This window comes from Xenopus tropicalis, chromosome 1 (genome assembly GCF_000004195.4).
Source record: "Xenopus tropicalis strain Nigerian chromosome 1, UCB_Xtro_10.0, whole genome shotgun sequence".
Classification (NCBI taxonomy): Eukaryota; Metazoa; Chordata; class Amphibia; order Anura; family Pipidae; genus Xenopus; species Xenopus tropicalis.
Genome location: NC_030677.2, coordinates 48371721 through 48443809, shown reverse-complemented (window position 1 = coordinate 48443809; position 72089 = coordinate 48371721). Strand labels below are relative to the sequence as shown.

The 72089-nt window shown below is 36.7% G+C and overlaps 2 protein-coding genes across 6 annotated transcripts; one reads left to right on the top strand and one right to left on the bottom strand.

The window, feature by feature from the left end:
• Positions 1 to 36340: 36340 nt before the first annotated feature.
• fbxo8 (F-box protein 8) lies at positions 36341 to 57006 on the bottom strand. Of its 3 annotated transcripts, none has more exons than XM_012955983.2 (8): positions 56911 to 57006; positions 56471 to 56600; positions 50410 to 50512; positions 46958 to 47285; positions 43086 to 43212; positions 42103 to 42221; positions 40516 to 40712; positions 36341 to 36955 (listed from the first exon to the last, which is right to left on the bottom strand). In XM_012955983.2, the coding sequence occupies exons 4-8, from the start codon at positions 47275 to 47277 to the stop codon at positions 36768 to 36770; spliced, it is 951 nt and encodes a 316-aa protein (XP_012811437.1). In that variant the 5' UTR covers positions 47278 to 47285; positions 50410 to 50512; positions 56471 to 56600; positions 56911 to 57006; the 3' UTR covers positions 36341 to 36767.
• Positions 56725 to 71854, top strand: cep44 (centrosomal protein 44kDa). 3 transcript variants are annotated; one of them, XM_031901743.1, is made up of 11 exons: positions 56725 to 56833; positions 58457 to 58586; positions 59322 to 59469; positions 61529 to 61675; positions 63994 to 64104; positions 66500 to 66661; positions 66883 to 67095; positions 67945 to 68020; positions 69633 to 69760; positions 69914 to 69951; positions 71699 to 71854. In XM_031901743.1, the coding sequence occupies exons 2-11, from the start codon at positions 58498 to 58500 to the stop codon at positions 71745 to 71747; spliced, it is 1161 nt and encodes a 386-aa protein (XP_031757603.1). In that variant the 5' UTR covers positions 56725 to 56833; positions 58457 to 58497; the 3' UTR covers positions 71748 to 71854.
• The last annotated feature ends 235 nt before the right edge of the window (positions 71855 to 72089 follow it).

The window sequence follows — 72089 nt, the reverse complement described above, 5'->3', positions numbered from 1 at the left end:
TGTGCTTGCCAGTGGCATTACTGCAATACAAAAGTTCCTGCTGGCATTGGAGGTGGGGGGATAGGGAGCCTAGACTGTGGGGTCTGCTGTATTGTAGCCCCCTTCATCATTCGCCTACAGTTTATCACCTGCTGCAATTAAGGGAGCAATGGGTGGCTGGCCAAACAGGACAGGGGCTTGGTGTGGGGCTTCTAAAGGGAAGGTTTTTTTGTGGGGGGCCCAGTCATATGTTAGTTATGCCACTGGTGCTTCACAGTATCCATCAGAGCAGGCTGTTCAGGTGCTGTGGCACTCCGTGCAAATACTCACAAGTCAGCATGAGAGTACAAGTAACTTTTCTGAATGCTATTCATGTGCATTTTAATTAATTTAATTATATTTTGTTTTTCAAGATTTCTAGTCCTTAATTCAACAGTTTTTAAACTTGTATGGGATAATTTGCGGACCTGAATTAAGACATAATAGACGAAAACAACCAGTATTACTATGAAACAAATAGACAGTTTCTTCTGCTAACTAGTTTACTATAATTATGGTTTACTATTAATTATTAAAATAATATAAAATTAAACAGGTACATAAATAAGGAATTCTAGTACTATGTTGTTCAGATACAAGATATGCATTCAGGAAGCTGACCGATTTTAATTAGACATATCAGCCAAACAAAACACTGATTAATACATTGCCTATTGCTTACATTTTTGGTACCCCTGCTCCATTTTAATAGGCTGTGTATAATGCAGAAACTGTGGCCTGTTGTCCCTAAATGACCCATATTCATGCCATACCTAATAGAATATAATCCTTAACCTCGGATGCTGCAAACTTTAATGAACTTTAATTCCCCTGGGGCTAACATAGAGACCAAATCTTATAGTTACAACATGTCCATTTAAACGATGCATATGAACAAGTACGATGTGCAGTCATTATTACATCATTAGCAGTAATTTCGCACAATTGAAGTCTTTGTCATGTTTGAATTAGGTCATGGCAAAATATGTCATTCTATAGGAAACCGCATAATGGTTTGGTGGTCTTTTATATGGCATATTAATCATACATTAAATAATTAATCATTTTAACTCCATTAGCAACATAAAAGCAAACATTGTGACTTGTTTTATACTCGTTCTCTATTAATTAGGGCTCTATTTATTTATGTATGCTGTATTCAGTAAATAGAAATATATACACAGATGAAGGTGCTTTTACATTTGTGACATTTTTGTGTCTCTATCTACATCAGAAATTATTGTGTGTATATATATACAGTACAATAATTTCTGATGAAGATAGAGACACACTATATATATATATATGTGTGTGTGTGTATTTTCTGTAATGTGCACTTAAAGCTCTTCTGTATTCTTTGCTAAGCAGTACTTTTCTAGCAGTTTAGAACAGAATTTATTTCTGCCAACTGATGTTAAATCTCTGGAGAAATGGATTTAAATAAAAATGTTAGAATTTCATAAATTAAATATGCTGTGTGACATGAATAGATAAAAAATAAAGATAGTAAAAAAAATAATCCTGGCTTGTTTGTTGGCTAATGGTTGGGTGCAGTGTTATGACCTTGTAATTGTGTGTTCTGGACAGATGCATTAACCAGGCTTTAGACTGGAGCCACTGGATATTATTTTTTCACTGAGACCGAAGGACTGACCCTTTTTTTTAAGTGCTGTCAGTCTGATATGGCTTTATTTTTACTTTGTACATGGGATCATTGGCAGCAATTTCCTAAGCTTCACTTAAAATTCTGTAAACAAAGCTATATTAAACATCTTTTCATCAGACAGCAGATTACTTTCTATCTGCACAGTGGTAGAACACCCATAGAATTCCAAGGAGCCATTTATCTCAAGTATATATATATGGCTTTATATATTTTTTATATATATATATAAACTCTATATACAACAATATAACAACTACGTGTACTTGTAGTTTTTATATGGTATGTGGTATAAAAACTATCATCGTTAATTGTTAATAATTTATTAGACAGTGTTGGCATTTGTTCCTAAATCTGTTTAAAAGTATTATTAATATTGTTATTATTATTTTTAATTAACATGTATAGATCAAGCCCCAACATATTCCGCAATATAATTAATGGGTTTATACATTAACAGAATATATTATACAGAATTAGATACAAAGCAACCAATAACCAAAACCTGAAGAGTTTTGAAAAACTTTTTGGTCACTCAGGCACAAGAAGCCTACTCCTGGGTAGCCATGTGGCTTGATCCGCTCTTTACAGAATATGTTCTTTTTTAAAGTGAAAAACTGTGCTACCTCTGAAAAGTTACTCTAGTAATTAATATCTGATTGTATGAGATCCGTTACTCTAGTAATTAATATCTGATTGTATGGGATCTGCTCACAACACAGAGATTGGTGTCATAGTGAATTAGAAGTGTGTTCAGTACTCTAAGGGGCAGATTTATTAAAATGTGAGTTTAGAACTCAATACTAAAAAACATATCCATGTTCTATTAATTCCTATGGGATTTATCACATAACTAACTCACATGGGTGAGTTTTTATGTATTAAGCTAAACTTACATTTAGCCTCCCATATAGATTGTAAGCTCTACGGGGCAGGGACCTCCATCCTCTTGTGTCTTAACTTATTGCAACTGTATCTTGTATTTATTTGTGCTTATTGTAATACTTTGTATTTATCTATTTTAATACCCCTGTTTATATTAATGTATTCTACTGTACAGCGCTGCGTACATAAGTAGTGCTTTATAAATAAAGTTATACATACATACATACATTTTGATGAATCTGTCCTGTAGTAATCAGTGTTGTATCAAGTTGTAGTTGGTGAATCAGAATTGTAACGACATTGGCTTATAGAAAATTGTAGAAGCCAAACAGTCCTTTACAGTTCCTGTGTATGATTTGGCCTGCAGACTTATGTTGGCCAATTCTTTATATACGATTTTACTTGCTCCCTACGTGAGTGTTTTAGCCAAAATAATGGAGAGGTATATACAAATGAAGATCTGAGTAAGGAGAAATAAAAGTAAACTGTTTTAGACTGTGCATGTTTACGTCAAACAAGGAGCATGCACTCTCAAAAGTGACCCAAGAAGTTTCTTTGCGGTAATCAACATAGTCACTAACCCAAATCATTTGTAATCATTGTAAATAATACAAAGTACAAAGCTGTCATTGCTACACAATTACTTATGGTTGCAGGCAGTCTAGTTTTACTAAAACTAGAATTTCTATGGCCTTGTAACTCGTATAGTCTCCACTTGGTATTTTTTTTTTAAGTAAAACACAATCATTCTTGCATTTATTAAATGTCATGATAATGTTGGTAGGGTCAAACAAAAATATAGAGTTTATTGTCCGAAAATAACGATTTATTTGAGTCGAAAAATTCCGAAATGCCTGTTCATTTTCATGAATCCTCTCTGTTTTTTCCCAAACAGTAATTGCTCCAGCCGCTATTTTAGGAGCATTAAAACCAATAATGTGAAACTGATAATGTGTATCAGTTGAAAGTGTGTGAAATAGAAAACAATGATGGGATAAACTTGCCCTTGAAACTGTGTGAAATAGAAAACAATGATGGGATTACCTTCCCCTTGAAACTGGCTGAAATACAAACCAATGATGGGATTACTTTACCCTTGAAAATGTGTCAAGGACAGGGTGTCACTGACTATTATATTCTTCTAATATTCTAAGCTTCCATGGAACTCAATGGTTTTCTCCATCTTAAACCTGTCGGTCAAAAAGAAGTCACATAAATCTTGAATGTTCGTGGTTTTTAAAAAAAAATCTGGAATTTTTTGAGAAAATCATATTCTGCAAAAAACATCACATTTAGTTTGTGGGCGGATATGGCATATTACACATCCATACAAATACATGCTTTAGAATGGCTCCCTAGTTAGTAAAGCCATGTTGCACTTAGCTGTGGTTCATATTATGGTAGCCAAAATATGCATCGCAAGTTTCTTAATAAAAATGTCTAAATACCCCAGGTGACATTTAGAACCAGGTAATTGTCCTGTGTATATGAGGCAGGGAAGGGTAAAGCTCTTTCTTTGGTTTCCCCTCTTTGAATAGGGTGGATGTTTGTCTAAGCCTGTGTGAGAAATAACCTAATATTTGGGTTTGCTCCTAAGTGGGTTTTGTACTATAGTGGGAGATCCACCAGTATAAGGAACCAAAGTGCTGAAAATGAGGTTTGATGATGAAATTTGAAGCATTTTTGTCTATTTTACAGGATAATAATTTCCCAATATGCAAAACATTACTACAGAAATCTACATAGCATCTCTAATTTCCTTCATGCCCATTCATTTACCCAAGGTTACGCTTGGAACTTTATCATATGAGAAGGCATACGGGGAACAATGCTGTTTAACATGAAAATCCATTTGAGTTGGGAACTTTACTACCTGCCTGTTTTCTTGTCATCTACAGATCTGCCCCAGTGGATTGTATTATTGCAAATTTTGACATACATGAACCTGTGTAGCTGTGAGCCATGGTCCCATGCTATTACAGATTTCTGTGCAATCAATACTATATAATGCTGCACTAACCCAGCCTATCAACAATATTCTTTATATATATATAGCTTTATATAAACATCCACAACAAAAGTTACACAAATAGCAGTCCCCAACTTTAATATATATTTACTATGATATGAACTATCTGCTGGTATTTCTGGGGGTATAGTTTTCCTTTAACAGCTTTACGAACGAGCTTTACAAACAGCAATATGAACCAAATCAAATGACAAAAAGAGGAGTAATAAATAGATCAAATACCTAATGTACCAAAGTACCATAACTAAAGTCAGGGAGATGGGTTTATCTATAGCACTAGGGTGAATTTTGTAGCCATAAAATCCTTTACACGTGCACATTTTATTTTTTGGGGGGGAATTATTACACAATCCTCCCCAAACACAAACTACACAAAGTATTGAGCAACCATGGTGACAATAGCATTTTGCAGAATAAAACTCTTCCATGCCATATTCTATTTTTTTTTCTTCCTAATTTGTTATATCCCACAAAGTTATTCCGATCCCCTACACTCATATTGGTTCAATCAAAGCATTCATTGAAACCCAGATTTCCTACTGAAATTCCTTGCTTAAGACTTAGAAAAAAATATTGTTAGCTTTTAACCTTGACAATAGATCATGAATATAACTATCTTTGCTTTCATCCCCATAAAATACGTAAATTTATGGTTATCATGGTCAGCACACTGACACTGTAATTAAGTAGGTTTCTTCTTTAGATAAAGCTACCCATAAATCTGTGTAACACTTACCTCTTTTTACATATTACTGTCTACTTTTATCAGGAAACACTATATGAACTTGTCTTATTTCCGAGCCTGCCATATTTTATTAAGAATTCAAATTCATATTGAATCTAACCTGTGCTCTCTTAATAAACTAAAATATGCATTTAGAAAAGAAATGGATTGCATATTTCTTCTTTTCTCTTTTATATAAGTTAATATGTAGTATACTGTGTATTGTTTTATAAAAGATAGAGTAAGAGAACAATAAAGGCATCAGTGCTAGGCTGTCAAAATTCCTTTTATAATTAGTATATCAGTAAAGAACAGATCTAACATGCTTAAAAATGTAAGGCTTTAATTTATATTACTAGGAAAACTGATAATTATGTCAAATGCAAAACTAGTCCTACATTGGCCAACAATGGGTGTCTACTTGGCCACTTCAAGTTGAGTCAACAGTACACTGGCACTTGCATGCAGTCAAAACAAAGGCATGCTAATATCTATCAGGTGGCTTGGAAAATCCGCTTGGGTAAGGACCATAGTGGGCTGTTTGTTGCATCCCTTTGCCAACAGATCTGCTTAGTCGCATGTTATCATCCAATTTTTTTGCCCAAGGGCAACTAGTACATGCTCAAACTCTGAAATTTCCATATGAATCATGCAATTTGTCATGCTATAAGTGCCTGGCAAGACAGAATACTGGAAGGGCAGCAAGTAAGTGGGACATGAATGCTTTATATAGAACACACAAGGTAGACGCTCCAGGGGATACAGGAAACAAAAGAATCCCATCACATATTTAGGATGGGGACTTCTGTACCAGTCAGTACTGTGGTCTGTGACTTGCATGGCACCAAGCACAGGGTATAGGCACAAAGGTTGTATGTATGGGCTCTGCACTAGCACCTGTTGTTATTATTATTATCCTTTACTCATATAGAGAGGACATATTTGGAAGTGTTTTACAAAGATTGTTTAAAGTCTATTCAGTCTCTGCTCTAGTGGAGCTTATGATTGTGCCCCTACTCACAGTAAATAAGCCCTAATGTCTAAGTTGTGTCTCTGATTTCACAAACCGACCAATTAGAGTCCATCAAATGGCTTTGGTGGAAGTTTTATTGCTTTGTGACAAAGTAAAAATTAATGTACGGCACACTTTTTTTTCACCTCTCTTTATATCTATTGGCACCTCTTTTACAGCAATTAACAGCATATTATAATATGTAACTACTTGAAACACCAAAAAAGAACATTAAGAATAATACCAAATATGGAACAAAAAAATGTAAACTCTTAAATATGTTTGCCACCACGATTTGTCTTTCTTTCATTAGTGCATATTAGTACATATTCCCAATAGTAATTAAAGTAAGTAATGTAGCACAATGCAGAGGCTAAGAATTCCAACAAAATCCAATAAATAAGAAATAGAAAAGAGACATTCCAATTAGCTAAGCATTATAAACTATATAAAACTTTAATAAACACATGAGATCATTCTAAAAATGATTTACATAAGTGAATACAGAATTAAGGTTTCATATTCCAGTGCATAATAGTGCTCCAGTGCTTATCAAACAAAATGCAATATTATAGAATTAGAGTAATATTGAGTAATAGCTGTATATGACGACTTGCTTGATTTCTAATCTACCTGTACCTTGAGTTATTAAATATAGATGCCAAGCCACAGAGAAATAACATTCATAACAATCCATTGCCCTAAATATTATATGAACCTTATCTTATGAAATGTAATTTTGCAATACTTTATTCAGATGACACATGAAGTGACACAGCACAGTTAGATGGGATATAAATTCAAGCTTTAAATTTGTTAAAAGTGAAGGGTTGTTCTCTCAGGAAAAAAAGAACATATACTCTATTCTATTTCACTGTCCTGTTTATAAAAAGGAGTTATTTTTACTTCTATAAATGTTTAGTAATATACGGATATGGTTTATTCTGTTTTTAACTTATTATTGTACTTTAGCCATACTGCTAAATATATACAGTATACAGTATGTATATGCTATTAGCCAGCATATACAATGGTGCTTGAATGTTTGTAAACCCTTTCTGAACAAAAAGTGATTTGTTTTTCATGCAACTTTAGATTGGTCTCACCTTCCTCCAATGGGTAAGCAGACTGGGCTCAGACAGGTATTTCTCCAAGGTTCTGTGAATATCTAATATTCTGCAGGTATGGACTGGTGATTTTATCAGAGGGTATTTATGCACACTGACATTAGAGGTACTTTAACTGATAAAACTGACTTAACACCTTAACACTCATCTTCACCTTTAAAGACTTGCAACCTGACCAGAGAGCACAGTAAAGGTGGCCATACATTTTAAAATGCAATCCTTTAGGTCACTAAACAAGCAGATTGTCACCCAATACTTGTTGGATAGGGCCCACACATGGGCAAATAAGCTCCTGACTGTGAAGGGACTGAATGAGCAGCTAAAATCTGCCCTTGTACAGCCAGCTTAACACTCTTTTACTGGGTTTTGCCATTTCAAAAAGAATCTCATTAATGGGTACAGAGCACAGTGATGCACAGTGCTGATTAGTGATGAGTGTATCTGTGCTACTTTTTTGACGCAACCGCACACATGTTGACACATCCATGCCCATTTTTACGTGACTGCGCCCAATTTGACACAACTGCACCTTTTTTGACAACTTTTTTTTTGCCGCGACCACAACTTTTTTTTTTGACACGACCACTAATTTTCCATGGCAAAATTTTGTTCCAGTTTCACAAAAAATGCACCAATGGCAAAATGCGAAATTTCTCTGCAAATCCATGCCTGCTAAAAGCTAATTGTGGCAAAACCTTTACATCCAGGCTGATTCTTGTGGTTTTCCAACCATACCCTCCGTATGGCTATTTGTTTTAATACTTTATTTACATAGTACCAACAAATTTACACAATGCTTTACAGAGAACGTTCATAATTTGCATTAGTCCCTGCCCCTGTGGAGCCCCTCACATAATGCTACTCCTCAGTAGAATCAAACTCACCAGAGGAGCCATTAAAATATACAGTATTATTACAGGTATATTATGATATATTTTATTAACAATATAAAATTCTGTGCTGGTTAATGTTTTAATGAGAGGTGTGTATGAGGCTACAAAATCAGCAGAGGGGGGTAACACTAGATCACTTATGAGTACCATACTGAAAATAAGTATACACACATATATATATATATATATATTTGAAAAAGGCTAGTGATATAGCCGAAACGTTAGTCTTCTCAATAAACACCAGATTAATTCTATAAGTCCTGTGAGTGCAGATCTCTTCGCTGCTGTATCTAATTCTTCACTTGGACCTGCACCCAGGCTATTGTGACCCGATTGATGTGAGTGCTGGCTCTTGTTTTAAACACAAACTGTGTTCTTTCTCAAGTGTTCAAAATGTTGGACTTTGAATACATTTTTATTTCTGTATAAGTTTGCACCATTGAGTGTGATACTTCTATTATTCTTGTATCTATTATAATTTTATGTACTACATTTACCAGCATCTGGGCAGGTTCTTTTGTTCATTTGTTCTATATCAGTGTTTTGGCCCCTCAAGGTAACCTACCGATACAAACTCACACACTTGCATTTTCTTTTCTTTATAATTAAAAAGCTTTATACTTCTTGCTTGGGGGAATGGACTTGCCTTGGCAATAGTTTGCCAATATGTTACCACAGCAGCAAGTCTTATTTAGATTCATTCTTCTGACAAAAATGAATTGATGTTGAGAAGTCCATAGAAGTAATGTGATCCAAGGTACTGTAGCTTATCTAGAGAGAAGTAGTAACAATGCTGAGATGACTGGTTTCACTGACACCCTTGCTTCATGTTATTTTTTAAGAGTATTTGCCACTTTGTTGTGTGTTCTATAGCTGCAGTTTCCTTCAAAGGTATGAGGATTTCACTGTTTCATTATAAAGATTTATAACATCTTCAAGTTTTCTTACCTGTCCCGAGTGACTTCACAGATAGAACTTGTGCCCCCATGGGGTTTAATTGAACATCTTAATTGCAGCTTGCAGTGTTCAGTGTTCAGTAGCATGTCTGCAAATTTCTCATAAACACAGTTTATCCTGTTTGATGCTGAAATCCTGGAATATTTCTGCTGAACTGATCCATTGTTAAGTCCCTCTAGCCCAATAGCTATGTCCATAAAACTTCCAAGTTGAATAATTCAACCTAAATGTATTAGCAGTCTGCAATGGCATTGTGCCTAGAAAACCTAGTTTTGAGGGGTGGTTTTATCCATACACAAGCAGGAAAACAAAAAGCAAAATGGCACTCAGGGCTAATGGGAAATAATTCCTTATTAGAAAGTCTTTATTTGCGAAAAAGATGCAACGTTTCGAGGCCAATCAGCCTCTTTATCAAGCATCCATGCTTGATAAAGAGGCTGATTGGCCTCGAAACGTTGCATCTTTTTCGCAAATAAAGACTTTCTAATAAGGAATTATTTCCCGTTAGCCCTGAGTGCCATTTTGCTTTTTGTTTTCCTGCTGGTTTTTGTGAGGGTGCCGATCCCTCTGGCAATGTGCACCGGGCGGTCAAACTTGGAGAACTAGGGTGTGCGGTAAGGCCTCTGTTGTATTTATCCATACACAACACACTGCCTCAAGGTTTCTCCAGTCAACCAATCCTTGTTTCTCTGGATTGGCATGCACCCCTCTGAGCAGGCTATACTACTGGGAATGGCCATACATCTCTAACAGCCTCCCAGGCGAACACTTTTCAACAAATATTGGATTTCATTTTTATGAGTATCTCATTTAGAAGTGACCCCTACATCATCCCAGTGTATTTACCACTGTGTTTATACTGAGTTTCGGAGACGATGCTATGAATTAGACATATCCAAGAAAACTACAAGGACACTCATACTATATATATATATTTTTTTTTTTTTTTGTCAGAAATGAGAAAAATCATCTTCTTTTAATGTATACTGTATGATCTTCTTTGCTTTTATCATATCAGATGAACAAATAAAAAACATATAAATCATGTGAAACTCCCACACCAGCCTTATTCTGGCACTTAAGAACCCAGCAAAGCGCGTGGGGTGGAATGGCTCACTTTTACACTGCTATATGTTTTTACTTTATGGCATATGCTGTTTTATGAATTCTCTGACAGATTTTATTGATGCTGTATTATTTTGCATGTTTTTTCCTCTCATTTAAAAGGCTGCTGCTAAATGTTAAGCATATCCCTAAAGTGAGGCGAAGTGCAAAAGCCCCATAGAGGGATGTTGGAAACATTTAATTTTGATAGGCATGATATATAGCTAGGGAAGTAAGTCTAACCAAACAATTATGCTGTCTTTGAAAGGTTAGCCTATTTAGAAGTAGATTAGCCAATAAGACAGAACTAGTAGTTCAGGAAGTAATTAAACAAACAGAGGTCCTCTCTTTTTACTGGCTGTTTCTGGACTGTATAGTTGTTATGAGCAGAGACAAGAAAAATGACAGCTTTAACCAAAACAGTATATGAAGTAGGAGAGACGTGTTTGCATGACTACTCTTAGGACAAGACACTAAGGGAACTTGCACTGGGAATTAGCATTATGCTTGTTAATACTTTTATTTTATTTGTTAAATGTTTTAACATTTGGAATTACATGCATGCTAATTGTCCAACCAGTGGCTCTCCAACTGTTGAACTTAACAGGACCCCTGACATACAGATTAAGCACTAATTTTATGGTAACAGAGTTACTCTCCCAGCATGATGTGCATGAGTAGGAGCTTGTGAGTAGATACAGCTGCAGTATGTCACGGTAGTTCATTGGTCATTGTTCCAGTGGGCAGTGAGGGAGTGGACGGTACCATAGGCATCTACATTTGTACATGTGACCGCACCCTGATCCATGGGGCATAAAGCCATAAAACTGGACACTCCATGCAAAGGGAACCCTTCAGTCAGTGCCTGTGTCAGCACAAGGGGCAGTTCTGAGGGGGGCTGTAGACATGCATAGTTTTTGCAAGCTCCATCCTCTTGATAAATGGATCCTTCTCTCCTATACTGTATAATTAGTGCTACTAATGGTGTATAATAGAATGTGGTGCAATTACATATATAATCACTGCAATCACCTATGCCTCTGTGAAAAGATTATTTCTCCTTTCAGAGGCTGTTTACATGATTGAGTTTGCTGTGTGCAGCCTAAATGGGGCAATAAAACAGATTACATTATTTAACCAACTGAATTGTCAATGAAATTATTCCTATAATGTTTCATCCTTTGTTTTCCTTTCAGGAAACGTACATCTTGCATTTGTGCAGGTGAATAGATAAATGTTGTTAATTACCTACATCTGCAAAATCCAAGGAATACTTTTCCTTTTTTATTCCTGTTGATCTGTAAGATGCCTAGATAGCATCTGCACAGTACAGTACTATAAACTACCCATGACAACAGGAAGCCTTTAGCTGAAGCAGGCTCTTCTTTTCAGAATCTCGTACACCAGGCTCAGCTTCTTGGGCTATTGCAAAGTTTGGCCCTTCGTCTTCATTTATAACACTAAATTCGCGGGCGACTTATCTCCCCAAAATGCTTTGCCACTGGCTATAATGTAAATCACCGCTGGGATGACATACGCGGCGCCGCGATTTGTTTCCTCTCAAGGCAACTTCCGCAACTTCCGCAAATTGCGGCACCGCATATGCCATCTCACTGGCGGTTTACATTCTAGCCGGTGGGATGGCATTGCGGGGAGATTAGTCCCCCGCGCAGGGTCGGACTGGGGTGTGAAGGGCCCACCGGCAGGTGCACTCAGCCGGGCGCGTCCTCTAACAACCAACCCCCGTAGGGGCCCCCATAACCCCCCTCGCAGGGCCCCCACCCGTCGTCCTCCCCTGAGCGCATAAATTTGACGCGTCAGGGGAGGAGCATTCGGGAGGGGGGCGCCGGCAAGGGTCGGGTCTGGGCCGCCGGGCCCACTGGGATTTTTCCCATTGTCCTGGCGGCCCAGTCCAACCCTGTGCCAAGCAACAAGGAAGATTTGTTGCTTGGCGACTAATCTCCCCATGTGTCACAGCCCTTAAGCTTTCTTCTTGCTTGTTTACTTTTGCTTTATCCAACTACTTTTAGATAAGTAGTGTTGCCAGGAACTTCTTTGCCCCCCACACTCTCTCCTACAAAGACAATGTATTTGTCCTGTCTTACAATGTGGGACTCTTTGTACCCTGGGAACTTGCAAAATCATATAAAAAAGCAGGACCCTGAATAAACAACCATACCTAAGTTATTCATCCCAGTTCATGTTTTTACATAAAAGTAAAATTTTACTTTATTTAAACTGTGCATGAATATATCGGTATTTGACCAGCCTAGTTGGCAAATTGCCATCTAGGGCCAGTGCTGCTATTACATATTTATAGGCAATATAAATGCCGGTAAATTTGTAAGGATGTCAACCCTACCTATAATCCCTCCCTTCACAGACTCTTTCCACTACAGATTACCTCTTTTATATAGAGGTCAGCCTCTGCCCTGCCCATTATCCATACCCATTTCCACGCCCCAGTCTGGTAGATGTCATTTCTGGGGTTCGGCATGAGAGTGACATGTGTGCAATTACTGTGTCTATTGACACAGGCCGCTGTGGGAACCCTTGCAGTACATCCAAAGCAGGCAGTAGCTCCAGGTTCCCCTGCATCAGTAGGCACAACTTTAGTCTCTGTTCAGAACTGCAGGCAGGAGAAAGGCAGCGGTACTGTAAAAAACTACACTGAAGTGCAAGGAGTGCAAGTATTTATTATTATTTATTTTTATTACATTCATTTATAAAGCGCCAACATATTCCACAGTGCTGAACAATAAGCAAGTACCTTTAAATAAGCAATATTTCGCACAACTGCTTGCGGGGAAATTTGCAGGCCCACAACTGCGGTGTGGTAGGTAAATGACCCCTATCATTTATTAATCTCCTCAACATAACAGATTGGAGGTCAATAAATAGGCACAAGTGCTTGTGTTTTATCTTCATGCCCAAATAAAACAATGTTATCCGAACAGAGCTACAAAGAGGGAGGACTGCATAACATGATGCGATCATTTCACGGAAATGTTGATATGTTTATGTAAAAGTGACTGTTATTCCAAGTTCTTTAGAAGATGAACTTTATCTTTGCATATGTTTACTTCCCAAGTCTAAATTCAGCACGAGAGATTGTTATCCATGCAGCACAGAAAAACAAAAATGAGAGCTGGTTCTGACTAAGTTAATATCTATTTAATAACTTCTTTGTGTTTAAAGAGGCTAACTCTTCAATTGGCTGGAGGAATTCATTTCATAAGGACAAGTTAGGATTAATTACATACAGTATGCTTCACTATATCTTTGTATTATTAGCATTTGAAATTAAAACCCTATGTGGCAGGCCAGTCCCATAGAGTTGGAGTCATTGGGTATCGCTATATAAAACAATAGGGTTGTATATATATTTGGGAACCTCTAACTTCTATCATGAGTAAGGGAAGGGAATTTCTATATCTTTGTGTAAGAATGTGGAATATCAAAATACCAGCACAGTTTTGGAAAATAGCAGCAATAGTCTGTCTTAGAAAATAACAGCAATAGTTTAAGGTCAAATTCTCGCTTCACTGTAAAAATAATGCCAATGTCCAGATTCAATAAAGAATAAAGAGTGATATTTTGCTCATTAAATTTAATGTACCATAAACATAAGGAAAGAACTTGAAAAAGAAAGGGGCTCATTTACGTTAGCCCATTCTGCATGTGCAGAAGCAAAGCCCTTAGTGCTCATTCTCATCCAACTTGCAGCAGGGGCAGTGCTCCAATAATATTCCATGAAGTATACAAAAGTACTCTGCTTATATTATAAAACATCATTTCCTATAGACATTTACTGAGTACGTACAGTACCTCTTGCGCAAAATTAAAATTTGTGATTTTATGTGTAACATTATATAACAGTACATTATTAAAATAATTGGGCACTTTTTCACACTTTGAGCCCTGTGTGGGGCATTGTGCAAATAACTGCAGGCCACAAAATCTGCAGACTGCACCATAAATGAAATGCTGCTTGTATTAGGCAGTGCTCCATTCAGGAGGGGCAGGCAGGGGGCTACACATAGATATCATTCTGAGGTGCAAGAGAGGAAAAGCAGGGCACTCAGCCCACATCTAGGGTTTGCCAAGGCACCTAATTGCCAGCTGAAGCGGGTGCCAGAATTACAAATTTACCAGCAATATAGCTGCCACTAAATTTGTAAGGGTCGGAACCCTACCTATAATCCCTCCCTTTCCTGTCTCTCTCCATGGCACATCACTCCTTTTAATATAGAGGCCAGCTTCTGCCCTGCCAATTTCCCTGCCAGTCTGCTGATTTCCCAACCCCATCTACCCTTTTCCCTGCCCCATCTGCCCATTCCTCTGCCCTATCTGCCCATTCCCCTGCCCTATCTGCCCATTCCCCTGCTTAGCCTTCCCATTTCCCCACGTGATGTCACTTCCTGCACCCCTCAACCTAAAGGCCAGTAAAAAAAGGGAAAAAACATGGCAACCTTATCTGCTTTTGGGCAGATCTGTGCATCCTGATGGTGCGCTCTTCACTAAGTGGCAGATTTTTCATCCAGTGCTCAGTGCAGAGTGCAATGTCCAAGGGGGAGCAAATATAAAAGTGCAAATGAGCACTATAAATATATATGTATATATATATATACTGTATATATACAGTATATATAATGCAAATAATAGCTGCACTGACTTATTGGAAAGAGTGCCTGGGTTCACACCGCAAAGTAAATATAGACAGTCATATAAAACAGGGCACCCACAGGACTTAAAATTATGGTGAAAAATAAATAAAGTTTTTTTATTATTCCAACGTTTCGGTCTTCCTTAAGACCTTTGTCTAATGCATTTGGGTTGTTTTCTCTGGAAAAGAGGTGCTTGCGAGGGGACATGATTACTCTGCACAAGTACATTAGAGGGGATTATAGGCAGATGGGGGATGTTCTTTTTTCCCATAAAAACAATCAACGCACCAGAGGTCACCCCTTTAGATTAGAGGAATGGAGCTTCCATTTGAAGCAGCGTAGGTAGTTTTTCACAGTGAGGGCAGTGAGGTTGGGGAATGCCCTTCCTAGAGATGTGGTAATGGCAGATTCTGTTAATGCCTTTAAGAGGGGCCTGGATGAATTCTTGAACAAGCATAGCATCCAAGGCTATTGTGCTACTAATATCTACTGTTAGTATTAATGTTTGTATATATCAGTTTGTATATGTGAGTGTATAGATTGGTAAGTATAGCTTGTGTGTGCTGGGTTTACTTGGAAGGGTTGAATATTTATTGGGCTACTTAAAATGCCAGGATCTGTTTGGAATCCCAGTCCAGACCTGGTACCCAGTCACTATATATACTCATTAGCAAGAACATTAGAAGAATTGGGTCAAAGGTACCCAGTCACACAAGGCAAAAGTTCCAACAACAAAACTAAGGATTAGCAAAACACTATTTTACTGCACACTTTTCACCAGAGGTGGAAGTGCTTCTCTTTGTGTAGCAGAATACAGGTACAAATACCTTATCCGGAAACCCAATATCCATTTAGGTACAGAAATCTAAATTATAGCAAGATCCATTCTCCAAAAAACCTTGTTTTCCCAGCATTTCAAATAACAGATCCATAACTATACTATTAGCCTCACTAGACTGGGCTCCTCTAGGAGCTATGGCACACAGGGCTAATGGCTAAAGGCCATGGCAATGTAACTACAACAATATACGTATACAGATCCAATTTAATCCATACAAGTTAAGATTAGTGTGCACATCGTGATTTTTCATCCGACATTGGTCAGAAAATCAATTGGCAGGTTTGAAAGTTCTAGTTGTTGTTAATGAAATTTGCCCAATGTCCAGTTCTTTGCATGAGCAAGCAGGTAGTTTTCCTAGCTTCAACTAGACGATATCACATAAAATGCTTGTTTTTGTCGATGGACAAATCGTACTGTTAAACAATCGTTTCACCATAGGATTGGTCCTACAATAACTAAAAGATCTTTTAAAAATCTTAACATGTATGGCCAGTTTAATAGTCAGATGCCACTAAGCAGTGCAACCAGATATTCAGTTATATTCCAGCAATTACATGACATTTTGTATTTCCCTTTGGGCTATTTAATCTGTTTTGCAATTTATGTAATGGCTTAAATGTTTAGAAATGAATAATTGAGGGATATACATGATGTGTTTTCCCACAGATGAGAATGGTTCTTCTATTTAAAACAGAGCAATAAGAATTTGTCAGATCAGCGTCTAAACTCCCAGAATCCCCAACATGACAAAGAAAGGATGTATATTTTAATATGGTATGCCGAAATCCTTTCTAAATGGTTATACTTAAATTACATATGAACTGTTGTTGAACTGTTTTCTTTTTTTCTTTCTTCTCTCAGATCATAGGGTAATAATTATCTTATAAAATGTTAAATGTTGTATTAAAGAGCCCAGTGCTGAGAGTTAATGACTGCCCAGATGAGAATGAATTAATTGGGTGGTTACAAGGAGTCACTATATTATTTAAAAGTTAGTTACTAAATCTCCCATAATGCTCTGCCATTGTTTCCTGTACGGAAAGTCTATTAGCATCCTTTACACAGTAAGCAATGTAATATATATTGTGAGAATCCAAAGGGGGAGGCATTACCCAGAATAACACCAATAACAAACATTGTTGTCCCTAGTGACTTAAACTAAATACCCATGAGAATGAGTATTATAGGCTTTATTAGTGCTATATTTTTATTACACACATATGTACATACTGAGATGTTCAAATGGAAAAGAACCAGCAGTGTGCCAGTGACAGGCAGTTTATACTCAGCATGACCTACAGTTCTATTTTTGTCGGGGGCTGTAATTACAGTAATATACAGTAAGGGGTGAAATAGAACAAAGTGGATAATTGGCAGTGGAGTTATTTGTCACAACCCAAATGACAAGGCCAAAAGAGAAACACTGAGTAACCTGTGAGCAGGACACAAGTGCTTTCCCTTTATTAAATGAATTGGGGCTTTTAGAGAGCAGAGTGTGGTTATTTTCAGGCCAGTTGCATGACACATATGAGAGGAAACTGCAGAAGTCACTTCAGGGCTCCCCCCTGACATAGTATCCCCCATTGTCATCTCCAATTGCCTAGCATCTGTTACAGGCAAATGTCTCTGTGCCTCCATTGTCTCCAGCACATATTATTCCTTTAAACAGCAACAGAGCAACAGGTCAGACAGCAGTCAGACAATGACTGGGCCAAGTAATACCATCATTTGTGGGTACACAGCCAGGACAAACGCCCAAATCACTGACATTATAAAGGTGATTTAACCCAAAGTAATTGCATACCCCCAGGCAGAATTAGCAGCAAGTTACTAGTTTTAGTGAAAGGACCAATGAAATGAGAGACAATTCGCTCCCCTACAGACAAGCAGAAAACTACATGGAAATTAACTCCAATAGCCATAGGGCAGAACTACACAGTCCTAGAGTTCAGTACACAGAACTGCCCAGGTCCAAATAAATATAATGAAGTATAAAGCCACCACTTGCCTGGCAAGGTTTTAGCTCCTTCCCACAGACCATAACAGCATTTTAGAGATAGGACTTAGCTAACATTTGTCCTGCTTGCAAAATCTATTTCCCTTTTAATATACTGATATATCTGTCATTATTTGGGCCACTAGTCATGTTAATACTATTGCCAAGTAGTGTAAGATCATTGAACAGCAGTGATCTGTCAGTTTGGCATCTCTCATACACAATGAGCTCAGCTATGTCCATACTATTAAAAACAGGCAGGTAAATAATCACTAAAAATCATTAAATAAGGATGCTGTAGCCCAGTTTTTTCGTTAGCTGTCACACCATTGTCTCTGCTTGTAGTCAGTTATAGCAAAGTTCCACACACAGGGACTGTGGGGTCAGAATCAGATCGGTAGGAGCTGTATGTGGGACCAGGCTGTCTGTGCTGTAGCTTGCAGTCTTGCAGAGGAAAGAAGCTCATAGGCTTGTGTGTAAGATAAGCAAGATAAACAAGACCACAGGACTTTAATAATAATTACTTTAATACTTGGTGCTGATTTTTGGAAAACGGAGACGCCTAAGTGTGCATTAATTGATCAGGGTTTAAAAAAAAAAAATATATATATATATATATATATATATATAATATAATGTTGGCTTCTTAAAATACCTGGAAGGTGATGGTAATGCAGAGAATGCGCAAAATATTGCCGCAACTACTATACCGATTCATTGTATTGTATTATTGTACTGTATTTCAGCTCTCCTGCCCTAAATCATATCATTTCTACCAACTCCTGCAACCTCTCAACTAGGACTTCTCTGCAGTGTTTTGTTTCCTGTCATATTCCCTAACGAGTTGTGACGGGAATATAAGCATTGTTAATATGGTTCATTTATGCAACTAAACTTTAATATCGTTCCAATTATGCCTGGTATTTAATAAAGGCTCGTTGCTTGGCTGGATACAGGATTACTGTCAATACAGACTGCTTTGTTCATACAGTAATCATTTGGCTGCGTTGTTTGTTAGTAATTAAAATTATATTTCAGCAAGGTGCAGACTAAGCCAATTTGCAATTAGACTTTTTCAAATGTATGCAAAATTGTTTTATTTGTAAGGCTATCCTGGACTGTATTATTAGTAGTCTTAATAGAAGTAGCAGCAGTAGTAATAGTAGTTTATTTGCAGGAAATAATTATTATAGTGGTAATATTCAGTTCATGCTTTATTCAGACATCATCAGAAGAGCTGCAGAGTAAGTAAAACAAATCCCACACAGGCAAACACATGCTAACACTCATAACCCACTAACACACACAAACCAATGCCCCTCTCCCATATAAAGAATGAATTTTACTGTCAGCTTTAACCTACTGTAATCACACCTGAGGCGGATTTAAAGAGTTTGAATGGTGTATAAATTAACCTTAATTAAAAAGCAACTGTTATCGTTTTACAACGCCCGGCAAATCAGCATTTTGGGAGTTGCAGACTACCAGAGGGAGTGACTATAAACCGAATTGAGTTTTCAGAGTATTAAAATGAAATGTCAGTATCCAGTAGGTTGCAAAGTTCTTTTTCACCAATGCTACGTTAATGTCTTGCCATGGGTTCAAATGAAATGTGCGATGATGGACTAAAATAATACAAATTCCAGAAAATAAAATACGGGAATGTGGTGATGGTGCTGAGCCAAATGGCAGCCACAATTGCCGAACTACCAAAAAGCTTCCAGGTCATATGTATATTATTGTTGTACTTTGCAATATTCCATTCGATGTGGGAAACCATCAGGGAAACCAGATGCGATCTAGATTTTATGGCTGTTGGTGGCACACCCATACTCAGAGGTTAAATTCAGGTATCAGCCTGTAACCGATTAGAATTTGCTGACTCTCTTTTTACTGTAAATACAGTTTATTGTTGCTATGGTCAGTGCCAGCATTATTCAGCTACAAGCTGTAGCAACCAGCCCCTGGCATCGCCCACTTGCTCTTCTCATAGCCTGCATGTGAAATAATGTTAGACATTTGTGGCTTTGGGAGGGATGTTAATGTTGCCTTTGATTTTGCTTCAGATGATGAGATACAGGCAATGAGCAGGGGGCACTTTTCCATTCTGTATGAAGTCTGGGATTTGTTTTTGTATTTTTACTTTTGTGCCAAATAACCCAATTGTAGCCGGGGCCTCATAAACTGCCCCTAGCACCTAAACAACATGGGATATTGGCTGCAATGAGAACAGAGCAACATCCAAACCTTTAGCAGTAAAAATGAAGCATAGCAACCAGTTGGCTCATTGTGCCACATTTCTCTCCATTCTTGTCATGGGCTCTATTATTACAGTAACTATATTACAATGTCCACTTACTGTATCCTTAGCCGGGCTGTCACTATTGCAGAGAAATGGAACATGTTTTAGCGTTGCTTGTTTCAATGGGTTCATTATAGTAGCAAATAATAAATATATGGTTATGTTCTAGATTCTCTTTTCTGACTTTTATTTCAAAGAAGCAATATTCTAGAACTTCTACACACGGAATGAAAACGTGTATTATATCGTTTGTACTTCTAAAGATACAATTAATACAAACTATTTGCAACATAAAGAAAGATTATGGATACTTGTTGCGATAACTACGTTGTTTGCAGTTTATTACTGTAACAGGTTAAGCATGATTATCAGTTGCTACATTTAAAGCATTTTTCTGCTCTGTAGTGTGCTGTGTTATATACTGTGCAAAATAACTGATGCATTGATGAACTACAGCAATCTATTAATTTTTTTTTCATTCCCGTTAAATGACTATTCCAAAGCACCTTTTAACAAGATGATTCAATATGTTTCGAAATGAATATGTGCTTGTAATAGTGTAATAGATAATATAGTATTTGTTGCACACAAACAAGATAGATCGGGGGTTCGGGGTTAAACGAAATGCAATTTAGTGACAAGGTGCCTGCATTGTATGGACCTTGAAAACATCTGTAAAGTGACCCGAAACGTTATTTAATTTGCTGACATGTGCTTCTTTCCTTCTGTGAACAGTGTTTATTCATTTGTTTCGGATATTCTACTTACTGGAATAATATTTAAGAGCACTGTGAATAATGCTGTATACATGTATTTGCTACTGTACTTATGCAACAGTCTCATAATGTTTTGTATTTCTCACACACAACAAATACATAACATATCGGCTGTTGTACATAGAGGATGAGATTAAAGAGGAATGCTATTTATATAGTTGTTTGTTTGCCTTTCGGTGTGTCTGTGTTATGTTATGTGTGTAAGAAAATATTTTATTCCTTCGATAAGTTTTCGTTTCACCCATGTATAAAGTTTCCACATGGAAGGAGCTGAAGGCAGGGGGAGTGGGACGCTTTTAAACCACTAGCGAACGAACCTGGAGATTTTACAAAATAAAACGTTTCATCTGTAGAGTTTTCCCCCACGAAAATGTAAAAATGAAGCAGCAGAAAGACTCAACAAACAAACCATTACATTTAAGCAAACAGCAGAGGTCACATTTGGCGCAGCTCTGCTCAGCATTAATCTGCTGTTTACAAAATACTTGGCAGTTACTTTTCTTTACCAAAAAAAAAAAAAAAAAATGCAGGGTTAAAAGGAAAAGGCAAATAGCTTTCACTGAGGTCCTAGCCCTCCCAAAAAGACAAGATGATCCCAGTGTGAGAGTGCGGATTCACATGGAGCTGGGCATGCGGATAATCACACGGTGAGAAAGAAATGAAACAATATATGAATAAACACATGAAAATCAGAGTTTTTATTTGCTTTTATTGTGATATACTGGGAAAATTAATCAGGTAGATGAAAATTATCACCCCCAAAATTAGACAATTACTAAATGGACACAGAAGACAGACTATGCTGCAAGAAATACAAAAAATACCCAAAACCTTGTGCTCTTATATGTAAGCAGCTTTATGGGAAACTGCCACAAGTACATAGAGAGGAGATATAGACTTGGCATTTGAAGGGCAGATTGTAAAGCTCCCTTTATTGATATGTAGCAGAATTGCTATTACTACCACTAAAATAGTAGTGAAAGAAGTAAATGTTAAAGTAGTCAAAACCAGGGTGATTTAACTGAGCATATTCCAGTTGCTGTTGAAAAGCCATTGGAAGCTGAGGGAACTAGGTGTACAAGTAAAACATTGGTGATATTGGGTTAGGGCTCCCCCTCTAGGTCTAAATGTGGGATAATCTATTTGAGAAGGAAGCAGCTGCAGGACCTTGCCCAGTAGTGCAGGAGTGACTCCATTGGTTTATTTTTCCCTGCCTGTAGGATTGTAGCCTTCCCCAACCCCCAAGATGTGCAAAAATAACATTTTGCATAATGAAAGAAAAAATGTAATTCTAAGCAACCTTCCAATATTTATTCAATAAAATATGTACCATTATAGTCACTGGTAAATGCCACAAGCAGCACTGTGTTTTCTGCACTGCTGCACTGCTGATTCTGTCTCTTTAAACAATGTAGCAGAAGCCACCTTACATGCTTCTTCACAAGTCTGTTGATCAGCTGGCTCCTGTTTAATGGTATTAAAAGTCAGAACTCCCAGGTTAGGAATTACAATGGAACAGACAGATTTCAGTAGAACTCTGATTTACAGATACTTTTTATTTAAAAATCACTGGCAGTGTTTAATAAATGTGTATGGGAAAGTTCATTAGAATTGCATTTTATTTTTCATTGCACAAAATGTTATTCATGTCTTTATACCCTTTAAAGTAGGTTAGATAAAGGCAAATATAGCAGAACTAGTCACACTTTTTTCTTGTTCAGTACTCTGAGAGCTGCAAGTAATGATTTGGTTACCTGTTTGGTATTTGAAATAAAAACCAGCATTGCATCTTTATATCAGGTTGTTATGAAATTGCACATTTTGCTAAGTAATATTAATGTGCTACATTGGCCAAATATTCCAAGTGCACAAAGCAAATGCAGTTGGGGGCAGCACAGTATTCTGAGGACCCTAGAAGGATTATTCAAGTGGAATTTCAACAACTGTACAGATGATAAATAGGCAGAGCATAAGCTGGGAGCGCAGTCACAACTCTGCAGAGAAGCCTATGGGCAGCAGTTCAGGCCTGTGATTTACAAGCTGTTGACAAAAAGCAAGATCAGTACTAAATGCTGTGCAAATAGTGCAACATTTAGCCACAAACTCTCCCTTGCTGTTAGTTACTTTCTAAGAACATCATCTTTAATCAAGTGTAAAGAGTAGGAGGAAGGGCTTTATAATAAAAGGGAATTGCCAATTATGGCATTAACAGTAATACATATTATTAATGTTATTTTATATATATATATATAGACAGACAGAAGAGAGAGAGAGAGAGAGAGAGAAAACAGCAAATTAAGCAAAAGTCCCTCCTTTATACTAAACAACCATACACTAAGGGGCACATTTACTAATCCACGAACATCCGAAAGCGTCCGAATGCGTTTTTTTCATAATGATCTGTATGTTTGCGTTTTATTTGTCGCCATCGCAATTGTTTCGTATTTTGCGCGACTTTTCCGTCGCCGTTGCGACTTTATCGTATAATTTCCGCGACTTTTTCGTCGCCGTTGTGAAAAATTCGGATTGGTTTTTCCGCCGTTTACTATAGCGCAATACGAAAAAATTGCGACGGGGACAAAATAATCACGCAAAATACGATAAAGTCGCGACGGCGCCGAAAAAGTCGCGACAAATACGAAACAATCGCGACGGCGATGAAAAAAATCGCAAAATTTCCGTTTCCAATCTGTTTTTTTCCCATTCAGGATTCGGATTCGAGGATTAGTAAATGTGCCCCTAAGTGACACACTGACAGGTATACTTACCTTGGCCCAGAAATCAACCAATCGGGGAGCTTCAAACCAGCAATAGCTGCCCTAAAAGACAAGGTGTGCAGAACTTCTATGCCATCAGGAGACACTTGTACCAACTTCAACCACCAGTAAGAGTCTGGCCTAAAAATTTGTCAGTGTTACTGCCCCAATCCTCCTCTATGTATGTATGTATGTATGTATATATAACTTTATTTATAAAGCACCACAAGGGTACGCAGATTGTAAGCCCTACAGGGCAGGGATCGCCTTCCTTCTGTGTCTCATACCACATGGCACTTACTCCCTGTATATTTATACTTAAATACCTGAAAAGGTTACATGGAATGAGCACCTTCCCAGCAGCAGACTGCTTTCACTCTTTTTGGAGCTCATGAGTATAATGCATTGTTTTGCAATCAGCATATGTAGTGTATCTACTAGAAAAGCATTTTTATTGGGGAGATACATCCTAGTTCATATGCATAGCATATGCTACCTGCTGGTTGGCTGTAATTGGTTACCAGTAAATGCTGCCTGCTGATTGGTTGTTACTGGTCACCAGCAAATGGTATCTGCTGATTGGTTGTTAATGGACACCCACAAATGCTATCTGCTGATGGTTATTACTGGTCACCAGTTGCTGATTGGTTTTCATAGGTTCTGCACCTGGGTAAACTTAGTAAGGAAAATTTACTTATGTAAGTGCAGTGTATAAAGTGCAGTTTATAATGTTTTTTACCCAACATGTAGCATTTTCTCTCACAATTCCTGCAGCATTACAGTAATGATGGGAGTTTCATCAGAACACATGCATTTGTACCACTTGCATTTTGGGGCAAATTCACTGAAAAAAAATTGGAATATTCTAAGCACTGGCACTGAGCACAACTACAGGGAGTGTCTTTGGGCACAAACACTTTTTTTAATAGGATATAGAAGTTAAGTGCATCGTAGCAAATCATTTTTCATTAAGAAGGTAGGTGTAAATATGTTAGTACATGAAAGGAGGAGGGGAGGGAGTGATTTTAGCAGCTATTGTTATTGGATTGAGGCTAGCTTTGGAGGGTTATAGAGTGTAAATTGGGGGGGATTAGGTAAATACAGAGTATCTAAGATGACACAAGTAACTATAATGAATAGCATCAATTTGCACAATGGCTGTCTTCATTTTTACATGACTGCAACTGTGGTTGTGGTCAGAAATGTGTCCTTGTTTAATTTTATTACATAACCCCATAAATCCCTAATTTAATCCTATATGGTTAAAGAAATACCAAGAGGTACCAAGCTATCGTTTAGTTTTTACACTTTTATTTCTGCACCCATAATGCATTGCACATGCAATACAGTGCACATTGTCAAAGTAGACAGGGCCATATTACTGCATTTTAACTTTCTTTCAGTAACCTTCTGTTAATTTTCCATTGTCGAATTTCTATACCTGTTGAGCGATTTCAAATGTGACAATTTTTTTATGGTCACTCAAATTCAGCATTAATATTAACAATAGTTTTGCTTTTATATAGACCAAGGGCAGAATATTAAAAACAGACCAATGATACATTTATGAGCCATGATTAATATGATCTCAACTTTCAAAATTATTTCTCAGACATTTCAAAGTAGAAGCTAAAAAATGCCAGGAAGTTACATTATATACAAATAAGTGAAGCTTTGTAGAGAGAAAGGTGTTCACATCAAAGGGCTAGAGCAGGATTTAGATGGTAGATCCTACATGTTGTTATCAGAAATGTCATGACCCCAAAGAAGAAAGTCTCCAGCCTTCATCAATGCCATATACTTGGCAGATAGAAAACTCTGGGTTCTATTATTTTTACTCAAGATATTTTTATTCCAAACATTAACATTTAGGAAAAATGCATAAAAATACCATTGGTGGCATATTGGTGTATTTATTAACAATGGAAACAAACATCACCAATGATGTTGCCCATAGCAACCAATTAAATCTTTGCTTTTGTTTTCTAACTTCTAACTTTCTAGTTTAATTGCTGATTGGTTGCTATGGGCAACATCACCAGTAATGTTTGTTTTCAATGTTAATAAATAGGCACCAAATTCATTTGCACCAGAGTTGGTGGGCAGTAAAGCAGAGCGTCAATTGCTTTTTTGTACCTGAATGGGAATTATGGTCTCTTCTTGTTAAAAACATTTTATGCTGTAGCCCTGTAACACAAGTGAGGCAAAACTATTACAGGATTAAATAGGAAATTATCAGGTCTATAACAGTTAGGTGTCTTTATACTATAAAGACTCCTACATCCCTATGGTAACAATGGCTGCTTTCATACCACTGGCAGACTCACCAGAACTGGGCAAAGGTCTATTTTTAGAAAAGCTTGGGGATGCAGTAATAGGTATATTTTGTTCAGTTTAAGCAATGCATACTGCACAGGGTAACTTGCTGCACTGCGGTATAATTTAGGGATAACTGCCTCCCACCCCCAAAAAATTTTTTAATTTGGGTTCATTTTCACTTACTTCCTGGAATTGCTAACAGGCAAGGAAAATACTTTGCAAGTTATGTTAAAATCAGTTTTTCATTTGTTTAGGAGAACAAAAGGAAACCAACTTGTTGCCAAAAGGACCATATAGATACTGCATGTAGTGCCTGGTACTGTAGAAATCAGAGCAAAGGAGCCTATCAGTTTACTTTAGTGTGTAATATGCAGTGTAAATTGTGCAGCATTTGCAGCAGGAAAAGCATAACCAGGTGTTGATATAAAGCACTCATCCAGCTACTTAAAAGCTCCACAAGCTTGAGTACAATGTCCAGCATCTCAGATCTACTATGTATATTAGACCTTGCAACGCAGTTCAAGCAGTCAGTCTCTTGCAATGGCTGATGATGGCAATATATATGGGGTGTAACAGATGCTCCACAGCTGTGTATCTGACCTCCTTGAGATGACTAAGTAGTGTGGGGGGACACAGAGTGAAGATTTGGGGTGAATGCTTACTATAACAGAGTGGTTATATCATTTATATGAGTTAAGAGTAGGGGGGGGGTCCAAATATTGAACCTCAATGAAATATAAAAACTTTAGGCTATATCAAATAAAAAAAGGGTACAAAAATTATATATGTATAAAATCTATTGTGTACATTGAAGGGCTTCTGTTGGTATGATGCATATACTGTATATAAGAAATAATGTACCCCTTTTTGTAAAATATAAAGATATCATAAGTAACGTAAGAGTTTCATGGCAGTACTGTACAATGGCACGATTGTGAAGGACAAGTACTTTTAAACAGGTTATAGAACTCCAAGGTGACATTCAATATCCTCATATTTTATGACAGGGGGTACATTACTTTTTATAATACACAACTTTGAGTCATGTGACACAAGTGACATTACTAAGCATAGTGTATAAGGATATAATTAACCAGATATTCGTGGGTCTTGTTTATTATAAGGATGTATACCAATATATGATTTATAAATACTACTAGAATTATGTAATTGTAGTGACTGGATAATGACTGTATATATAAACAGCTCAAAGTTAATTTTATTTCTGTTTTCTGTTTGAATGTTTGCTAATAATTACTGTGATGGTCACTCACAATTTCCACTCAATGGTTGCATATTCAAGGCAGCACATGTATTGGCTTGGCTAAGTTGGCATTGACTTCTTTCATGCAACAGGAGACCAGAAATTAACAAACATATATTTTCTCACTATTCTAAAAATGGTATATGATAGGGTATAGGTATAGGGTTCGTTCCCATAGTCGTTTTACCTCATTTTCTTTACATTTACTGATCATAAAATGTGTTAAGCCACCACTCTCACATTAAGGTAAACCCCACATGGTGGTTCTATTTACCTCTGGTTATATAAATTGTCACTTCCCTGCCTTCAATATAGTGTCTCCAGACCAATGCATTTGTTCAACGGGTTGATCATTCTCAACATCACCATTCTCTTTAAAGAGGGAGCTATTAAACACCAAACTACATTTGTAAATGCAAAATACTACCATTAAAGGGGTGGGTTTGGGGATACTACAACTACAAAGTATTAAAAAAACCCTCTTTGTGGCAATATGCAGCCATAGGATATGATATACTGGTAAAACATAGGGCAATGGAATATACATTGTTCAGTCGAGTTTGCCTGTAGTAATTCTGCTGAGATCAGTAGCACTGCTGTTATACTTAATCTCATATACAAGGGGGCTGTGAGAGCACTCCGAGACCAAATTTTATATTTTTAAAGACTAATAGCAAACATATTTTTTTTTTATTGCCACAGTCCAATAAGAGGTATCTTTGGGTTTCAATATGACCTTCCCTGTCTGCAGCTGCACCCAGACACACCAGTGATTACTGCTTCAGAATACATTTCATAGCAATGTGCAGTACCAAAAAGCAGCACTTTTGTGCATTAATATTGAAGCAGTTTTCATCATTTTTAAAATCTCCTTTGTTGGCCAACATTTGACAGGCCCAGTTAGCTCATATCAAGGCTACAGTACATATATATATATATATATATATATATATATATATATATATATATATATATATTAAAACCTGGTCAGGAGTATTCAGGGCAGGTAATAAGCATGCACACACTGGGCAGTTAATAAGAACTAACCGAGTTATAGCTCAAGGTGTACCCAAAAGACAACAGATACCTTTTTTCACAAATGTTATTTGGATCTGGCCTTCACTGCCCTAAAGCATTGGTGCATCAGCTGCTATGACCCTAAGGTTAAGCAGAACAGGTAAGATAAATAAATAATTGCAGTTATTTGGAGTAGTAAATATTTTTAAGATTCTCCTTTATGATAATGCCCGACAGTGATTTAGTCACCCGTGATAGAACTCTGCTAACTAACTACTTTTCAAAGCCACATGAAGTTTCTGCAGGAGGAAACTTTGCATGACTTTGGAAAACCAAAGCGATGTGTAGGCCTTTCCACCAGCGACTGATATTGTTGCCAGTGGAATCTTGGAGCAGTTAGTTGAGCATGGTAGCAGAGTTTTATGGTAGGCTCTGTCGGCCTTAAGATCTTGAATATTAAACTTTTGAATCACAGATGTACTTGTCTTGTGATAAGAAATCAAGAGTCTCTACCTAAACTTAGTAAAACTGTATACAAACAAAAGCAATATGAGAAAACCTAACTATCCTATCTTGATGGGTCTATGGACCCGCAGATTCATCACCATCTTACTTATCTTCCTACTTGTAGAATATCGATTTTATTTCCTGAAATCATATAACTTTAAGACCTGGACTATTAAAATATAATTAATTAATCATGCACAACTTCCCCTAGGGACTTTTTGCATGAGAAGAATGGTAATTATATCACATTGTGATCAGATGCCTCAATAAATAGACCAGAAAAGAATATCTCTAAGAATTACCTATTTAACTGATTTAATGACAATGAAACCGAAAATAAGTAGGGTTAGGTGTCTGGGTCAGTTTGTTAGACATTCAGCAGATACCATCAATGCTAACCTTTATGTACAGGGTCAGAGAATGTAGCAGAACTATTTTCAGTCGTCTCCCAGGGCTCATTATTCTAACTGCTACAGACTGGTCAAGCGCATCTGCTGACAGGTTGCTATGGGTTACTAGAGGCTAAATTTTGCCCAAGATATTACATAACCCCAAATAAAATAGGCATATTTGAAAGTTTACAAATATAAACAGGTTCCTATTTTAAATACAAATGAGATTTGTTACTAAAATTTATTCTGAAATTTCCACTTTCATATGAAAGAGGTATGAGTAGCCAAATGTGGCATGAAAATCCTAGGCCAGATTAGACTGTATATGTAATTGAAATTAAGGTGTAACTCTTAATACTTAGGGGCATATTTTTTTAATGTTTGAAATTACTGCGATTTTATTTTTTCCTCAAATATTTGAGATTTAAGAGCAAAAAAATTGAATGAAAAAAATCAGCATCTAAAAGCTACTCAGTTTAAAAAGTCAGTGGGAGTTGTTCTAGGTAAAATTTAATGGATTTTTTTCAAATTAAGTTTTTAATTTTTTTATTTGGTTTTTCATTTGAAGGTTGGTAGACTCATTGAAAGTGATAAATAGAATGTGATTTTACTGTGTTTGATGTGTTTAACTTATTTTTAAATAAACGCACATTAAATTTTACTAAAAAACTCACAAATGTTATGTTTTGATAACTATGCCTCCCAATGTTTGATTTGGATAATCTTCACATTTTTGTACTGATATTTCTATAAAATATTTTGCAACAGGAAAAGTATGCCTTTTTTCCAAGACGGAAAATACATATTATACATTCTCGGCATAAACATGAAATTATGCAAACTGGCATCATTTTATAAAATCATGTAACATAGACAAATACAACATCAGGCAAGAAAATGGCAAATGCAATATTCAAATCAAGATCTATTGACTTTAACTGTCAACAGAATTGAGACAATGGCATTGAAATGTACCTGGCATCAGTTAGGCAGTTTATTTTTCTCCTAGCATACTGTTTAGGGCGACAGAGTGGCGTCCTGCTATTTCAAGTTGTTGTGCTGACATACTGCAGTGATACTGAAAGCAGGGAGTCTGAGGAAAATCTCATTAATCATTTTAAATTAAATCCAACCTTCCTGTCTCGCAGTGGTAAGAAGAAAGCCAACATTTACAATTATAACTTCCCTCCTAGAAGATTGTGTGCCCTTTCTTATTTTTGCTCTTCACCTAATTGGAGTGGAAGAAAAAAAAACATTCCTTAAGTTTTAAAAAACAAACGATTGTCAGGATACAGATTACACAGAAAAATGAGGGGATCGGATTTTCATTCAGAGAGAAAAATGTTGAGTGTGGATGAAGATTCCTATTTTCTTTCTCAGTTATTTCCAGGCTATTGGGCAACTTTAATAAAAAAAAATTGGTCAAATACATTTTCATACAAGTCCAGTAAAATAAATCTTGCTCAAGGTGGAAAGTTCATTATTAAAGTTCATAATTAAAATCTGATTATTTGTGTTAAAATGTGAAAGTAAGATCTGTTTGAATTCATAGTTTCCAGTCATTCTTTTTCTTTAAAATCTGGCTCAAAATGAAACTGTAATGTGTCCATGGGAGCTACAGGAAATCATTTGTGCCTGTCCTTTGTCTATATAATTGTTCTTGTAAGATGGTGAAGGAAAATGATAAAATCAGCAAATGAGACTTCATTAGGAGCCCTAATGAGACATTTACTACCTCGGCCCCCAATTTATTATTTAACCCTGTTCCAAGAGGGAATAATAATCACATATCCTAAGTGAATAGAGTAGAGTAGATTATGCCAAACTAGGAAGAATACAATGATAAAAGGCATTTCTTTAAAAAAAATCTCAAAATTTTTTGAAAGAATTATAGGTTTGAAGGGGAAATTCAGTCTCCCCAGAAATGTTTGACTCTTGAAGGTTTAGAATTCCATTTCTCCAATAACTGCTCTGTCTTTTCAAAGTAAAATGTGATACAGTTGGTTGATTTTAGCGACAAATTCAAGCCCACTTTGCAGCAACCCTTTCTGAATGAATTTAAGCTAACATCGAATAGTAGCAACATCACATTTCCCGCAATTTTTAGGCCTTTCCTGAATGGCATGCAATAAATTCTGTGTGCAAAACTGGGAGTAATACATTAAAAGTATAGTGAAGCTAGTGCTATGAATATTACTAAGAAATAAAAAGGGCAAAAATGGGCCTATTTATAGATATGTGTAAAATAACTACGCCGGAAATTTTTTAAAAAAAAGTGGTGTCAATTAAATGACCTATTCATAGAAGTACATATATTCTTTTATGCTGTCCAGTTGCCATATTTTCAAGTTTAATGTCAAAGGGAAAAATTCAGGGAGCAAGTGAATGCAGCATAAGAAATGGTTAAAAATTTTCATAAAAAGTATCAATGAATACTGTTTTAACTTCACAGTTACACAGCATATTTAAGTGGCTGCTGCTTTTAATACTGGGATTTTACAGAAGTCACCTTAAATACATAGCTTGATAATTCCTGTTATTAATGCAGTGGTGGATGGCTGTTGGATATGGAAGTGGTCTTTTAAAAAGAGTTAAAGAAGAAGGAAAATCATTTTGGCATTTTACTGCCAATAGAATCACCACATTAGTGCCACTTAGAACAATATATTTATTCTGCAGAAAGCTTTACCATACCTGAGTAAACAGCCCTAGAAGTTCCCTCCGTATGTTTAAGATAGCAGCTTGGTCTCAGTAGCTTCCTGCTGCAGCTCTAGCCGTTGATGGCTCAGATGACACATTCCTAAGGAAGGGGGAGTGAATTCTTATGGGAGGGGGTAGCAGGAAAAGGGAGAAAGGAGGAGAAGAGCTAAGATGACTCTGGCCCCGGGAATGAAGGATTTTCTGAGAGAGGAAGTCAGATACTTGAAGAACATGTTTACAAAAAAGGAGACAAGAAATCCTGTATTTCTTTTGATGGAGGACTCTCTGTGAGTGTTTATGGATGGATCAACATAGACCTTTCTGATAAAGCTTACTTAGTTTTTACCTTTCCTTTTCTTTAATGAATTTTAAATGAACAATCTACTCGTGTTCAAAAAGAGCAAATTGAATATAAATTGTTGAAAACTCTACTGATAGTAATTTCTTAACGCCACTGTTCTGTAGTGACCAGTACCGGAAATAGCAAAAACATACATATTTTATAAAAGAAAACAAACAATAGATATTTTAAACAAAAGCCTTTTTAAAGAGATACTGACACCAGGGAAAAAAACCCTTTTTATATCTATCATAACACTGTCTTTGCATGAGCTTTATAATTTTGCCATAAAAGTACTTGCCAGATGCTTTTACATTACCTATCTGATCCCCCATGTCCCTCTATGAGGGGGCTGCCATATTGGTGCAGCAGGAGCCCGTTAGCATTAGAAGCTATAACTGACAGGCTTGGGAAAACAGAACTTTAAGAACTTCAAGTAGCAATTGCTAATAAGAGCAAACCTATCAACAAAAACTGATCAACATGACCTATAGGTAACTTTTTATATAGATTCATAATTTAAAAAGTATTTTTTTCGTGTCAGTATCACTTTAATTTAACTTCTGTTGAACACAAGTGTATATCATTCCACTTTAGCTGGCCATACATACTTAAATAGTTTTGTGTATGGCATCTAGGATCAGGAATGTTTACAGATCTTCTGATGCACTATATCCTGCCAGTGCAGTTCCACTTTACTTTCTGCTGTTTGATCTCTCGGGCAGTCTACTCCTCAATGATCAACAGAATCATAAGGCAGCCATACCAGGTGTGACATCTTGTACATTATCTGTCTGTTTGGCTGGTAAGTCATTCAGAAAACTACAGTGGCAGTGTATGTGCTGTAAATGTCATCCAACATAGTAGTTATCATGTCTGGGTACATTGTGTGCATGGTGGTGGCATAAGATATTGTGACAGTTACTAGCAAACCCTGTCCGTTCTCACCTCTGAGAATCCACAACAATAACCATTTATTGAGGACTCCAACCACCCCTTACATTATACATGGAATTTTCTTCCTATGTGATGTTGGGCTATATAATTCTTTGGAGAAGAGCTGAGTATGTAACAAGGTAGCAAGGCAAAACCATGCTTCGCCAAGATTTGTGGTAGATAGTAGCTATGTGATTTATGTTAATTCTTGTGTATTTTGGTGATACTTATGTGGCCATGCACAAAAATTGCTTGTCAGGCATTAGTTGCCTAATGTCTTGTTTTCAGTCAACTGTCATCTGATAGCTTTGGGCACATTGGTGCTTACAGTGCTCATAGCACCCAAATTTGCAACATGGACATGGTGTAGCCATTATCTGCTTTTGTGCCGTAGAACATAGATTCTACAGCTATGGCTGTCAGACACTGTTCCGGGTTATTCTTCCATAAACACAGGGCACAAGAAGATATGAGTCCCACCAAGAAAGACATAATACACAGAACATTAGACACTTAACTTTCTGAGAGGCAGAGAAAATACCATGGGGATTTAGCACTTGCCAGCCTTGTTTTTGGCCAACTGGTATTACTAACACCAATAATAAATATAAATACCTGTGAGTTATGTCTTTAAAACACATAGAAGATTTTAGTCTCATTTTAAATTCATAACATCACTATAAATTAATATTTAAAAGATTAGGAGTGGTGTTAACGCTTCAGATTATAATGATAGAATAATGATGGAAAAGAATTATTATGGTTTCAAAATACTAAACCAGAGTTCACATCATAAAGAACTACTCCAAAACTCATGAAACACAGGAGTGTTGTATTCTGAATATATTTTGGCTTGCATTATTGGCTGCACTAACATTACATGGTATAGTGTTACTAAATCAGCTGGAAGAAGTATTGTTGAACGGTTGTTAGACTCTGCATAGCTTCCCTAAGGACCTGCCTTCTCAGTATTTCAAAAATATGTTTTTAAAATACTCTTTGAAATGACTAGGGGCAGAAGTACATGGTGTCTGCTACATGTTTCTGACCCTACTGATGTCTTATTCAATGCTCACCATTGCCAAACATGGCATTATACTTTATTTTCTCAGGATACCCAAATTAGATTTAATTTTGTGTCCCAAAAATTGGAAGCCGAATTGGATACCCGAATTAGATTTAACTTTGTGTCCCAAAAATTGGAAAATATATTTTTTTATTTAAAGGTGAAGGAAAGTCATTTTGGCATTTTACTTCCAATAGATTTGCCACATTAGTGCCTCCTGGAACACTATATTTATTCTGCAGAAACCATTAACATACCTGAGTAAACAGCTTTAGAAGCTTTCTCCATTTGCGTAAGATAGCAGCTGGCATTTTAAGTAGCTTCCTGCCTGCAGTCTAGCCGTGATAGCTGAAATCACTCTGGTCACAGGAATTAAGGAAGTCAGACACTGGAACATCATGTTTACAAAAAAAGAGACAAGAAATCCTGTGTTTTTTTTGATAAAGGACTAGGACAGAGTGCAGCTGTCACGGTCGGCACCCTAAACCAGAACAGATGCCAAGTTCCCTTGTCTCGGCTCGGCTTCACCAGTGTTGTGACCGCCTTTGGCTTCGGGAGGAGCCCTCAGCTACTCAGATGCCACCTGGACTTAACGAGGGGAACGAGGCAGGAGTTCTGGCAAGCAAAGGGGCACGACTGTAGATAAAGTCAGTTAGGCCGAAGATCACGGTACAAATAGGGTTAAACAAGGTCGTCGTCAGGCAGGCTAGGTCGGGGCGGGCAGCAATCAAGGATAGTCAGACAGGCAAGGGTCAAACCGGAATAATCGATACAGCAGGATGAGACGAAAACGTAGTCGAAGTACAAGCCGAGGTCAGATATGGAAAATCAGGATAGTCAGGAGCAAGCCGGGTCAAAAACACAGGAAGGCAACAAGCAGGATACAGGAACAAAATACACAAGGCTCAAAAGGCACCAGGAATCAAATCCTATCACGGGCAATCAGTAACTAAAGAAAGGCCCTTTAAATATTTCAAATTTGGCGCCATTGCGCGCTGACGTCATGCGCCGTGCGTCATGACGTCATTCGTCAGCGCGCCTGCGCCTTTAAACATGCGGAAGTGCGCGCGCGCGCACACTATGGAGGAGCAGGCACAGAGGCAGAACGGCGCGGCGGGCGTCCCCGCCGATGGCAGCGCGGCGGGCGTCCCCGCCGTGCCGGTAAGGCACACTTCCTTACAGCAGCTGTAAGTACTGTAAGTGCTTATGGCTGTATTTACTTAGACCTTTCTGATAAAGCTTACTTAGTTTTTACCTTTCCTGCTCCTTTAAAGTCTATTTGTTTAGTACCTACAAATATGCAATTTTTGACTCCAAATTACTATTTTGTATGAGAAATGTTTTTACTGGCACGGGACCTGTTTCCTCCCAATGTATTCAGTCTACCTAAACTATTATCTGTGATGCAAAGATATGCTTTTTCCTCCTATTCAGCTTGATTGGCTGTCCCCACAGCAGCCTATTGATAGAATCTATAGTACATGTATGGGATCCTTTATCTGGAAACATGTTTTCCAGAAAGCTCTGAATTATGGGAAGCCCATCTCCCATAGACTCAATTTAAATAAAAAAAACAAACACATTTTTTCCCCTTTTCTATGTAATAATAAAACAGTACTTTGTACTAGATCCTTATTGGAGGCAAAAAAATCCTATTGGGTTTATTTAATGTTTGAATTATTTTTAGTAGAATTAAGGTATGGGGATACAAATTCCAGAAATATTCCTTATTGGAAAAACCCCAGGTACTGAGCATTCTGGATAATAGGTCCCACACCTGTACGATTTCTATAGCAAACATTTTTTTTTACTAGAGCAGGGTAACCTTACATTATAGTTAAGTGCATATAAAACACTAATCACTAATTTTTTTAGGTATTTCTGATCCTTGTAATTACTTTTTGTGTCCCTGGAGCCCTACTCTTATTTCAGTTAGTGGTTATAATGAGGTATACTGTAAACATTAGCTTGCTGTAGGAAACAATGAAGATGTTTGTGGTGAAGCATTAAGGTAATCGTAAACAAGAATAAAAAAACATTAATACAAAATGTAGTTAAAATACTTTACATATTTAATATTTTATATTATGATTATAAATCTCTGTGGTTTAGTATGTACAAATTACAAGATATTAAAAAAGGATGCATTGGTAAATGCTTTCAATAACAATTCTAGTGTTTATAGCCAACACCCTGAAGAAGGCCTACATTTTAATAGTCAGTTTAACAGTCATAAAGGGCTAGCTCAGTCTAGCGGCACATTATGTGCAAGACATTATAAGCAAAACTATTAATAAAAAAATAATTCTGCAGTAATCTTCACTTTTCATGGTAAATTGCTAAGAAAGAGAAAACACATTATTAAATTGTAGACAGAGGTTAGAATGACCAGCACTAACATAACCCCCATATTTGCCACTTGGCCAAAGCCTCAGGGAGAAGTCACTACTGGTTCTAGATCCTAGAAACTGTGTCTTTAAACAGCAACGTGGCCAACAAGGTAAATATTGTCATATAGGTGCCCTACAAAGTCTTCACTAATGTTCTGAGCAGCACGACGTGTGTTTCTGATAAACTCTCTCTTTGACATTTTGTTCTTCACATGAGGGCTGGCGAGGTCGATGGAAAGCAGAATCAAAGAATAGCACAGAACATATACTGCATCTAAACAAAACACAAAAGAAAAAAAAAGCCTGACATTAATTACAAATTGATGAAAAAAATCTATTCAAATTATGCAGACAACGCTACAAAGAGATGTGTACAGAAACAAAAACAATGATCAAACAGCGCATACATTAGGTACAAGACAAACTATGGGGCTCATTTACAAAGCAAGTACAGAAGCAAATAATCCTGTTTTTTTACCATCCATTACAACTTTGCTGTGATACTTCAATATAAACAAAAATGAGTGCCCTCTCTTTCTAAATTTTGCCCAATTTGTGCTACACTGCTTTATAGATGGGGCAGGCAGGGTAGATGGGCAAGGTTTCTTAACCTTTTTCTCAGGGGACACAATTTAATTTTGTAAGTTAGCTCAGTATTGGTCTAGAATGTATAAGGGACCTTATTAATTATTATTGCCTGTAGTATAACATTTCACTGTATAAAATGGGTTCACAAGGACCCACCCTAAACATCACCGAGAACTAATTTGGGGTCCTGACCATTTGTAAGTTAGCTCCTGAATCTAATTTGCTCCCACCTAATTATTTATTTAGCAAGGGAATCTGATACAAATGTATGGTAGCTACAATGTTTACTCCAATGTGCAGGATCAACCAATAGGATAGGATTACATTTTCAATCGTCTTTAAACTAATGGTTTAGTGTAAAAATGAAACTGGGTAAAACAGACTGCCCAACATAAAGAAATGTTTAGGCAAAAATGTGATCTATAAAAGGCAGATATAATAATAATATAATAGCCAGAACACTAGTTCCTGCTTTACAGCTCTCTAAGCTGTTAAAAGTCAGTAACCAACAAGTGACTTGAGGGGTGGCCATAAGGGACATAATTGTTAAAGTTAATCTGCTTCTGAATGTTACTTATGTCCCATGTGCCCGTAGCCAGTAGTGTTCTGGCTATTATGTTATAGATCTGTCCACTCCAGCCTTACATTGCATTGCATAACTAACTATATTTTTTATTTTGCACAGTCTATTCATTTTCCACAGTTTGATTTTTACACTGACCTGTTCCTTTACAAAGAAAATTCTTGTGCACATTTACAGGTGCCAAATGCCATGTGCATTGACCATGCTACACACTTACATTCTGGTCTAAGAAGAGTGGAAAATCAATACCCTATATTTAACCTTTAGTCATACATACTGATTTTTTTTTTTTTTTTTTTTTAAAGATGCCTGATATTCAATTTCTGTGAACACTAGTCACATGCATCTGACTGCACTTTGTTTCTACATTGTTACTATGTTACTTATGTTACATGTAATAGTAGTACCTTTACTAGTACACAGGCCAGCTATGGGGGGGGAGGAATGAAGACTATAACTATATATTTCTGACGGTAGACTAGTAAATACAATAAACAACAAACACTGAAAGTTTTAGTCAAGACTTGGACAAAACATAAGAACTAAACACTGAGCAAACAATGACACTGTCAACAATATCCTTTTTAAAGGAAATTTCAAAACTCAGGAGATACCTCTTTTTACTTACCTATGTCAGCCTCCAACAGGCACTACTGCTTTAATAGTGACACTGGGCTTGAGGCCAAGGCCAGAGGGGTGGAAGAAACGTTTTACATTTGGCATCAGCCTATTATATATTTGCCTAACCCCCAAATCCCTGCCACAGCAGCCATAGCTAAAGAGGTCAACACAGATAAATAAAGGAGGTGACGTTAAATGGTAATTTAGGTTTTAACATGTTAGATTAGTGACATGAAACTTTTTAAAACAAATACAACAAATGTGGAACCTGCGAGTATCTCTATAAGGCAATTATTTATAGGAAATTAAAGTTGCAGGGATACTTGGCCCTATCTCTGGAATATCTGGGGATTAAGCACGGACAACTATTGTTTTTGCTCCATATTAATATGAGACTACAGTAAAGTGCCACGTAATCTCTACAACATTTATGACTGCACTATTCCTACAGGAAACCAAAAGGTTTGCCTTCACTTTTATTTGTGTTCCTACATTTATCAACTGTTCTAAACTGAATGTTATTGCAGCTGAATAATGTTATCAATAAGTTTATTATTTGCAATACCATTTCTGCATGTTTTGGTGTGAGTTGAACCTTCTCTCTTGGCTACAATAATCCATTTTTACCAGGTATAATGTGTGCACAAATACACTGTCTGGAACAAGCCTGCAGTTAGACAGTTGCTGGGGAGCTATTTCGCTCATTATAAAGCATTCGGAGAAAGACAAATGCTCTCAACCATTTAGAAACTATCACTGTATATCACAGTACCAGATTCAATGAGAAACATAACTTTAGAAAGCTCCCACAAGAACAGGGGATGAATGAGACACCAAAAACAAGAAACACTGCTTATTGACTTTTGATTATAATAACTTCAGTTTTCTGTGAAAGTTCCATTTGCAAGGATTAACAATTAATTCTCAGTGTTTTGAAAGTTTTTTTTCTAAAATGTTAGAACAAAATGGCAAGCTAAAGTAAGTGCTCTTACTATCACACACACTGATTTATTCATTTCAGGAAGCACTCTGCCTCAATAACAATATCAGGTGTCACAGGCCCCTCTAGCTGTAGGTTCTCACCTTATTCAGGACTGTACTCAGCATACAGGTTCCTGGACCCCATGCGGGGGGGGGGGGGGGGGGGGGGGGGGGGAAGGGGGGCCTAGGTGCCTATATGGAAAAAAAAGTCTAACAAATTCCTCCCCAGTTTGTCACTGGACACTTGCCTATAAACCCAGCTACGGTAGGGTGTGGTGTAATTTCTTTAATTCCAATTGCCACATGTGCAAAGTCTGTATTGAGTATAAGCCATGGCCAGCGATGGCTAGAGAAGTGCTGTCTGCTAATATAGACCTAACCCTATTACATAGGTCGGTGTGAGCTAATTTACACATTTCACATTTTACATTCCATGTGTCAGAACACAAGTACCCTCTTGCTAACACCATAGATTCTACTGTTATGGTCTCTCTTTTGATCTATGCTGCATCACATGTTTACAGGCTATTTGTGGTGTTACACAGTGAAACTTGGATAATGGTCATAAAATGCTACTTTTAACTGGTAAAAATGCCCTGACTCAGAAGGCACATTCATTACTTAACTTGTCCTTATACCCTAAGGCTTAGGAGCGCACACACCATTTTGTCTGGTTGAGGGCAGCCTCTAAGAAAAATGTATGACAATTATAGTAGTTCTGGCACATACTGGCTCTTATCATTTCATTGGTCTGTCTACATTTTTAGAAGTAATTATGCTCATATACCATAAACCACAGTCATTACTTCTCTCTGTAAAACAAAACACTAGAAATGCCCCATTTGTCATTACAAAACAATTCAAAACATTAATAGGAAGAATGATCATTTCAAGTGTCATGGAAAAAAGAAGAAAACCAAGGTTATGGATAGAAGTTTTGCTGCATGTCTTCACTTGTCAATATATCCATGGTCCTTCCAATGCAAGGTCTTACAGGCAGTAACATAAGTGTGTTGTTACTGTTTCTTTATTGCTTTCAAACAAGTATCCTTTCTTCTTACCAGGACTAAGACCCAGGTCTCTTGCAAGTGCAGGGTTACAAGCACAGAATCGATTAGAGAATTTAGTGATGAGTGTTTCAAGGTATTCCCCACGTTCTTCCGGTGCGTGTATATGGCGGAAAAAGTCTCTCAGTGCATTTGGTAGGAACTGGTTGCTGAAGTTGTGTAGTGTCACAAGTTCATCCAAAACGTCTCGCCTTGTACAAGGAAATAAATGTCGTTACAAAAGGAACTCTCACATTCACTACTTGTTCTGTTAAATGAAAATCAAATACAGGTAATTTTCTGATAAATGATTTTGAAAAAATAAAATATTCTCTAAAATGTGTACAAGGACCATTGCTTACTGCTTTATAGTAAGAAGTACAGAAAAATGTATCCTCATTTTAATTCTAATACTTGTAAAGAAATTTGAAAATTCTTGTTGTGTTAGAATATAACAAAAAAGAAGAGATTCTGTTTGGCATTAAGCTGAAAAGCACTTTTTGCAGTATTGGGCCAAATCAGTTTAGACTGACATTTCCAAACACAAAAAGTTTTTTTTTAACGGATGCTTTTTTGGAAACATTTTCGTAAATTATAGTATGCGAATTAGGGCAGATAGAGCTACATCTTATATAAAGGCTTTGATGTCCGAATCCAAAAATTCAACAAGGGTAAAGATTTTATTGGATTTTTGTTCTGCCTTAAATAAATGAGCACTAAGAAGTCGACATTTGTGCCCCTTGCACTTTTGTCTGGGGTAAACGACCTCTAAAGTGCGATCATGTGAATAGTTTTGGGAACTAATTTTTTTTTTTTAATTTAATGCTAGAAAACTTTAATTACAAAGGGAAGTGTGTTTAGTATTACTCATGGTACTATTTCGATTTCCTTCCTGGCTTGCTTTATGGTTGAGATGATGCTAGATAAATACTCAGGATTGAAAGCCTTGTTTCACAAAAGACAGAACAAGAACATTTACCCTAGATATAAGGCTCATTTACACTACACTACTGACTAGGGAGGTATTTGCCTATAATTTAGCTTTAAGAGTGGAAGAAACAACTCTGTACCAGGCAGAATAAACAAACCACTTAATGTCTTAAGTTTAAAAAAAATCTGAAATTTGAACCTCTATGGTAACAAAGAACAACAAAACATTATTAATGCTTACTAAAAGTGACAGGAATAATAAAAAGTAGGGTTATTATTTGATGATAGCATCGTTTTTTTTTCATAACACTACTCTGCATTATTATAAATTATTTTCAGTCACAGACAAAAACAGACACAGCAAATGACTTGGCCTTTGGGGACAGTATATAAATGATGGCCATTATCTTCAAACAGGGGAGTTAAAGACCCAGATTCAATTTGATGAGAAAAATATATCTCCTAATTCAAATTTCAGAATTCCCTAAAGACATTAATAATTTTATGAGGTGAACCAGGACATTTTCTAAACAAACTAACCCAATGTATTTAAAAATACACCTTTGGATATTGTTTACTTATTATCTAGGGCAACATTACAAATAGATTAGGTTTTAATACATAGCAGATAATCTTACATTTAAACCTTTTACAGTGTAAAAACTGATTTACCTTCTGTCAAGGTAGAGTCTCAGATTCTTCCAATTTAGTGTTCTAGTACAAAAGATAAACTTGGCAATTTCTTTTGCTGAATCATCTAGAATGCCCCTTGATATAAAATATTCAATTCCCTATGAAAATAAATTCCAAGATGTAAAATAATCACTTGCACAACCTTCTTTAAACACATTCATAAAATAAATCTTAAGTGATACTAGAAAACTAGATGAAACAAAACAACAAAAAAAGAAACTGCCAGTGAAATCATTTAGTTAAAAAACAAATTGCTAAATTTAATACACAAGCAGACGACTGCAACAGGAGAAATGGCAGCTGAATGGAGATTTTGCCCATTTATAAAAGCACTGTGTTCTGGAGATTTTCAAAGGAAACCTGCCAACACTTTTATACTCCTTGCATTACAGTGAATGGTGAGAAAGTTGCTTTGAGGTGTTTGCATCTGTAAGCAGAAACCTTCAGACCTCAACAAAAAATGTCTGAGCAGAGACTTAAACAGATCAGCTAATCATTCTGAACTGAGGGTCAGTTTGCATCATTAGGCTTTCAGATAAGAATGGAATGCTGCATTTTAAAAACCTTAATTATATCAACAGTGTAGTACTGTACTGTTATAAAAACATCTCAATCTTATCACGCAGGGTGCTTATTGGTCACTATGCAATGCCATTTATACTGTTTTCTCTTTTTATTTTTACGGGGTTGTGTTCTCTGGGGAGGCGCCTTACATACTGCATTTAGGAAAATAAATGTTTTTGTTAAATAGTCCTAAAGTCACTGAAAGGATAGTTAGAAAACATCGGACAGTGACCATGTTGCCTATTATATTATATATATATTACCTATTAATATTGGCATGAAATATTTCACTGGCTGGGTTGGTAAATGTCAGCCAGGTAGTAAACTTAAGGTGGCCATACTTTGTGCAATTACACAATTATAATAACTATACATTAGATCTTGAGGCCTAGTCTTACCCAGTGTGGATTTGCATTGAATGTAAGACTCCCTTCATCCAGGCGCATGTAGAGATCCCGAAAAGAAAAACCCAGAGGATGCCTTTTATTGTATATAGAACAGTGACCCCAGGTGGATTTGCATAACCTATTTAACAAAATATAACAGAAAATAGACTACATTATTAAGTTCTTAAAATTATACACTGCTACTATTATGATACAGGGATCTCTTTTCTGGAAACTTGTTATCCAAAAGGCTCTGAATTACGGGAAGGACATGTTCCACAGACTCCAATTTAATGAAAAATTAAAATTTTTAAATATGATTTCCTTTTTTCTATAATAATAAAACAGTACCTTGTACTTGAACCCAACTAAGATAAAATTAATCCTTATTGGATACAAACCAATCCTATTGGGTTTATTTAATGTTTAAATGATTTATTAGTAGACTTAAAGTATGGTGATCCAAATTTCGGAAAGAGCCCTTATCCAGAAAAAAAATCCCAGGTCCCAAGCATTCTGGATAAAAGATCCCATGCATATATTAAGACCATAACTTTTTTTTAAAAAACATTTATCCGTACAAGATGTAGACAACCAATGGAAAGCCTATTTTCATCAATCTTTCTATACACTTTTTGGAATAAATCTTTTCTGCAGCAATGCTGAGAATTTACTCCCGCCTGTACACTATGGATCACACTGAGGAAACACTAAATAATCTTATTCAACTGAGCTAAAAAAATTTACCACAATTTGAGTCTTTTTATGCTAAAATTCACAAACTTGAATGTTCATGATTTATTAAACCCAAAAAACATGAATGTAAAAATCTGGCATCTAAAAGCTGGCGAATTCATGTAGATGGTTGGGTAGGTGGCCATTGGCAAGTGGCACAAAACTATGATTGCAGTTGAACGGTCAGGGTATAATATCTAACTTCTAACTTATTTTTCAATTGTACACATTTTTACACTTTCTTTTAAAGAATATTAAAAGAATATAATCCCAGCATGGAGGTTGATGTTTTAGGTATCATACCTGTTGACAGTAGTAAAAAACAAACAAACAAAAAAAACAACAACAATTTTTTTACATTTGATCAAATACATACAGCACCATGCTCAGGTATACACATCCCATTGACCACTGAAGCATTAAGCAAAAGCTCAGGTTTCCTAATTTAAATAAATGCTTCCAGCTTCGATAAAAAACCAAGGGTAATCCTTTTTACAGACATTTCTTGAATTCTTATGAATAAACCTAGCAGAGTGTGATATTTAAGTCACATCTGAACTCAATCTTTCATGTTTGACATCAATCATTTTTATGTAATTTGAGCAGTGGAGTTAAACGAACGGTTTCAGACAAAAGTGAAAAGGATTTAAATGTTGGTTCTTTCCAGTTCTGTATAAGTGACCTTTGATGTGCACCTCTGAGACATTACTGAGGCACTGTGCGGGCCTTCAAGTTCTTATACACTTTCCCACTGTTTATACCTTTGCCCCACACTATAACTAAACATTGCAGTAAGCCACAATGATCTCAAGAGACTCTTCTCATCTCTCTTTTCATGAAAACGTTACCACAGAAGGATTAAGAGAACTGATGCTTAAAAGAAATAGAAGCTAGTTACAAACATACATAAAGACATACTATATATGATGTCATACAAAGAAGATGGTGACGAAAATGGCTCCTAATGTCATCTGGAGGACCAAATCTGGACCTCAAATCTCTATTTATAGAGGGGCACTTTAAAAAAAAATAAAATAAAATAAATATGGATTCATGCAGCTTAGTAAGAATCAGGCACAAGGTACAGATAAAAAGAAAATAAAAAAACAGAATTATTTATTTTAAATAGATTTCCCTAATTTGGAACTTTTTGTATAATGGGTTTCAAGGGAGTACAAATTTGTATAATCTTTTTTTATTCACAACCTGAAATTGTACTAAGGATTAGTGTTACGGGGAAAATCTGTTGCATTACATCAACTCAGCTATTACCCTTACAAATCCAAGCATGTGCAAAAAAACTACAGCAGTATTCTGGCAGTGAATATAAAATATACAATATGCAAAATCTACCTGGTTAAAGGAGAAAGAAAGGTAAAAACTAAGCAAGCTTTATCAGAAAGGTCTATGTAAATACAGCCTTAAGCACTCAAAGAAACTCTGCACTGAGTTCCCTGTCTCTGCCAGAGACATACAGCTCTCTGCTATCTCCCCTCTCCTGCTTCCCCTGCTAAGAACTCACCTCCCCCCCCTTAGGAATGTGGATTTGAGCCAATCAGCACGAACGGGTCGAATGGAGTCCGATTGCGTTTTTTTCGTAATGATCGGTATTTTGCGATTTTTTCGTATGTTTTGCGATTTTTTCGGATTCTTTTCGCGTAAGTTTTAACGCTACGAAAAATGCGCAACTTTTTACGCAACTTTCGTAATGGATACGAAAAACTCGCGTTTTTACGCAAAAATCGTATTGGTAACGAAAAATTCGTACAGAATCCGAAAAAATCGCAAAACATACGAAAAAATCGCAAAATGTTCGTTTTCAAGTCGGAACTTTTCCAATTCGGGTCGGATTCGTGGGTTAGTAAATCAGCCCCCTAGTCTAACTAACTGAGCATGTTCACTTGGGGGTTTATTTATCATGCTGTGTAAAAAGTGGAGTTGCTCATAGCAGCCAATCAGATGCTTTGCTTTCATTTTCTAACTGTTGAAATCTAATTGCTGATTGGTTGCCCAGGGCAACATCACCAGTAATGCTTCACTCCACTTTTTACACAGAATGATAAATATACCCCTTGGTCTGGGTGTCTGTGCAGGAGTGAGGCGTTATGGGAACTTTCTTTACACAGCTCAGCTGAGACAACTGAAGGTATGCCTGCAGCTTGAGATTAACTCTTTATTAGCCTTTCCTTCTCCTTTAAAAAGATGTGAGAAAAAAAACTGCAGCACTTTCTTAGAGGGGCATATTTGTCAGGTGTCAATTGCTTTTCCTAGTAAGATTTTGCGTTTTTCATTTATAAAGCTTTTCCCAAGTTTCATGACTAGTTTAAATGTTAATAAAGTCTAAATTCTATTAGTACAGATAGGTGAAAAGTTTTCACACTGTGAGACATTTATCACAATTCAAGTCTAGCAGTTAGGCAGGTTTAATCTAGATAAAAATGTTGAACTCGATGGACGCGTGTCTTTTTTCAACCAAAATTTCTATGTTACTATGTAAAGTCCCAGACCTTCGCTCTGGAAAATATACTAGGAAACAATAAATATGACAGTTTTTTTCACTGGCAATAGATTGTTTAAAGGAGAAGGAAAGGCTAAGTCACTTGGGGGTGCTAAAATGTTAAGCACCCCCAAGTGACTTTAATCGCTTACCTTGTACCCCGGGCTGGTGCCCCTGTTAGGAGAAAACAGCACCAGCCCGGGGTACCTGGAGCGATGCGCTTCCTCCTTCTGCCTGCGTTTTGCTAAGACTTACACATAGGCACATGCGTAGTAGAGTGAAAAGCCGACTTCTCTGTTAAAGTTCGGCTTTCACTCTACTGCGCATGCGCGCGCAGTGCAACAGGAAGGAGGAAGCGCTGGCAGCTATCCCGGGCTGGTGCTGTTCTCTCTGAACAGGGGCACCAGCCCGGGGTAAAAGGTAGGCTATTGAAGTCTACCTTTTGGCACCCCCAAGTGACTTTGCCTTTCCTTCTCCTTTAAAATTTAATTTTTACAACCTTCAGATAATATTTGCCACTCAAACTTCAAGATTATGTTGATAAAGGTGGGCAGGTAATAACTTGCTACTATACATCAAACTAGTATCTGGTAGACTAGTTGTTTGACGATAATTTAAATGGATTTTAAAAGTGTGCCCTGCATTTACTTACCCCTGCCAAAGTATTTCATCATTGGCCAGGTCTTGCCAAACACATGATGCCAAACAGAGGTCTGTGGCATTGAGATAGGACAGAATGGTAAGGCTCAGTTCTGGTGGCAGCATTTCAAGATTGATGAACCCTTGTTGGTCCTTAGCGTTTCTTACTTTCAGTAGACGGCATATGTCCATTCCACCCTGAAGCTGCCTTCGATAATTCAAGTTATCATTATCAATTATCCTTCGGCCATTATCTGTGGCTATATAAGTGTGCTCTGCATATCCTTGTTGAAACTGTTGATTTCTTGCGACCCTCCAAAGTCCTTGACCCATCTGTAACCCTAAAATTAAGCACAAGAAAATATAATTTACCCTACATAATAACTCTAAGGGGCTGATTTACTAATCCACGAATCCGAATGGGAAAAATTCGGATTGGAAACAAACATTTTGCGACTTTTTCGTATTTTTTGCGATTTTTTCGTAGCCGTTACGACTTACGCCGTAAACGGCGGGCAAAACTTTCAGACTTTGCATGATTTTGGAAGCCTCCCATAGGACTCAATGGCACTCTGCAGCTCCAACCTGGCCCAAGGAAAGTCACGATACTGAAGCTTGAATGAATCCGAAACTTTCGTACTCGGCGCGATGGCTACGAAAAAGTCGCGTCAATTCACACAAGTCGTAACGCTACGTAAAGTCGAGACAATTTACAAAAAAAACGCAAAACACCGATCATTACGGAAAAAAACGCATTGGGACGCTTTGCGAACGTTCGTGGATTAGTAAATGTGTCCCTAGGTGTTGTGTCATCAGTTATCTATTATAGAGAAATCATAAGAAACCTTTTTTAAAGGACAGATTAAGTTAATGTAATTACTTAATTTCTATCTTTAGCATTTTCCCCAAATTACTGAACAGAGATTAGAAATGTCCTGAATTTCTCCCTTAACATCTCTTTATGGACTGGCCAATTAACTATGTATCTGTAACATTCTAGATAGCATGGGACTATGGCACAAAAGGGCACACGATCACTGCTACTTGTAAGAGCAATTAAATTTGATTCCCATTGAAGGCTATGACTCTTCTAATGGTCATCAGTTGGAATAACAGTAAAAAGTCTATATGGCTAGGAAAATTACTAGTCTAGAGATCTAGATAGCAAGTTGGGTGTACGACTGGTTGCTGGGGGTTACAGGGCTAGAACACACACATTAGCCCTTTTTTTCATACCAGGTATCCATATGCACCTACATTTGCTGAAAGCTAAAATTTAACTCCCACTACGGTCACCAGAGAGCATGGTTGCCAACCTTGCTGGTTTGAAGAGGATTAGAGATATTGGTGTCATATGAGGTGAGGGAACAAGATCTTATATCTTCTAATAACAACTACTGTTTCAGCAAATAGATCATTAATAACTCATTTTGCAATAAACTAAACACTCTAGTAGCCAGTACAGATCATCTTTACTGCACAGAAGTACTGCTCAAATAATAAAAGTATCTGAGAGCCTACATGGAGTCCATTAACAGGAAATAGTTGATAGCATTATAAATATTTAAACTGTGTGTGCTCCAATAATGATATTTGTTATGGTACTCTTTGTTCTGAGAGAAGTCTGAGAAGAGTGACTTAGTTTGAAAATGTACTTTGATTTTTTTTTATTCTGAAATGAAAATGCAACAAACTCAAAGACATGGGTCAGTACATTTTTTTTTATTTACAGATGTTAGTGCTCTTATTGCAAAAAAATTAAAATAAATCACTATAAAAAAAAAAAAAAAAAGAGATAATGGTCACTGTTGTAGGTGGTATATAAAATATATAATTATACATGTCAAAGCAACACTCCTGCTTTTTAGTAAGTAGGTGGGACTGTACACACATATTAGAATCATATGATATGTATTGTGCCTTTATACACTAAGGGCAATTGCAGATTTGGCATTTTGTTGTGATGAAGTAAAACACACTTAGGGGCCCAAGTGAAGTTTCCTTAATAATAGCTGGAGCCCAAAGGCTTAAATTATAATTAGGCTCCATATAGCACTGATTTACAAAGGAAGGACAGAAAAATAAATGCAATAAAAAATAATGAATAAAAACACGTTTTTTGTCTGGATGCTGTTATAACTGCTATGGTTATCTTACCTTTACAGCTCCATGGAAGTTCTTAATTTAACTTTAGTATGGGGTACATTATTTTCTATTAATAATAACAATAATAAAGCAAAAATAAAACAAATTCCAGCTTTGTAAATTAATGGTACGGAATGCAAAATTAACCACCTTCCTGAGCTTAAATTACACTTATTTTGTTGGGGCCGCATCGGCCATAGGACCCCTAATTACATTACCTACTGTATCTCTGTGATGGCAGGCCTGACAGAATAACTAACAACATAAAAACAAATACAAACCATTAGGGGGCCCTTATTTAGACACCTAAGTCTGTATATTTCTTATTTTTCAGATACGGGCCCATGAAAGTTTTATATATTTGTGCGTGTATATATACTCACATACTTCATCTTAGCCATAAACACCATGCTTTCAAGGATGACTACTACTTAATGTCAAATCAAGATACCCAAAAACATTTGCAATGGATGATACATACAGATTTGTATAAACACGTACTCTATAAAGATCACAGACAAAGCTGATTTATAAAGACTCCGCACTAAAATTGGACATTGTGCAGACTTCACCGTTCTATACATGTGACAGCTAAGCGAGGTAAAATGAGGGTAGAGATTGTTTAGGTTTAGACTAGAAAAGTAAGTTGTTTAGGTGATGAAAAAAGTGAATAAAGAAGAATTCAAAAGCTGCTAAACAAGAAAAAAACACTAGAGAACCATTAGGTTTCATTGTCTTTTCCCACTAATAATTTTGTGATTTTCAAATTCTTTCCGTTTGTTACAACCCAAGTCAAAGAAGCAATTGCATGCTTATTTTCTCTATTTAGCTTGGTGCTGTACAGATGTACAAATGTCAATGCCTTTACAATGATATCTGCATTTAAAAATGTTTGGTTTCTAAAATTATACCTGCTGCGGGATGAACATATTGGACACAAGCTTAGTTAAAGTAATACTGTCATGGGAAAACATGTTTTTTTTTTCCAAAACGCATCAGTTAATAGAGCTTCTCCAGCAGAATCCTGCAGTGAAATCTGGTTTTCAAATACATAAACAGATTTTTTTTTATATTTAATTTTAAAATTTCACATGGGACTAGCCATATTCTTCATTCTTCCAGGGTGCCACAGCCATGTGACCTGTGCTCTGATAAACTTCAGTCACACTTTACTGCTGAGCTGCAAGTTGGAGTGATATCCCCCCCTCCCAGCACCTGATCAGCAGATCAATGGCAAGGTAGCAAGATAGCAGCTCCCAGTATATATTAGAATAGCATTCAATAGTAAGAAATCACAGGAAGAATGAAAATCTGACTTACTCTGAATGGGTTGCAGTAATGCAGCTCTGCAAATACTCAACGTTGTCTCATATTCTTCTGGTGGTAGAGTGCAGACAGTTCACTAAGTTTTTCAATCCATTTCCTAAAATCAGAATAAAATGAACAGAAGTGGAGATGTTATACACATACTTAAAAAATATGACAGCTGTGACCCATGTGGCTGCTAAGGAACAAGAAATGAATAATGACTGCAGCTGGTTTTACTTTTTTAGGTCAAATAACAGACTAGAGCACCTTTCTAGTTACAGATTATTCACTCATCCTATAAAAGAAACACAGCTTCCAAAAACCTAGGATTTTAGATCTCATACACCTCAGATGTATGATAGCTGTTGTTTTACTTCCTTAAAAATGAGAAGGCATATATCAGAGCTCCCCAGCTCCTCCATTTAAGTGGATCATATACATTCATTATAATTTACTACATTTACTATAATCTTTTTTCCAATAAAATAATCTTTCAGCAGTGCAATAATGGTATCTGCTTAAACCAAGAAACTCTTACCAACCCTATGTCTGGCCATAAATATGGTTTGTAGCGTTTAATTGTTTAATTCGGTAGCATTTAATTGTTTCATTCATCGAAACCAATACCAGTGGTTAAACTTACCCTGTGCCTACATACAGTGGTGTGAAAAACTATTTGCCCCCTTCCTGATTTCTTATTCTTTTGCATGTTTGTCACACAAAATGTTTCTGATCATCAAACACATTTAACTATTAGTCAAAGATAACACAAGTAAACACAAAATGCAGTTTTTAAATGAGGGTTTTTATTATTTAGGGAGAAAAAAAATCCAAACCTACATGGCCCTGTGTGAAAAAGTAATTGCCCCCTGAACCTAATAACTGGTTGGGCCACCCTTAGCAGCAGTAACTGCAATCAAGCGTTTGCGATAACTTGCAACGAGTCTTTTACAGCGCTCTGGAGGAATTTTGGCCCACTCATCTTTGCAGAATTGTTGTAATTCAGCTTTATTTGAGGGTTTTCTAGCATGAACCGCCTTTTTAAGGTCATGCCACAACATCTCAATAGGATTCAGGTCAGGACTTTGACTAGGCCACTCCAAAGTCTTCATTTTGTTTTTCTTCAGCCATTCAGAGGTGGATTTGCTGGTGTGTTTTGGGTCATTGTCCTGCTGCAGCACCCAAGATCGCTTCAGCTTGAGTTGACGAACAGATGGCCGGACATTCTCCTTCAGGATTTTTTGGTAGACAGTAGAATTCCTAGTTCCATCTATCACAGCAAGCCTTCCAGGTCCTGAAGCAGCAAAACAACCCCAGACCATCACACTACCACCACCATATTTTACTGTTGGTATGATGTTCTTTTTCTGAAATGCTGTGTTACTTTTACGCCAGATGTAACGGGACACGCACCTTCCAAAAAGTTCAACTTTTGTCTCGTCGGTCCACAAGGTATTTTCCCAAAAGTCTTGGCAATCATTGAGATGTTTTTTAGCAAAATTGAGACGAGCCATAATGTTCTTTTTGCTTAACAGTGGTTTGCGCCTTGGAAATCTGTCATGCAGGCCGTTTTTGCCCAGTCTCTTTCTTATGGTGGAGTCGTGAACACTGACCTTAATTGAGGCAAGTGAGGCCTGCAGTTCTTTAGATGTTGTCCTGGGGTCTTTTGTGGCCTCTCGGATGAGTTGTCTCTGCACTCTTGGGGTAATTTTGGTCGGCCGGCCACTCCTGGGAAGGTTCACCACTGTTCCATGTTTTTGCCATTTGTGGATAATGGCTCTCACTGTGGTTCGCTGGAGTCCCAAAGCTTTAGAAATGGCTTTATAACCTTTACCAGACTGATAGATCTCAATTACTTTTGTTCTCATTTGTTCCTCAATTTCTTTGGATCTTGGCATGATGTCTAGCTTTTGAGGTGCTTTTGGTCTACTTCTCTGTGTCAGGTAGCTCCTATTTAAGTGATTTCTTGATTGAAACAGGTGTGGCAGTAATCAGGCCTGGGGGTGACTACAGAAATTGAACTCAGGTGTGATAAACCACAGTTAAGTTATTTTTTAACATGGGGGGCAATCACTTTTTCACACAGGGCCATGTAGATTTGGAGTTTTTTTTCTCCCTTAATAATGTAAACCTTCATTTAAAAACTGCATTTTGTGTTCAATTATGTTATCTTTGACCAATAGTTAACGGTTTTTGATGAGCAGAAACATTTAAGTGTGACAAACATGCAAAAGAATAAGAAATCAGGAAGGGGGCAAATAGTTTTTCACACCACTGTATGTCCAGAGGTCTGATTACTACATGAACATTCAGCCCGAACAAAAGGACCACTTCTAGGTCACTCAAAAACGTACCAAATTATTATTAATCTTTATTTATGTTGTGCCAATACATATACACTGTTAGGCAATGCTAATTTCAAAATAAAAAGACGCCATGGTCTTAGGCTCAATGCTAAACTGTGGTGGTACAGCTTACCTGCCCAACAACTGCCTTCAGAATAAGAAAAACAAATAAGTCACACACTACTTTTTGCTTCAAATCCAGATTCAAATCACTTTATGGACAATAAACCTAGACTTTAATTATTTCCTTTAAAAAAAAACAAAAACAAAACACATTTATATATTTTAGGAAATTCAGCGTCTTTGCACCGTTTTGTACTTTTTCTCTTTAACTTAGATCAGTCGAGAACAGTTTAAATGAATGAAAAAATGGTTGCAACAGCTTACCACAGTGAAGCAATGTGCCTTCTATGCTGGCAAATTTACTATTTATTGACCCCAAACAGTTTAGACAACTTCTGTTGGCTAAATATTAAGATACTAAATTTCCTGGTTACAAAATAAAGGACTAGTGTCTCTATGAGACATCACCATGGAAGGAAATTGAATCCATGAATTATGACCATGACAATTTACTGAATGTTATGAAATTGACAAAATATTATCAAAAAGTTTTCTTCTAGTTACATAATGTGTTAAAGGGATACTATCTTGATTTTATGGTGTACTTTTAATTTCTATGTTACTCTGTTTACATAGCAAATAATTCACTCGACCATTTAAAATGTTATTCTTGAACCAACAAATGTATTTGTTTTTAGTTGTAATGTTGGTGTGTAGGCAGCCATCTCAGTGCATTGGGCCTAAGTCTGAGCAATTCAGAACATGTAACTTGGGTTTCTTACTATTGAGTGCTATTCTGATATCTACTGGTAGCTGCTTTCTTGCTACATTCCTACTGTTCTGCTGATCGGCTGCTGGGAGGGAGGTGATATCACTCCAACTTGCAGCTTAGCAGTAAAGTGTGACTGCAGTATATCAGAGCACAGGTCACGTGGCTTTAGCACCCAGGGAAATGAAGAATACAGATAGCCCCATGTAAAATGTCTAAATTAAATATAAAAAGATCTATTGTATCTATTTGTATTTTTGAAAAACAGATTTCAATGCAGGATTCTGGGAAAGCTCTATTAACTGAACAGACACACCCAAAAATGATATAGACACAGTGTTTACATAAAGGAATGTTTATGGCATTAAACGTCACACGCACAAGTTGTACTTATCTTCAACTGTCTTCATGAGGAAATATGACTTTGTAACTTATTCCACTTGTGTTGCATCTTCCCAATTGTCTTCAATGTATTTGATATTTAATTTTCCATTTACATATTTGATAGTAGTTTGGGTACAAATCAAGCAATTGAGGAGCTGAAGAGATGTAACTGCCAACCTTTCCCCCCCAGCCAACTGCTTGTTATAAGCACACAATCGGTAATTATTAAGGCTTTATACCAATATATACAATAAGAACAACTTATTATTGGTTTCCTTAAAGGAGAACTAAACCTGCAAAAAAGAAACATTTCTCAAATGTTTCTCATTACCCCTCCTCTTGAACCGCCACATTAAAAATTGTTTTATTATTATTTTAATTGTGCACTACTAGTTCAAACATTGCCAGTATTAAAGACTTTGCTTCTGCCATGTTCTTTTACCCATATCACACACCCCCGTGTTTCATTGCAACTGCGCATGCCTTCTTACCCTGCTGGTTGCATAAACTACACGTGGGTTCAGACTGCATTATAAACAAACAGTTCTGCCCCACAGACCTCATTCAGACCAGAACCCTGATTAGCTTTTGGTGTAAATTGCTCCTTCGCTCGCTGATACCCTGTAAACAAAAGCAAGCAGAGGAGCTTGAAAGCTTCTCTTCAGGATGTCTGCAAGGCAACAGGACCACATAAACCTTATTGGCACATGATATAAGACAGGAGAGCCTGAGAGATCAGTGATGATTCTTGGGTAGGTCATGGACCCAAGTATCATTGCTAGAATGCCCAGGACTCCAAAATGATGAAATGCTCACGTGTGTGCCCAGAATCAGCTCATTTCTAGAAGCGAAGAAAGTTAAAGTTTGCACTGCAGCAGCTTTTAACTTATTTTAAAAATGAGTGATCATTCTAAATTATTCACAGCATCCTAGAAGAAATCCTTTTTTAGCACATAGATCTACATGTATAGGCCAATAATTAACGCTTTATTTATTTTTTTACCATTCCTTGTTTAAATCACCTGATAACCTAGCTAATTGAAATATATAATGTGCATGTAGTTATAGCTTAGGCACAGAACAATAACTAACTCTTAACAATGTTGTCTTAGTAAAGTGCACATTGAAAGCCAAATTACAAAGGGTCCAATAGATTGTAGGTGTAAAAAATAGAAGATAACACAATACAGGCAAGTGATAAAAAGAGTTGGTAGTTAGAGATGTGTCAGGTAGACTTAGATGGGTCAAGTGTGTCTTTTTTAAGAATAGTTCAAAACAGGTCTGCGTGAATAAAGAGGTGAATAGTCCAGAAGCTACGGAAGTGTTTGATATATGGGTCAATACTGGCGTAAGATCAGCAGCACAGTGTTTAAAGGGGTTGTTCACCTTTTAGTTAACTTTCAGTATGAAGTAAAGAGTAATATTCTGAGACATCTTGCAATTCTTTTTAATTTTTTGTGTTATATGAGGTTTAATTATTTCACTTTTTGTTTAGAACCTACAAGTATGGAATTTCAGCAGCTATCTGATTGCTAGGGTCCAAATAACCTTACCAACCAGGGGGTGTTCCCCTCAAACAGTGCTGGTACATTAAAACTACCCTCGCCTGACAGATGCAAATTTTAATATATATATTTCTTATTTATTATATAAGAGTATCAGCCCCCCCTTATCTCAACACAGACAGCCTGGTGTAAGACTAAATGACCATTTTGGTCAATACTTTCTCTGCAGCCTATGGGGTAATTTTCTGAAACTGGACAATTTCTTGGGGTGAAAATGTCAACATTTTTGATGTGAAAAAAACCCCAATATATTTCTTCTTATTTTTTGACTGAGGGTTTATGTCCATACAAAGTACAGCTGGGCACAGGGCAGCTTTGTATGTGTCTATTAACCTTTATTTACATAATCCTAACTAACTGAACTTTATGTCAAATAAGCTCAATTAAAAGCAAAGTAAAATTAAAGTAAATAGTACCATTTCAGTAAATTGTGCTCATACCATTTCCATGATAAGATGCTCCATGGGCAGAAAGGAAACAGTAATCTAAGCAACACAGCCAATACAAGTAACTAGCCCTCCTGCTTCTGTAAGAGTTGAGCTGTTGGTTGAAGACAAAGTGCAGGCAGAGGAATCAGTTAGGACTAGCTGCAGTGTTCAGGACATTAGGTTGTGCAGATGGTATGGGCACAGTTTAATGGTATGAGCCAGTATCACCTCAGTGCTATAACCAAAAGTTACATGAGTCACAAGCACTAATTCCCCTGACTCTCGAGTTTGGGCGTGGGATCAGTGCTAATATTTGAATACACTTCAAAACAACATTCACTTGCAAGAAATATGGTTGACACATTTAAATTGTAGTTATTTTTTCACTTAAACAGAGTTAAAGGTGGATTAGTGAATGCCATGAACCTTTGTATTCCTACACCCCAAAGATCTGAATTTCAAAAGCAACCATTCTCGCTAGTCAGAGAAACAGAAGTGAGAAGAAACCCACTTACTTACACCATGAGTGCCGTATCTTGACAGGTGCACACAACCCTCCTGCGCTCTCTCTTGCTCCTCTCTGCTGCCTGGTTCCTGAGCTCCCAGTGGTTCTTCTCGCATCCAATCATGTGACCGTGATGTCACTAACCTACAAGGAGGCAGACGGGACAAACTTGCTCAATGTGTACTAAACTGTTGTACTGCTTATTCTATTACGCTTTCAGTAATGACGCTATGGGTGTTGCCATGGCTACCACAGGAGCCACTCCAACTTCCTTTTCCTGTTTTCGCAGACTCCTCCAACTCGACTGGAAATGACAGAACTTATGATGACACCTTTAGTGAGGAATTTGATAAAAGGCCGCTAGAGCAACTAACTAGGTTCGGCCTTGAGTAGGCATAGCAGTTAAAGGAGCAATAAAACCAAAATAAAAAAAATGTATCAATGGTACAGGTACCTGGCGTGAGACGGCTGCATTAAAACGTTTTATGGTTTTTCTAAAGGGGTTACTAAATATTTCGCCGTAGAGGCTCTGCTGTGCAGATTCTAACATGGTTGTAGGGACCACCTTTGTAAAACAAATACGTTATATAGACTACATGGTGCTTATGTGGAAATAAACAGTGGGGGCAATACGGGAGCGCGCTCCTAGTGGGCTTCCAGTGAATTCGGGAGCGCGCTCTCAGGGGGTTTCCAGTGAATTCGGGAGTGCGCAGCGTGTGGTTTTACAGCTAACGCGGGAGCGCCTGGCTTTCTATGTTACGTATAACGCGGGAGCGCGCATTCCGTGTGAGCGGTCTTTGGGCTGTGGAATGGCGGGAGGATTCGTATGGGGAAAAGTGGGGCTGAGCTGAGCTGAAGCCATTTATGCGGAGCTCAGGAAGTTGAAAGCGGGAGTGCGGGGACTGGTAGCGTTCGGTTGGAAAGAGCCTGTGTGTGGGACGCTGTGAGGGCTCTTACAACACAAGGCGTTATAGGGTATTCCAAACACTTGCACTTCTACCTATGTCCTACCAGCTCTGAAAAGCGAGGTGAGCTAAGGAACCGGAGGGCCAAAAGGGTATGTTTGCTTTCATAGGCTATTTGGGTGTCACATGACTTGTGTAATACTTTGATGCGCCCCTCATAATAAAATAATAATTGGCAGACGTACAGGAGATGAAGCAATAACCTCAATATAGGTAAACTGTTATAATTGCCTTTATATTACCTTACAAATATTAGTGTTCTAGTTGCAGCTTTTAGTTGCTTTTGGCTTTGAATGGTTTATGAGGGAGCCCAGATGCCAGTGTGTATGACAGTAAATGGCCTTTACCCTCCACCAAGTATACTTTGTAATGCTTTCCTTATCGTTTGTCTGTGCTGGCACTAGGGTTATTGTGCAGATTGCAACTAGTGTTTTAGCCTGAAGCAGTGTAAAATCCTGGTATTTACTCCAGACAGAAATACAACAGGGGTGTGTACTATGTTTACCATCAGCCAGCTTCCCACTAAGGCACCTTTGCAAAATAAAAGAATTCCGCCGGTGCCAGCTCTCTGATACGCATCCATCAGATGCTTGAAAAGTTACATTGCAAAAGTGTATGCAAGCTTTTGGGGCTTAATAATTTCTGTGAGCTCAGGCCTATCTCGCAGGGTTCTCAGGTAGGGATATACACTCATAGGCCTGTGTTTAGGTGAGCACTTTCCTCATTCATCATGTGACAGCAGGTTGCCAAATGATGCACAATTTCAGTGTATATAGATGTGTGTGAAAGAGATAATCTTGTCCAAACTATTTTTTTTGGATTGGTTATTATATATATATATATATATATATATATATATATATATATATAATTAGTATAAAAAAGACCAGCAACTCCGGGATTTCTTGTGAAAAATCAAAACATATATTCAAAACAGCATAAACAGCCGCCGTAACGTTTCGGTCCCCATCGGGACCTTTCTCAGGGCATCATATATATATCCATAACATTAATATGTCTTCTTCTGTTTCTTAGGTTAAGTTTGGTTATTCGTGTGTGGAAGATCTAGGAAAACCATGGCAACTGGGGATGTAAAAGGCTGTATTCGAAAGTTAGAACAAAGACTAAGAACACTTAATTACCCTAGGGATGTGGACTATTCAGGGTAAGATTCCCTTTCTTAAAGTCCTATAATTATGTTTCTGAGAAAAAGATATTTAGTACTGTGTTTTATTTTTTATTTTTTCAAAGGAGAAGGAAAGGTAAAAACTAAGTAAGCTTTATCGGAAAGGTCTATGTAAATACAGCTATAAGCACTCACAGCAACACTGCACTGAGTTCTCTGTCAAAAGAAACAGAATTTGTTGTCTCTTTGTTTTCCTGTGCCAGAGACACACAGCTCTTTCCTCTCTCCCTCAAGAATGCTAAGAACTCACTCCCCCCCCCCCATCTTAGGAATGTGTGATCTGAGCCAATTAGCTGGAAGCTTCCTCATAGTCTTACAAACTGAGCATGTACACAGGTCTTGGTCTTGGTGCAGGAGCAAGGCATTATGGGAACGTTCTTTACAGAGCTCAGCATTTTTCTTTTCCTGTGAGGCTTCTGATTATCAGAACGGGAGAAATATGGGGAGACTTAAGGGCACTATTGAGAGAACTGAAGGAATGCCTGCAGCTTGAGATTAACTCTTTATTAGCCTTTGCTTCTTCTTTAAGTAACTTTATACAGGTCAGTTCTTTTTAATGTCATGTTATCTTTAAAAAAGACAGTTTTCTTACCAGCAATTAGTTTTTAAACCAATGGGAACTGTATGAATATTGGCAATGAGTATTTCTAGCACCTGCCATGCTTAATTTTAATCATAGATAAATTATTTTTTAACATTTTTTAAATTCCACAGATTGATTAAAGGAGATCCTTCTGCATTCTTGCCTATCATCAGTTACACATTCACATGCTATTCCACAAGCATTGCAGAGATTTTGATTTCTTTGGGTATAGAGCTCGCAACTAAGAGCGATTTGAGATTTATTGAAGCAGTCTATAAGGTAAATTGTATTCTAAGATCAGTAATCTTTGTACCGTAATGTTATTTTTGCCCATGTATTCTTATGTATCATATCTGAATTGAGTGGCTTAGGAATTATGTTCATCCATATATGTGGTTGCATATGCGTAATAATGGGTCATGGAGGGTCTTAGCAGTTTGACGTGCTGCTGAGTTTTATATACTCCGGTATGTAGGCTCATGCGAAATGGAAGACCAGGTAAGTTTGACTGTAGTGACGCGGTCTTATATAGACACGTGTGAAATTCACTCAGGAAGTAGCTTCGTTAACTGAGGCTACACAGTGCTAAAACGCGTTAGGAATATGACCAGCAGGAATGAATGCACTTTTGTGCTGCATGATTTCCAACTCTCTCACATACTCCAAGCACTTTACTATGAAATCTCCCTTAGGATCACCTCAACTTAAGGATAAATGCACTGCGCACTTCCATTCACCTGCTTTATCTTCCTGATCAGTGGAATGCTATCTAACTGATGCACTTTCACCTTGCATATTATTTCATTTTAATGTATGTTCTCACATTAATATTGAATCAGTATGGAGACGTTTAGGAAACACCTTCTCCACATGGGAAGCATTATTCACTAATACATAAATACTTTCTGGCAAGCTTAAAAATAAGTGGAGTGGACCTTGTCAATTGCTTACTGCCTTTTAGTGTATATTAAGTCTAAAGGTGGCCATACACGCACCGATATTATCGTACGAAACCTCGTTTCGTACGATAATCGGTGCGTGTATGGCATGTCGGCGAGTCAACCGATATTGCAGGAAGCTGCTGATATCGGACGACTCGCCGATCGGTCCAGTTTGAAAATTTTGATCGGGCGCCATAGAAGGCGCCTGACCAAAATTCTCCCTTCAGAGCTGAATCGGCAGAAAGAGGTAGAAATCCTATTGTTTCTACCTCCTTACCTGCCGATTCAGCCCTGAATGGTGTGTGGCGGATCTTACGATGTTTCGTGCGACCGATGGTCGTACGAAACATCGTCAGATCGCCACGTGTATGGCCACCTTAAGTTGACGTGCATGCAACTGTAAAGTTTTTGTAAATGGAGGGCAATCAGCAGTGCTGAATCTGAGTTTAAGTGCATGCATCATTGCTGTGTCATTGTAGCCCTCTGTGCACCAGGCTGTATTCTTATCGATGTAAAATGCTAAGCAGATTGGAGAGTCTGCAAGAGAGTGAACCCAAATCCCAACCCTGTTCAGAGATATGTACAGACCTAAAGAGCTGCTTACAAATGCGAACAGCCAGAGATTGAAGCAGTTCTTTATCAAAGTTTTCTGATTTTCTCTGGCTTTCATGAAAAAAAGAAACTTTGAAGTTGTTGTTTCCATTTATATATACATTTCTGGAACAGAGTGGCCTTTTAAGAACTCTGTTAAGGAATGGTATAGATAGCATAATGAGGGGGTGGGGAGCAGTTTAAGGGGCAAAAGTGCAGTTTTGAAAAGGAGGGGGGTAGCAGAATGATGAAAAAACAGGTGGAAGTAAAAAAAGAAAGAAGAGGAGAAGAAGTAAACCAAAGAAAGAGAAAAGAAAATGAAATTTCAATTTGTATTTTTTTCTTATGGTTTTTGAGATATGAAGGGTTTGTTAGTATGCTCTCGATCTAATTTTAAGGCAACTGCAAATAACTCATACATGCTGTTGGTCAGTAGTGCATTGCAAATTGTTTACATACCTGCCAGTTAGAGCAGGTGTAACCTATCAGTGACGCACAGCATGAGTGTGTTAGGTTGTGCACCTAACAAAAAACATGGAAAGTTTTTTTTTTACTTTAAAAGAGCTGCACTAGCCAGAAATAAAAAGTAAAAGCCTGCTCTTCATACCTCTAGCCTCTTAGTTTTCCCACAGTAAAGTAATCTATCAGGAATAATAGTTATTTTACAGTACAGCTAGTTCAGATAAAAATTTTGTCTCCTTTTCCAAAATGTAATTTTGTTTGCATTGTACACTGTTTGCATTGTACAGTGTACATAGTACACTGTTATCAAATACTGAGTCTTCCTTGTGTTTTTTTTTCTCTAGGTTCTTAGAGATGTTTTTAATTATAAACCTATATTAACAAAACAGCAATTTCTTCAGAGTTCATTTTCTGAACGGAAAATACAAATAATATGTGACATTGTTGACTGTGTTGTGAAGAAACACAAGGAAATCACCGGTCAGAACAAGGTACAGATTTTTATTGTTTACTTTTCATAAGAGGATACTTTTGCTAAATACTGTACACTATCAGTAGTTAATAGTTACATAATAAGGGAGTTTGAGAAAAATATGTCCTCTAGTGTATTCAAAAACTCTGCACTTTGATCAAGGGAAGACAGAGGAAAAAGAAAAAACTGGTAGGTTTTAATTGAGCCTTACAGGGGATAAATAATTTCCTGATATCAAAGTGACTTATACTTCCAGTGAATGTTACTACAGTACCTCTATAGGTAGCTAATTGGAAAAATTACCATCACTTTTGCTATGCTATTGGTGAAACTCCTTCCTATAGTAGTATAATGACTTTAAAGGGATTATTCACCTAACTTTAAGTATGACATAGACATTGATATTCTGAGACAATTTGCAATTGGTTTTATTTAGCTTTTTGTTCAGCAACTCTTGAGTTTGGAATCTCAGCAGCTATCTGGTTACCAGGGTCATGTTTACCTTAGCAACCAGGCAGTGGGTTGAATGAGAGACTGGAAAATAAGTAGAAGGGGGCTGAACAGAAAGATAAGTACAGGTATGGGACCTGTTATCCAGAATGCTTGGGACCTGGGGTTTTCTGGATAAGGTGTTGTTCCATAATTTAAAACTCCACACCCAATAGGATTGTTTTGCCTCCAATAAGTATTAATTATATCTTAGTTGGGATCAAGTACAAGGTACTATTTTATTATTACAGAGAACAAGCAAATCATTTTTAAAATTTAGAATTATTTGCTTATAATGGAGTCTATGGGAGATGGCCTTCCTGTAATTCAGCACTTTCTGGATAATGGGTTTCCGGATAAGGGGTCCTATACCTGTAATAATAAAATTGTTATCTTAAAGAGCAGTTGTTTTTTGGCTGTTGAGGTCCATAGCAAATCTATTCAATTCTAACTGAATTTCTGATATATATTTTTATTTAATATATATTGGAAAGTTTGTTAAAATCAAAGGTGTTATATTTGGGTTTATAACCCCTTTTTACCATAAAAACTACAAGACAATATGGAAAACTCAGTACAGTGGACATTTTAGTCCAATTTTAGTGCAGAGATTGTTATTCTGAAAAATTAAAGAATTGGTCTAAACTGAGTGGTAGGAGTAGTAGGATTAAAACAGGACTACAGTATGAGAAGTGAGATTTGAAGGAACAACTAGGGGAGGGAGGTTTGGTCAAGAAGAGAAGGTCACAGATTGTGACCTGGTTGAAACGTTGTGACTTTGTTGTTTTTATTACATTGTTGTAATAAGGTGTAGAATGTAAGGTGTGCTATTAAGCAACACTTAGGAGCATATTTATCTTTTTGTTGTGTATAAATTTTTTGTATAATATTCAAATCCTAACATTTAAAAGTATAGTTTGCATCAAATTTAATGGTATGTTAGTTGATCTAAGCTGCAGCTTAAACTTTTCCAATCAATTTGGCTTATAATAAGAATTTCAAAAACCATCTTTTCTCGAACCGAAAAACTCTTATCATATGACTGATTGTCAAATCATACATCAGCTGAAAGCTTGCATTGGCTTAATTAAACATGGATTTCCAACCTAAACCTTTGATAAATGTTCCCTTTAGTGTACACTAGCATATAGCTTGGCCACCTACTTGTTTTTCTTAACTGAAGCCTAATTGTTTGGAGATTTAGATTCATTCTCCTAGCTACCAGAAAAGAGCATGTGAATATACTCTTGTGCTGTCTAAACTCACCCATATAGCCTAACTTTCAGGCCATATAGCCTAACTTTCAGACCAATCACAAGTATACTGAAGGGAGCACTGATTGATGGGTTACAGAAGTGTCCGGTCTGCACAGCACAGCCCAGCCTATAGGTTATTCTATATACAAAGATCAGTGTATGAAATCTCTTTATCTGTAAAGCCCTTTTATCCAGGAAGCTTTAAAATGCCAGTTTTCTTTGACTAGATTGAGTTTTTTGTGTTCTAATAAAATGAAACCTTTTACTGTTTATGGTAAACCACTATCCTACTCGGTTTTTAATATTTAAATGTTTTTTTAATAGTATCAAGGAATGAAGCTTTAAATAACTGACCCCTTATCCAAAAAAAACCCAAGATCCGAAGTATTTCCGATAATAGATACTTGCTGTGTGCTGCTGTATTGCTATCCAAACATATGCACTGTTTGTGGTTTGCATTGTCTCAAGGTCTCTGTACTAGAAACAAGACTTTTGTAACTAGTGTTTATATTTTAGTATCTTCTTTCTGCTTGTAATTAGCTTTTTATTTTCAACAATATATAATCTTATCTGGAAATTCTTATTTTTAAAGATCAAGAACCAGCCAGTTAAAAAAATTGTTTCTGCTAAAGATCAGTGTGAAGTTTTTTATCCAAAAGACATGTTTGTTCAACTATCGGTGAAAACAGAAATGTCAACCCAGGTGAGTGATTCCTGTTTTTGTTTCAACCGATTTATCAAATCATTCAAAATACAAGAATCAAATAGAAAGTTCACCTGTACAAAACATAGCATATTCAAAAAGAATAACACTTTTTTTTTTTTTTTTTTTTTTTTTTTATAATTGATTTTCTAAACTTAGTGCGTTCAGATTGAAGCCTGGACAGCTCTTTAGGGTTTGTATTGGGTCAGTGCAGCACACACTATATATAATTGGTCTGGCCAATCCTGATTTGCATATTCAAATTAGGCAAAAGAACGGTTTAATAGAAGCGCGTCCTTCAACATTTTTTTTACTTCTGTGTCAACATGACCAAAAGTCACATGATTTCAATGATTCTGAATCTTGGCCAAATCCCGAACCAAATCCAGGGGTTGGTGCATCCCTACTATAATGTGTGTGTGTGTGTTGCACAGTTCAGTATGAGGAGCACTCCTTGGCATTCAAAAATGTTGACGTTCTGGTCTCATATTTCGCATGTCCTGAGAAAGGACTCTAAAAGGTACTGAGACTATGGGACAGATTTACTAAAACTCTTCATTTCCCCATTTTTTTTAAATTCAAATAAACTCATTTCCACGAATGTCTGACATTTCTTAAAAAGTCTGAAATGAAACTACGTGCGGGAAAAAGTAACAATACTGCAACGTTTTCAAATTGTTGCACAAAAAACAGCGTCGAAAATCTAAAAACCTTGAACAATTTGAAGCAAAGGTGGATCTTCCAGGAAAGGGACATCTGCCATTGATTTCTACATGATCTCAACAAGTTTTTGATGGCGAATTGCGGATTTGAAATGTTCGCAGCTTTGTCACATAGTAAATCTCAGAAAAGTCCCAATCGGGAAAAAAAGAAATCTGAACATTAGTAAAGGGCCCCCATAGTGTTTAAATATATAACATTTATTTTAAACAGCTTGCCAATCAGCAGGACTTACATGACTGTAATCAACAGGTATTAATGCAATAATATATTTTTATTTATAAAGATTCACAAATACTGCTGATTAACATGCTTTTTTACTATACACAATTTCCTTCTATATTTAAGAACTTTGTGTGCAGAGTGAGGGTAGGTCCAAGCAAGCAAACATTGAATTATACATGACAATACATTTTCTGTGCATGCATTGTGTGTTTTTGTTGCATGACGTATTTATGTGTGTGTTTGTGGTGCAGCTTAGACATAATTGCGGTTGTTTATTTTTTTAAAAATTTTTTTTTTAGATTTAACAAACAGTCCAATTCTTATTCAACAAAATTACTGATTAATATACAAAATTGTAATGACAATTAACTACATATATTACGGTACAGGTATAGGACCCATTATCCAGAATGCTCGGGACCAAGGGTATTCCGGATAAGGGGTCTTTCCGTAATTTGGATCTCAGTACCTTAAGTCTACTAAAAAATCAATAAAACATTAATTAAACCCAATAGGATTGTTTTGCATCCAATAAGGATTAATTATATCTTAGTTGGGAGCAATTAAAAGGTTCTGTTTTATTTCTACATAGAAAAAGGAAATCAGTTTTAAAATTCTGAATTATTTGATTAAAATGGAGTCTATGGGAGACGGGCTTTCCGTAATTCGGAGCTTTCTGGATAACGGGGACCAGATAACAGGGGTCCAATACCTGTATAGCTTCTTCAAGTTTAATTCACTTGTGCTTAAAATGAATTATATGAATATGATGCCAGTATTAAAGGGTGAGGTGGAAGACTAATAATAATAGTGGGGTTCTCATAAGCATAATCACCAAATAATTAAATGAACTGTATGTGCAATTGTCTGGTTATTTTTTTACACCATTATGGAAGCTTGAGGGCCTGTTCATAAATGTATAGAGTTTTATTATTCTTGTTGCACTGCCTCATAGTTATTGAGTTTGTTTAAAATGGTCTGCACGCTTTGAACAGTTATTGAATATGATTTATTAATGACATATGGTTTTCCACCAATAAACGGTGAAAATAAAGGGCACTATAACGTATTATTTTTTTGCTGATAAAATTTAGATATCCCTAATAATGTTGCACTGTATTGGAGATTTTCACTTTATATCTACTCACAATATATGTCTTTTCCATAATTTAAATTATCAAACTGATATTGTCATAATTTGTCCAGATTTCTTTTTGGGGATTGGTTTAAATACAAATAATTTTTGCTGTTTGCAGGCATGCAAAGGTATATGTATACATAGGCAGGTTTGTGTCAGCATTTGGATATTAAACAGGTATTGCTGAGATTTTGACATTGTAAACAGTTGAGTGAAAATTTTAGTCATCATTTAAGATATTGAGTAAAAATAAAATTTAGACTGAAAAATGTTAGCTTTTTATTTATGCATTGTGTTTAACTTGTGCTTCAGAAAAAGCCACTGGTTGAGCGTCATACAGGCAGTGAATTTCAGCTGCAGACTAAATGTTATAAGTCAGCACTTTTGGAAGAGGCAGAGGAAGAAGAACCTACTTCAGATTGTGAAGAGGACAGTCATTTGCAACGTGAAATTGGCAGCCCATTTGAAACCGCGGTAAAATCTGTAGTAATATTTTTTATGTATTTACTCAGCATTGATTCACCCTAAGCATACGTTGCGCTGGATTTTGCATTATTTTAAGTTTCCTACTTACACATGAATATCAAAATGTCACTAATTTTGTTTAAGCACGAATAGGCGTATAGATTGACAAAAGTATGGGTTTTTTTGTCAAACTTTGTTACACTTTGTAATGTAAAGACATTATAATGCAGGAGGAGACTCCCAATTCAGAGCAGGTTGAATTACTAAGGAAACAGCTTGCTGAATGTCAAGAGAAGCTTCAACGGCTTGATTGTGTAGAAGAGAGACTGCAATCTTTAGAGGCAAGTTTGAAAGGAAAAATAATTATTGATGAGACAGACTGGAATAACCTCCTCGGCCGAGTCCTCCTTCTGGAAACAGAAAGACTATTGCAGTCAAAAAAGGTGATTAATCTCAAAGATCAATATTTGGGCCCTGTGTTTTAGCACTAAGCATTTATGAATAACTGGGCAAACCACATACCATTTTGCTTCATTTACAGGCACTGCCAAGCACAGTGTATTCCTGAGAGTGTGCTAATTCACTATATTCTTGCTTAGTTGACAGTGGTAATGGTTGCAGGTGTAGGCACTCTGTATGTTTGTATATAGATTAGGTAATAAGCTCTGCAGTATGATGTGAACCTTTTATTAAAACAGGTGTCATTGTCCAAAAACATTTTGGACCAGTGCCTCCACCTTTGCAATAAATCTTGCTATTTTGCAAATGCACTTAGTTCCAAGCTATATGTTATTGCCATTAGAAGAAACGTCAGAAGCATGGCCCCCTTGCACAGTTCCCTGTCCAGGTGTGTGAGACCTCTTCGAGGGCATGCTAAAAATATGGGCTGTGATTGCCCTTCAGTAGTTTTCCTGAACCATTGCTAAGGGTTTACCCACATCAAATAATGGCACAAATGGTGCAAGTTCTCTCTCTTTAAGAAAACATTTCTATTCATAACTACAAGCAGAAAACCTGTGGCACTGGCGCAGCACCATACTATTAATCATCTAACAAACCCCACTTTATTCATTCTGATAAATATTTCCTGTGTATTTAAATTTGAATCACCTTCTTTTTGCCATAGGTTAGATGGTGCCTTTTGTATTTTGTTCTGAAAGCATTTTCTTATCAATATGACCTATTAAATATTAAACCTATTAAATAGAATAATTTAAAGTTCTTTCCTTAAACAGCTAATCAGGATTTTAGCTTAGATAGATAATGTTTATTCCTTTGCTATTATTTTACAGAGTGATTTACCTTCTGAGTTTGCCCGTATTAGTGAGCATCGTACATCCAGCAGAATGGCCAATGAGATCTGTTCAAGTAAGTTGGTATAGTGAAACTTCTGAATTTTAGAAAGTTAATAAGCATACATGTCTCTTATGCACAGGTCAAAGCTCATGAGCTGCTGAGTATATCAGTTTTTAAGATATCTATGAAAAGTGTGCATCCTACAAAAAAAAAAAAAAAAAAAGCTTGTTTATTGATGAGGTGTTTTAATTTTTATGGTCAAAAAACTGCACAGGAGTATGAGCCATCTTATTATTTTATTATTATTATTAACATTTATTTATAAAGCGCCAACATATTCCGCAGCGCTGTACAATAAGTGGGTTTCATACATTGGACATACAGAGTAACATATAAAGCAATCAATAACCGATACAAGAGGTGAAGAGGGCCCTGCCCAAAAGAGCTTACAATCTACAAATCTTAGACTTTTCTTGTTGGAAAGGTTTAATATTCAGTAATTGTTTTTCATAATATTTTCATCATCCGATGTTCATATCAAAGTATTATCATGTAGATAGAATCATTGTTTTATAACAATATTTACATTACTAAATAATAAAAAATAATTGTTTTGTCCTTTTTTATTTGTTAGAAACTCTATAGTGCTAATATCTTTATTTAAATTTGAAATAACACAAAGATTGACATGAAGATAACTTCTATTGTAGTGTTAGGCAGCTGCTGTATTTTTTATTTCTAGTACTACAACTAATTTTGAATCCTTTTATATTTTTTTTATTCATTACAGTGTGTAGTTGTACTGCCATCTAGTGTTGACTTAAAATGAGTCTCAAAATTACTTGATCGCTAGTACCGCTACAATGCAGGGGTTCTGGGTTTTTTTCTCTGTTAGGAATTTGCCTTGAGAAACAGTTATATTTTATAGTATGGTATTTTAAATAGGGGTGTTCTAATTTTATGGTTTCTTATTCTTAAATAAGAAAGTTGGTCATGGTTCTGTATGTGCTCTTTATGTTTATTTAATAATATCTCAAAATATATATACAAAAACCCAAGAAAATAAAATGTGCGTCTTACCTACTCGTTGGGTCATTCCATGTTGTGCTGCAGCCCACTTTCCTACCTTGTTGGTCCACTTTCTGAAGGACCATGCTTTGTTGTGTTCATGTTAGCTGAACACAAAATATCACAAAGTCCAAGAAAAAAACATGTAAACTGCAAAGTACTCAAAAGAGCATGAAGCAATTTTACATTGTTATATGAGTTTACTTAGCACTACCTATGAAATCATTTCTAGACAAATGTTTTTTTAGGGGACTCACATAGTGACCCTTAGTGGTATCAGACCCTTGGATATTGTATCATATAAATAATAATATAAATATAACTAAATTCATTGTAATTGAACAGTATGTTTTTAATCTGTCAGAAACCATGGAAGCATTTGACAGGGTGCAATAAACTATTACATACAAAATGGTAAGGTACTAAAATGGCATTTGTACCATTCTATTCCACATCCCTTGTTTTACAGACTGAACCATGAGAGCAACTTTAAAAACTTTTGTCATTTTGTTTCTGAACATTGTTTGCACTTTGTGCTTATAGTAAATCAAGCTGCCTGATAGCTCACTTTGCAAAAAGATGGCAAAGGTTAAATTTAACTTACGCTTCTTTACAGATTTAAAGACAAAGGCAGATATTCCAGAGAGTCATCATCAGTCGTCTGGATACAGTTCTGTGTTATCTGCAGACACATCTCCCATAGCTATTGACATTAATTATAGCAGCTTGACAGAAGAGTCGAAAGTAAGTAAAACTAGCAAGTGATTTACTGAATTCCATTGTGGGGTCAAAAGAACAGGGAAGCCCTTGAAAAGGAAAGTGTTTGATTAATTGTACAGTGAGCATTTTGTATGAAATTTTACTTGCAAAACAAAAAATAATGATATGTGCTTGCAGGAAACTACAAAGCAAAGAATGGAAAGAATAACTAAAATGTAAGTACTGATATAAAAGATATCAGATATAAGTTATGTTTCTGCTTCACTGTATATTCTGCATTTTTTTTCTTTGTGTGATGGGTTACTGGGCAGTAACACATACCAACCAGTTAGCAATGAGCTTTTTTTTTAAGCTAGCTGCAGGTACAGGAATAAAAGCAATACTTGGTTGCACAGCGTTGACAGATGACTCCAGTGTATTATTATTAAAGAGAAGAGTCAAATCAATTAGAATGGACAAATTGTTTTAACAGGACACTTCTGGGTAATGGGTTCCCAGAGCATTTTTCCATACCTGTAATATATAAAGGAACCATAGAGTCCTGCAAGGGTTATTGACGTTTATCAAACTGTTGGGGAAATGGCACAAGGGTAGACTTAGAAATAGAAAATGTTGTGTTTGGATGCATGGTTTGCATGGTCAAAAGTTTATTAAAAAAAAACAAAACATTTCGACCCCGTTTGAACTGCATAAAAATATGTTTGAAAAACTGCCAAAATCTTCCCTTTAAATAAGAAGGAAATGCATTTTGGCATTTTACTGCCAATAGATTTGCCACATTAGTGCCACCTAGAACACTATATTTATTCAGCAGAAAGCGTTACAGCCCTAGAAGCTCCCTCCAATAGCAGCTGCTATTTTAGCTTGGTAGCTTCTTGCTGCAGTTATAGCCGTTAGAAGCTCAGATCACACATTCCTAAAGGAGGGGGCAGTGAGTTCTTATGCATTTTTATGAGGGGAGAGGAGAGAACTGAGCACACTCCTGCCCCAAACCTGAAGGAGCCCTAAAAGAGGAAATCTAAAACAGAAGAACATGTGTACACAAAGTAAGAAAATAAATCCTGTGTTTCTTTTGATAGAGGATTCTGTGTTGTGTTTCTTTGAGTGCTTATGGCTGTATTCACATAGACTTTTCTGAGTAAGCTTACTTAGTTTTTACCTTTCCTTCTCCTTTAAAGGGAGACTATACCCCCAGAATGAATACTTAACCAGCAGCTTATTAAAGATTAATACCAAAGTGGAATATATGTAAATATCATTAAATTTTGTCTTTGTACATCTTTTCCCTTGATCACCTGACAGGAAATAATGCAGCTCTAAAGGTGGCCATACACGTGGCGATCCGACGATGTTTCGTGCGACCATCGGTCGCACGAAACATCGTAAGATCCGCCACACACCATTCAGGACTGAATCGGCAGGTAAGGAGGTAGAAACAATAGGATTTCTACCTCCTTCTGCCGATTCAGCTCTGAAGTGAGAATTTTGGTCAGGCGCCTTCTATGGCGCCCGATCAAAATTTTCAAACTTGTCCGATCGGCGAGTCGTCCGATATCGGCAGCTTCCTGCGATATCGGTCGACTCGCCGACATGCCATACACGCACCGATTATCGTACGAAACGAGGTTTCGTACGATAATATCGGTGCGTGTATGGCCACCTTAACTGTAACTAGAAGATGTGTGGGAGTAAAAGGCAAAAAGCTGTCAATTAATTGGCTGGTGTGACCTAACATTTATGTGTGCCCTTGGTTTGTTTGTGTGCATTGTGAATAATATGATCCCAGAGGACAGCCCTTAGTAATTAAAATGATAATTATTTATGAAAATGCTTTATTTAGACGAAGCAAGGTTTTACATATGATCAGTTTTCAGTGGTATAGTTTCCCTTTAATTCATTATTCTTAGTATTTAATCTCTTGGCTTTAATTTTATATTTTCTATGTTTTTTTTTTTTTTTTAGGATGGAAGAAACATCAGAGCTTTTAAAATTTTCAAATAATACATCATAGTTTATCCCTGGATCTTTGTAAAATAGTAATTATAAAGCAGTATACATAATATAACTAAACTGTGGATAAACTTTATGTAATAAATTATTTTTGTAATGAAAAAAAAACTGGAATTTGTATATTTTATCATTTTAAGTATTTATACCTGACAAAAGTGTGTCTGTTTGATGATGCCTATAATGGCATACTCTATGGCCCATTCGAGTCCTACCCGAAGGCATGGGCTGCGATGCTCATGTGTCCAAGGCTTTTGCCAATGAACAGCATGTGCGGGTAGATCCACCTTCGCCGAAGCTAGAGTGAGACCCACCAGGTCTTGGCCTGGGGTCAAGCCCAGAGGAC

Bases quoted from the DNA above. Each gene is read 5' to 3' on its own strand.
- fbxo8 (XM_012955983.2), bottom strand. From the start codon at position 47,277: ATGGGTCAAGGACTTTGGAGGGTCGCAAGAAATCAACAGTTTCAACAA. The intron at 43,213-46,957 runs GTAAGTAAATGC...TTTGTTAAATAG, and splicing joins GATGAAATACTTTGGCAGGG to GTTATGCAAATCCACCTGGG. The intron at 36,956-40,515 runs GTAAGAAGAAAG...TGTTTTGTTTAG, and splicing joins AGACCTGGGTCTTAGTCCTG to ATGCAGTATATGTTCTGTGC.
- cep44 (XM_031901743.1), top strand. From the start codon at position 58,498: ATGGCAACTGGGGATGTAAAAGGCTGTATTCGAAAGTTAGAACAAAGA. The intron at 68,021-69,632 runs GTAAGTTGGTAT...GCTTCTTTACAG, and splicing joins GGCCAATGAGATCTGTTCAA to ATTTAAAGACAAAGGCAGAT. The intron at 69,952-71,698 runs GTAAGTACTGAT...TTTTTTTTTTAG, and splicing joins ATGGAAAGAATAACTAAAAT to GATGGAAGAAACATCAGAGC.